This window comes from Calidris pugnax, unplaced genomic scaffold (assembly GCF_001431845.1).
Source record: "Calidris pugnax isolate Ruff unplaced genomic scaffold, ASM143184v1 scaffold58, whole genome shotgun sequence".
In the NCBI taxonomy this organism is placed as follows: Eukaryota; Metazoa; Chordata; class Aves; order Charadriiformes; family Scolopacidae; genus Calidris; species Calidris pugnax.
Genome location: NW_015090868.1, coordinates 4,411,001 through 4,466,306, shown reverse-complemented (window position 1 = coordinate 4,466,306; position 55,306 = coordinate 4,411,001). Strand labels below are relative to the sequence as shown.

Below are 55,306 nucleotides of genomic sequence, written 5' to 3'. Positions count from 1 at the left end.
GGTTGGTGATTCCCTTGTAATCTTTTCTTAACTGCCCCAGGAAAGTACAGTCGCCGCTGGTGTAGGGGAAGTGTTTGCTCTCTTTGGGGTCTGCAGAAGAAGTTTACAGAAGGGAAAACAAGTCATTGCCCGTAAATCTTGAAACGCAAAGTCAACTTTCATCCAAGTATAACTGGCTAAGTTTTATTTAGTATTGCTTCCCTTTCTAAAAGAAATACTAAAAGAAAACCTTTAATCATCCCTTGTTTCAGTAACTAGGTCACCAGCTTACAGAAAACTCTTTCCTTTCCAGTAACTAGGTCACCAGCTTACAGAAAACTTCCTTTTGAGAGGCTCTCCCTCCATCAATGTTGGAAGAAGCAGGGACAAAAAGGAATGCTTTTTGCCAAGTAAGTTTAGCAGCCGATAGAGAAACCTGGCTTCTGGCTGAAGAAAATGATGTTCTTGGCCTTAGAACAATACCTGTAGCAGCACAGCAAGAAGGAATTCAAAGAGGGGTGATGCATTGAAAACACGTAGAAGTCAGCATCCACTATTTAAATTAACATTAGATAAAGAGCTAGTCTAGCACAGCAAGAAGGAATTCAAAGAGGGGTGAGGCACTGAAAGCACATAGAAATCAGCATCCACTATTTAAAATAACATTAGATAAAGGGCTAGTCTAATTGTACATCTAACTTCTTTTTTTAACTGAAGTGTGCAAGCAGAAGCGTGTTGGCATGATTGTACTGTCAGAGTCCATTTTTCATCTGTCATGAACGTTGAACCTGTGTAAACCAAAATCAACATAGGAGCATGATTTAGATTAGGGAAAAATGCCTGTGGGGTGTGAAATGCAGCTTCTGGGACACTTGGTTCCTATAAAATGGTTAAACCAAATCGAATGTTATGGTCTGTACCGGGAAGGGCACAGCGTACGCAGCTGAGTTTGCACCTTAATCCATCACGGGGTTGTTCAGATTTGTTTGGAATTAGTTGCATAACAGCCATAATCAAATTACTTCATCATTTAAGAATAAGTAGTAAGTTTACTTGCTTAATTAGTCCTGTCCCACTTTAGCATATGTGGAGCAAGGCAGCATAGACTATTTACAGTCATTAACTAATGAGCTTTCGGTATGTTCCTTGTGCAAGGCAATCCAGGTTTCCACACTGGGAATTGCTTTACCATTGCAAAAGCGGAGCTGGGTCCCGGGGATGTCTGCCCAGAGCCCCACTGCCTGCGCCCGCCACGCACCCAAATAAACAAAGCCATTTAAAAACAAAAAAACCCCAATACTATGTCTTACTGAGTCTGCCTTGACGTAGAAGAAGTGATGAATGGCATTAATTGCTTATTGATTTAACCTTCGTCTGACAGCTCTGGAAGCGCTTGCTCTGGAGGTCTTCTCAAGCCCAACAAAGAGTTTAATTTGCTCTCCTTAACAGAGACATCTATTTTTCATGTCACTTTGCTGCCTCCCCTCGTCCCCACCTCCGCTGCCCGAGGCATTGCAGTGGAAGCTGAGGCTATTTCACTGAAGAAACATGTACAACTACTTCCAACTTTGGGATTTAATTTAGCTTTTTTTCTTTTTTCTTGTTTTTTTTAAACAAAGAACAAAAATGGGTGTGTTTCTTCATTTACTCTAGACATAGCTGAGGTACAAACACCTCATTTTTCTCTTCTCAGGTTTGTTTTTTCTTCAGGTCAAGTAAGCAACCGTATGTATTTCCTCTTTTAAGTTTAAATAAGAGATTTGCATGGCTTTCCTAGTTATGGTATGAAAAAATCACCAAAGCTGTGGCTGCCCCATCCCTGGAGGGGTTCAAGGCCAGGCTGGATGGGGCTTGGAGCAACCTGGTCTGGTGGGAGGTGTCCCTGCCCAGGGCAGGGGGTTGGAACTGGATGATCTTTAAGGTCCCTTCCAACCCATTCCATGATTCTATGACCTGGGAAGTACCTGGAAGGGAAGCAGCAAGAGCAAAGAGGAGACTTGAGCTGGAGCAAGCAGGCATGAGCTTTAGGGTTGAGAGCTTTAGGGAGGCACCACAATGAACAATAAAATATTCCTCCCTCAGAGCACAAATTCCCGTCCCACCTTCTTTGGGCTACGGGTGGAAGGAGAAAGAAAGAAATGCAAACAAAAAGCTCAAAAAATTGGATTTCCCCTTAGTGGCAACAGCGGGCAAGCAACCTGCTCATGCCATGGATCATCAGCTGCACTGTCTTCTGCTCTTGGAGGAGCAGAAGTGTTGGTGAGAAAGGCATACCCAAGGTCTCCAAGCAGCAAAACCTCTCATCCTTTGCACCAGAAGAACGAGATGAGCCAGAAAGAATGATGCTTAATCAAAGCGGTGGAAGAAACCACAGTTTGCCTTGGGAAGAAACCTCCAGATCTTCATGAATTTTATAAGAAGCTTCTTTTGACTCTTCAAGGAGTCTGGAAGCACAAGGTGCCGGTTGGCCAAGAGCAGAAGGAAGCAGACCACACAGTCGTTCCCTACCAGTTTTTCAGAGCATCATAACTTGTGGTATCAAAGATTTGAAAGTTTTCCTGTAGCTCGCTCTGCTCCCACACTCCCTGACTTAGAAGAGAGGACACTAATTACAAAGGAGCGAGTCTGTTGACACACTGAGACACTCCGTACTCGGGACGTTTTCTGATCTGCAGTGAATCAGCCCTGAATTAATATATTAAGTCTATATGGGACAACCTCTCTCGGTCTAATTTGCTTTGCAAAGTTTGTTCTCCTTTATGCCAGAGCCGTAGAAGAATCCCCGGAGTGAGGCTGCCTCTGCTGGGCACTCTGTATTTAAGGCAGCTCCAGTTCTAAGGCTTATTTAAGGCTTTCCACAATTAGTCTGGGCTTTTAATCTTGCTGAGATCTACTAGGCAGATGCCCAATGTAGAAAAAAATACATCTCAGACTTTTCCCCTTTTTATATTTCAGTGAAAATGGATCATCTCATTAAGAAAGATAAATAAAAAAAAGATTTTTGTGTCCATAGGGGAAAAAAAGGTACTGAGGTGCTGAAGTGTCGTCTTGTTTTAAAGCGGAACTTTAATTGAGGTGCCTGGAGGGTTTGGGTTAGACATGGCCTTTTCTCAGGCTACGCCCACCATCTGAATTACACCAGTATTCAAGCCTTTGAGTATTTACATATTATTTGCATCAGCTTCATTCCCGAAACGCCGCATCTGCGTTGCTGCAAGTGGTGTATGCGCAGCGTGTCCCCGGAGCTGGGAGCAGCCCTGCTGAGGTGGCCATGTCCCGCTGCAGGAGGTGCCTGAACCAGAGGGGAGAAAGATGTAGAAGGAACTGGGATGGAGAAAGGGAAACGGAAAGAGAGGAGCAGGAGCCAGAGCTCCAGGAGATGTCAGAGGAGAGAGAAGAAAAATGAAACAGTAAGACAGCTGGGAGTTGGACAGGTTGCCCAGAGAAGCTGTGGCTGCCCCATCCCTGGAGGGGCTCAAGGCCAGGCTGGATGGGGCTTGGAGCAACCTGGTCTGGTGGGAGGTGTCCCTGCCCAGGACAGGGGGTTGGAACTGGATGGTCTTTAAGGTCCGTATCCTCATGCACAAAATCCTCTACCTTACTAGATACCGAGGAGATGACAATATGAACTAATCCAAAAAGAGGCCCAAAGCCCTCAGACCACATTAGATACCAGCGTGCCTTCAAGGGTGGTGGAATTAGGTAACACAGGGAGGGCACCACAGGAAACCTGATAAGAAAACTCATCTCAATGTGAGTTTTGGATGGTCCAACACCATAAGCAAGGCCCAGGACCACAGGCTGATGCTGAACATTAAGGCCCCACGTTCTGGCTGAGAAGGTTCCTTACAGACACTTACTGCGACCCTGGTGTTCTCTTGTTTTGCGGGCATTGAGTGTACCAGCAGAGATTGTGTTTTTTGACCTGAGGGCTGGGTATTGGTGTGGAGAATGTTGGGTACAGCAGAACGTACCACGTTCCTATCCAGAGGAGGCAGAACAGCAGCTGTTGGGCCTGGAGAGGACAACAAAGCAAGTTGTAAGAGCTCCTGTTTGCCCAAGGTGTAGATCACAGCCTCTTGCCGGGCCACCTACACCCACCTCTGCCCTGCCGACAGGAGAAATGTTCTCCCTTTGCTCTGGAAGGATCTTGATTATACCTTCACCCCCTTCAACCTCCTCCTTCACCCTCTGAGGAGGCTCTGCCTTGATTTCTCCCACCTGAGACAGCTCAGCTAATCACCCGCCTCCCCCTCGGCACTTGCCCACACGGCTGGGGAGGAGGCTTCTGGCCACCCAGCCGGGGTTGAGAGGCAGCCAGGAGACTTTGCCCAGCCCCGTCTCCAGCTCCTGCTTTCAGTAACGTCCCTGTTACACAACATGGCAACAACACACCGGCAGCAGCCCCGCTTCCCACGGCCCTCGGTGCCAGGGTTACCGCAGTCAGGAATCAAACCCCACTTTAGTTTTTCTTTTTTTATTTTGGCTTGTGATTTTCTCTCCTTCTCAGCCCCTGCAGAACTGCCAAATGGGCAGCCACCAGGCTGAGCAGCACCTTTGCTACATGGAGATCTACCTCTGCTGTGGGGAGGCTGACTGTCCCTGTCGAAGAGCCCTAGAATCATGGAATGGTTTGGGTTGGAAGGGACCTTAAGGATCATCCAATTCCACCCCCCTCCCACAGGCAGGGACACCTCCCACCAGCCCAGGTTGCTCAAAGCCCCATCCAGCCTGGCCTTGGACACCTCCAGGGATGGGGCAGCCACAGCTTCTCTGGGACACCTGGGCCAACATCTCACCACCCTCACAGGAAAGAATTTCTTTCTAGTATCTCATCTAAATGTCCCCTTTCAGTTTAAAACCGTTCCCCCTCATTCTATTGCTCCCCTCCCTGATCAAGAGTCCCTCCCCCTCTCTCCTGTAGCCCCTTTAGGGTCTGGAAGGGCTCTGAAGTCTCCCTGGAGCCTTCTCTTCTCCAGGCTGAACAAGCCCTGCTACTATAAATGACGAGCAGGAGCAGAGCTGTCTCAGGGGTTTTATTCACAGTCACCTGTTCCTGCAGTTTCTAAACAGCAGCCTCAAACCAGTGAAGTGTTTTGAAACCTAAATCCTTGCCACAGCTCCTAAAAGGGGAGGTTTCTTGTCTGGTTTGGAGCTTTTCTCCGAGGTGCCACCTCCCGTAGCGAGGTTTGCGGCCGCCGGGGCTCCCCAGGGGAAGCTGGAAAGTGGGGAGTCCCGGCAGGCGGGGAGGAAAGCACAGGTCCTGCTGCAACATGTACCCAGCAGACACAAGTCCCATCCCCACAGAGCACCAGCCTCTGCTCTGCAGACATTAAACACAGGCCAGAGACGGGGATTTGAGATGGAACACGGTGATTACGAACCTAAGAGAGTTGCCAGAATTTTAACCCCGGACTGCACAGTGTCTGGCAACCCCATTTCACTCCTGTTAAACACAGCCATCTGCATATAAAAGGAAATAACAACATTCATAACTTTACCTTCTAGAGAAATACAGTCAAAAACTGCTTCTTTTTAAAGAAAATTAGTAAGTAAAATAAGTAAAAATACAAAAACTAGTAAGCATATTAATCCCAGCTTTTTCTTTTTTGTTCACAAGATATTCAGGTTTCCAGGTTAGTTTGGTTATGAAAGCCTCTAAAGACAAATTATGTAAGTTTCCCTACACTAAACATCCAGTTTGCAACAACAGCAACAAAAAAAAGAATTAATTATGATGTTTCTTTCAGCCTCCCAAAGTCACGCTGATGGGAACGCTAATCAGAGATTGCAGGCACTTACATTTCCAGCCCTTACCTGCTGTAGGTGGATTTCGTTGAGCAATAAGATTTATAACTTGATCATGATGCAACACCAGGCTGGATTCACTCGCCTGCTAACGAGATGGGATGTGGGGACTGTCCTGCCACAGCTGGGTGGTAATTAGGGCTTATCACTGATAGGTCTAGGAAAAGGCTGGGAAATACTTCAGCTTGTTTTGCAGTGACTTTGAGCTCTTGGGAAAGGAGTAATGATTCTTCTGTGATGCCAGTGTCCTGCCTGTGCAAGAGAGGTAACAATAAGGTTATTTACACTTATTTCCAATTGATAGGGCTATGTGAAGGCTGACAAAAGATTACTTCCATAAATCTTTCCGGTTTAGTGTCTTTAAAAGCGGGAAATGAGTAGTTTGCCTTCTCAGGCAGCTCAAGCAAAATGTTAATTAAGCAACCGGCTTCAGAGGAACCTTGCAGAACTTGCTCTGGATGATGCCTCTTAACTTGAAATTCTGCTTTTGGCAGCTGCCTGCCAACGCAACGAGCAACTCCGTGTGGGTTTCCCAAAGGAAAAAGAGGATCCTAAAGGTAGTTCCTGCTTGTGGGGAAACAAAGCCTGGTGTTCCTCTCCCCTTGATGAAGACTACAGTTGCTCCACATGAACTATAAGCAGAAGGGCCTCTCGGGCATCTCAGTTACTGCAGAATCTTAAAAATAATTGATGTAATAAGAAGGTAGCTCCCACTCTTGTGAAAACAAGTATTCTAAAAGCAGCTAAAGGTAGAATATAGTCTGTGATTCAAAAAATATCTTGTCCATACATGCTGTCAGCTGGGAAAAAGGGGAAAAAAAAATAATCTACCTGAGTAGCAAAACACCTGTCTCCTTAATGGAGAGCACAGCTGAGCTGCAGAGCAGGTTCCTGTTGAAAGCCCTTCTTCCTCTGCAGGAAGCTGCTCCTCTTCCTCCTCCCATCCTTCAGGAGTGGGGTCTCAAGCTCCTCTTAGAGGAGAACTGCTGCTGGCGAAGTGGAAACTACGCAGCAGCTTTTAAAAAAAATCAGCAGTTTTCCTGAACTGCAGCACTTCAGATTATAAAATGGAGAGTTTTTCATTAGCCTGGAGAAATGCAGCCTTAAATAAACCGCTGCAAAGTAGAGAAAGCTCCCCCCGAGTTCTGATTTTATGTAGTTTTTACTATTAAAACACACACCATTTTGGTTCTTTTGCAGCTTAAGGGAATGGTTATGGAGGGATTTGTATTTTCTATGAATGTTCTTTATTTGGGGCAAATTCAGCCATTTTGGTAAAAGAAAGCCATTTCCTTTTACATTGAACCAATTTTTGCAGAGCTAAATTTTCACAGCCCAAGGACAGTGGGCTCTGGATTTCTTGCTGAGAAAAGCTTTTCTCCCAGGATTTATTCATGATATTTACACTCCGTGTGTATGAACTGGGGGGAGACAGAACTGTTGTGCTGGGATGGTGGGAGTTTTGGTTTGGGTTTGTTGTTTTTTTTTTTTTTCAATTTCCCTGAATACTTTACCCAGTTGTAAGACCTGAAGAGCTTTTAACATCAAGGCGCCAGGAAGCACTTCAGCACAGAGCCCAGACTTCCCGGCCCTTGAGAACTAAGGCTAAGGAGACATCTGGAGAACTGATAGGTCAACAAACCTCAGGTGGATTCCAGTTCAGGTCCTGCTCCTTCCTTAACGGTGTTGTCAACTTACCACGCTCCCTTTGGAATGGTTTCATTCCATATTTGACTTGGGGTAAGAAAAAAAACAGTCATGAGACCTACTCCTGGTGCCAGTCCTTTGAGCATCGGGGTTCTGCCCCCATTAGCCCAGGGCTGGGTGCAGAAGTGATTTTGTTCTTTTTTTGAGTAGTGCCACGATCCAAGTGGTGTCCATATAAAACTGACCCACACGGGGGCCACCTCCGCCCTTTTGGAGATGCTGGCCCAGACTGATGCATGTGACCAGTACCGTATCCAACTAGCACCCCCAAGTCCTTCTGGTCAGGGGTGCTCTCCATCCCTTCACCCCCCAGCCTGGATTTGTGCTTGTTAGGAATTAAGCTAAAGATTTCTTGCCTGGCTTGTGTCTAAGCTTTACTTTTGAAGGTGTGTAGTGTTCACTTCAGATCTGACTTAGAATCATCATAGAATCGTCTAGGTTGGAAGAGACCCTTGGGATCATCGAGTCCAACCATCTCCCCTACTCTACAAAGTCCTCCCCTACACCATGTCCCTCAGCACTGCATCTAAACAGCCCTTAAACACAGCCAGGGATGGTGACTCCACCCCCTCCCTGGGCAGCCTGTTCCAATGCCCGACCACTCTTTCGGTGAAAAATTCTTTCCTAATGTTCAATCTAAACCTACCCTGTTGGAGCTTGAAGCCATTCCCTCTCGTTCTGTCACTAATTACCTGTGAGAAGAGACCAGCACCAACCTCTCTACAGTGTCCTTTCATGTAGTTGTAGAGAGTGATGAGTCCCAACTCCCTCAGCCTCCTCTTCCTCATACGATTTGTTTTCCAGCCCCCTCACCACCTTCGTTGCCCTCCTCTGCACTCGCTCCAGCACCTCCATATCTCTCTTGTATTGAGGTGCCCAAAACTGGACACAATACTCGAGGTGTGGCCTCACCAGTGCTGAGCACAGGGGCACAATCACCTCCCTACTTTCCCTTCTCTTTGCTTTGCAGCCCCTTTTTTTCCCCACGGCGTTTCACTCCTGATGGAAGAGCAGAGCGTTATCACGGAGGTGCCGGCGGCCTTAAAGCGCTTGGCCAAGTACGTAGTGCGTGGTTTTTATGGAGTGGAGTGTTCCCTGGCCCTGGACGTGCTGATCCGCTACCCCTGCGTGAAGGAGGACGACCTCCTGGAGCTGCTCCAGTACGAGCGGAAGCAGCTGCGCACCGTCCTCAACACCCTCAAGGGGGACAAGCTGGTGAAGCTGCGCATGCGGGTGGAAACGGGGCCCAACGGGAAGAGCACCAGGCACAACTACTACTACATCAACTACAAGGTGCTGGTGGACGTGGTGAAATACAAACTGGATCACATCCGCCGCAAAATCGAGGCGGACGAGAGGGATTCAACCACCAGGTCCTCCTTCAAATGCCCCTCTTGCTCCAGCACTTACACGGACCTGGAAGTCAATCAGCTCTTTGATGTGTTCACAGGTAGGTCCCTTATATGGCTTATAAAGAATAGCTCTGATTGATAGCACGAAATTGGCTCCTGGGCAAACTTTGCAATAAGAGTGTGTTTGTTTGGATATACCACTTGTTTGCTGGTGGGCAAGGGGTGGGAGTGGTGGGAGAAGCTGGGAGGTGAGAGTAGGAGAAAAAGCCATCTGTGTAGAACAGGCCAAGCAAGAGGAAGAATCATCTTGAATATGAGTTGGGGTTGGGCATCAGCTCTTGGGCCTCAGCTTTGCTGGGAACAAGATGCTCAACCTCAGCTGAGATCACTCAGATCCCAGTCTCACAAGTCCCACTTCCTCATCACAAAATGAGAACACGATACTCCTTTTAGCCCATTTTGGATTAGTTAATCCATTCCCCTGTTCAATTCTTCTGAGGGAAGAGTGGGACCAGATGGATAGAACCTTTTGCAGGCACCTACCTCAATTAGCGCCATGCGGGAGTGGCAATTAGCATCGTTCTGTCCCTCTGCTGGGAATGGGGAAGTTCAGGCTCCTTCCAGGGCAACACGATGCATCCACGGCAGAAGTGGCATCGGGGCTTGCGGGTTTCTCTTCTCTGGAATCAAAATAACTTAATATAGAGGATTATTTCAAAATGGGTTACAATGCCATCATATTGTAACACGTGACAGCGCGAGCGTGGTGTTAATGTCTGGGTCATGGTACCTGGAACGGAGGCCAGAGCCAGGGGGGGTGAACTCTGCTCCAAGTGACCAACTTCAAAGGTCAGAGGTGAAGTTGGCGTGATGTCACTTACCAAAATCACCCCTGTGTTCTAAATTGAGGGACTCTGGCAAGTTACTGAAATGCAAACGTTGAGACTACTGACAGATTTTAACAGAATAGGCTTTAATTCTATATTTATGTTGTAAGCAAAAAAAACCCCAACATGTTTTTAGCATTTGCTGTGACTCTAAATGAGTCTTTTTGAGCTTTAGAACTCCTAACAACTAAACCCAGATGCTATTTATCCTGGCAAATGTCTTTTCTTATGTTACAAACTGTGAAAAAGATGAGATCAGAGAAGAAAAAAAATAATAAACCTGATTACTAACTGATGGCACTCCATCTTAATTTTTCCTCCCAGCTTAATTCCACCCCCCACCACCTCCAATGTAGACATTTCTCTCTTACATGGCAAGTGTGTCAATATCACAGAATCACAGAATCTTCTAGGTTGGAAGGGACCTTAAAGATCATCTTGTCCAACTGTCAACCTAACTGACAAAAATAGACACCCACACAACAAACAAGGAGCATCATCACTAAACCATACCTCCCAGCACTACATCAACCCGTCTTTTGAACACCTCCAGGGATGGTGCCTCAACCCCCTCCCTGGGCAGCCCATTCCAATGGCTGAGAACCCTTTCAGTGAAAAAATTTTTCCTAATATCCAGCCTGAACCTCCCCTGGTGTAACTTGAGGCCATTTCCTCTCGTCCTGTCACCTGTGACTTGGGAGAAGAGACTGACCCCCATCTCTCTACACCCTCCTTTCAGGGAGTTGTAGAGAGCAATAAGGTCTCCCCTCAGCCTCCTCTTCTCCAGGCTGAATAACCCCAGCTCCCTCAGCTTCTCCTCATAAGACTTATTCTCCAGACCCCTCACCCCCCCTCATATCTGTCCTTCTAACAAGAAATAAATAACTGAAAACCCAAGATAACAAAGAAACTCCCCTAAACCCCCCTGACTTGCCTGTATTAGTTCGGTTCCCCTTGTTGTTGTGAACAAATGGCTCCAGTCCAGCGCAGTGAGAACATCGGGTCCCTGGAGGTGTTCAAAAGACGGGTTGCTGTAGTGCTGGGAGGTATGGTTTAGTGATGATGCTCCTTGTTTGTTGTGTGCGTGTCTATTTTTGTCAGTTAGGTTGACGGTTGGACAAGATGATCTTTAAGGTCCCTTCCAACCTAGAAGATTCTGTGATTCTGTGATTGTCCAGGCTGTGGATTTCTTGACACGGCGCTGCTCATCTCGTTGCAGAGACCTTCCGCTGCACCTACTGCAACACAGAGGTAGAGGAAGATGCCTCTGCCCTTCCCAAGCGCGACGCCCGGACCCTGCTGGCCAAATTCAACGAGCAGATGGAGCCCCTCTTCCTGCTGCTGCGGGAGGCCGAGGACGTGGTTCTGCCCTATGACCTGCTGGAGCCCCCACCGACAGAGATACCCGGATTGTCAGAGAGGTATAAACACAGCCCTCGGGCTTCTCATCAACACAAAACCCCCCAACAGCCTTCCAGTTGTAAAACCTTTGAAAGGCAACCTGCTTTCTGCTCCATTCTGCTTTGTTCAGTGCTGTCAGCTGCTCAGTGAAGAAGCCTGTAATATTCAAGGCGTTCTAAATTATTGTTATGCTTTTATAATTTTAATTTTGCTGCATTTTTAGTTTTAAGGAGGAATTTTACAGACTTCCCCTTTGGCTAATATGTTCTTCCTGGGAGAATGTAATGATTCTGTATCAGTGTGCTCCATCCAGGAAAGACCGTGCCAAAACCAGTTGTCTCTCTGATGAGATGATGGAAATGCAAATTGTTTTAATACAGAGCACTCGTTAAAGCCAGTCTGCTGACAAAACAGGCTTTTTTTTTTTTTGCTTGGTCTTTTTTTTTGACTGGGAACTGGAGAAAGGATGTCTTGCCTATATTTAACCTGTCCAAAATGGGTGGCATTTCATCCAGCTTTGATCAGAAGGCGGGCTCCAGCGTGCTGGAATCCTGCAGCCAACCTGAAAAATGGGCCACCAGAAGTTCCTCTTTTGGCAACATGTACACCCAAAACTTGGTCATCGATGTCCAAGACTCTGAGCCGAAGAAGAAAACGAGAGAGAAAGCAACTAAAGAGCAACCCGTCTGGATGTCAGAGAGCACTGTGGAAGGAGCCACAACAGCCACCAGCGACAGCGTCAGTAAGTTTTAAGCATTAGCAAAAACTAATTTCATTAGATTAAGTAGCCTTAGCACTTTTAAATACAGATTTCCTATCAAAAATGTAGCGAGCTCACCTTAAAATGTAGAGTAATGCTTCAATTGTGCACTAGTGGCAATCAGATCTTAGTTTGTAAAATTGTTCTTAAAACCTACATCAGTTTTTAGGCTGATATGGGCAGTATTCCCAAAGCCAAGAGGCTGGATACCAGCTCCTGAAATGTCTGGCTGTACCTGGGCACTGTCACTGTGCAGTGGTGATACTTAAAGCTCCTGGAAACCTCTGCAGTTTCTGGAGAATTCTAAAGTGTGGGTAAAAAAAGATGCAGAGTAGAAAACACAGTGTATGCAGGATGCCTGTGGTAACTGTAAACTACAGCCACCTCTAACACCCAGTGCTGTGTACTAGGAGTAAAGGCTTCTGAAGAAACTGAAGAAAGCGTTAAAGAAACAGTCACGGATAACGAAATCATCAAGACTCTTCTGATCCACGAATCCAAGTCATCGTCCAGCACAGACCAGGCTCGTGTCATCCAGAACAACCTCCCTGGCTCAGGCAGTGACAGCAGCGAGCCTGAAGAAGACCCCACGTGCTCAGGAGGAACAGGATGGAAAGCAGGAGGCAGCAGCTCCGACCAAGAGGAACAGGAGACACACGGCCCGATGTTGATGGTGGCCGGTCAGCTGAGGTCCTATGGCGAAGTCAGCGAAAACCCAGAGCTTGTGTCCCTCATGACAAATGAAGAGAGAGAAGCTTATATAAAAATAGGGCAACAAATGTTCCAGTCAGTCTTTGAATGAATATGAATACCACTAGGGCAACAAATGTTCCAGTCAGTCTTTGACTGAATACTCTATGAATATCAAACCTGTAGGGAATGGGCGAAGGCTTCTCTAGAAATAAGAATGTCTTGCTGTAGGGAATGGGCGAAGGCTTCTCTAGAAGTGTCTTACAGTTTAATTGATGTTCTTCAAAGTTTACCAGTGAAGGGTTAAGTTTTGTTTGAACTCCTTGTTGTTACACAAAGTAGCAATCCTGTAGAAATAACTACAGTTCAAAACACTAACACTGCAGCAAAAGCAACCCAAAGTCACTATGGGTTTTTCTGTTGTCTTAATGCTTAGGTTTTGTGAATGCTGTAATTAGTTTTGGAGCACAAATCGTTTTGGGATACAATGGGGTCTGATGGAAATAAAAATTTCAAAAGCACTGTTGCAATCTACTGGAAGAAATCAATGATTCCACCGTCCTCCCAGAAGTAGTAGATATTTCCAGTAGTGAAAATGAGTTGAAGTCCACCAGGACTTGGTTTCACTCTGTACCTTGTGTTCTGTTGTTTGTCAGGTCAGTTGCTGCACAAGAGTTAACAGGGGGGTGTTACAGAGGGGAAAAGCAGTGTCAGCTACAGAAGAAAACCAGCTCTGGCCTCTTAACGTTCACCTTAAAAAAAATCATTATATCTGAATTCTTTGTACTCGTTGCTCACCAGAGCTGTCTCTGAGGTCACCAACTGTGCAATGGATACTGGACAGTGAAATGTAACATTCACTGTGGCCAAGGATCAACCAGAAGACTCTGCTGCTCAATCTCCTACACCCACTCACCTATGATCTATTTAAGCAGAACCTTCTCTACTACCACTGAAAAACACATTCTACTTCAACTGAACTACATATGCAGAGAAGGGCTCACATCAGAAGGTCAGACAATTCTACTATTTGTGCCCCTGCAGTCAACTTCCATTATCCAATGCTCAAACTGAAACACAAGAACTTCCCTCACTATCAGGAGACACTTTGACTGTGTGACTGAGCACTGACACAGGTTCCCTAAAGTCTTTGTAGAATCTCCATCCTTGGAGGTACTCAAAAGCCACCTGGGCATAGCCCTGGGCAACCAGCTCTGAGTGGCCCTGCTGGAGCAGAGGTTTGGACAAGATGACCTCCAGAGGTCCCTGCCAACCTCAACCACCCTGTGAAGAAAGGGTAGAGAGAACATAGAAACACTATTTCAGGACAAGAATTCAGGAAAAGTATGTGCTCTTGCTATTTCATGAGCTTTAGAATTTAATGATTTACTATATAAGCTAAATTTCTGACAAATATGCACAAATATTCTTCTTCTACTTCATGGAAATATCCTCTTGGATTTACTGAATGATTCTTGTGCCAAGTTAGTGATTAAAAGCTTTGTTTCACTTTCACAGGTTTGCCTTTGTCCCAATGTATTTCTTCTGTCCTCAAAATTATCAAGTTTTTTCCCCGCATACAGCGTCCCAATGTATTTCTTCTGTCCTCAAAATTGTCAAGTTTTTTCCCCCACATACAGTATCCCCACGAGTTTAAAGCCTGAGCAGTAACTAAGTTGCCTTCAAACCTTTTATTATACTTTCCTCTTTGGAGATGAAAGGTATGTGATTGTAATCTGCCATTTCAAAATTCACTCCTAAAACCTGGAGCCGCTCAGAACAAACAAACTAAAAGAAATCACAGAAGAATCTCACTCATTTTATTCAAACTTCAGGCATGTTTCTGCTTCCCTGGCACAGCAGAGCCCTGTCATTACAGTAACCTCAAAGGAAGGCAAAGCCTGAATTACAGGTGACCATTGCACTTGAACTGCTTTGAGAAAAGCCTTCTATTTGTTTAAGGTAAGCAGGATCTCTCTAATGGAGTGGATCTGCTGAATAAGCTATTTCCAGCTCAACTTTATGACTTACAACTCTGATTATGAATTAGCAACTCTGACCTGGTAAAGTCAAGAAAATGTTTGTTCTGGTTCAAGCTTTCTCATCTACTTTTCTGCAGTCCTAATTCCGCCTTTGCCACAAAACTTCATTAGGTGCTGACTTGAACTGGCTTTTTTAAACATTAACTTGAACTGTAATTTCCTACATTTCTTCCTTCCCCCACAAAAACCCTTTACAAAGTCAAATACTTTAGGAACAAGTCCTACAGGCTTTCAACTGCAGCAAAACACAGATAGTTTCTGCAGTTAATTACAAAAACCAGGGAATTTACTTCATCTTGGATAAATGTGTTGTCCACAGGCCAAGAGGAGGAAGTTTTGTTTTCCTTTTATACAGACTTAGGCTACAAAGGCAAGATGTAGGTGTGGGCTGTGTCTACACCTCACAGAAGGTGTAGACACCTTTGTAGAAGTTGAAAAAGAAGAAACAAGAGTTTCTTGTCCCAGAAAAGTCCGCAGTGTTTCCCTAAAGAGGAGTAACAAACCACTACAAACACACCAATGCTTCAAGTCACTTGGCTTCCACCAGCAAACCCTGCACCCTGTTTTGTATGGCAGAGGAAAATTTTTCAAAAGACAGATTTACAGACAAGTCCAAACTTTATTTAAAACTACCATTTGGAACAGTTTTAAAATTACTAAACAAGTCACAATAAAAAATAAAAAAAGATTAAGACAGAAAAAGAACAGTGCAGCAAAACTGAAGAGGATTCAGTTCCAGCTGTCCCAGCTGCCCCAGGCAGAAGTTACCATACCTATCCCTAAGAGGCAGTGTGTCCAAAATTGTACATTTCTATACACTTCCAGAATTCTGGGAATTTAGTGCTGATCTTCCATACGCGTTTGTGTACATAGAGTCTATAAATGCAGGTATCTTCAGGTTATTCTCATGCACTCTGAGCTCCAAAAGTTTCTGTAAAATAAGAATAAATTCATTACTGTCTGTCAATGACAAGGAAAACACAGCTCTTGACCACATTTCAATTCCTTGTGAGCATCACAATATCAACATTATATTAAAACCAAAAAAGTTTCTTTGACCTGCATTACCATTAAGTTCTTTTAGCTGCAGAAATACTGTTTCATGACAGAGACCAATGTTTATTGCTGTCATACACACTGGAAGTTTCTTATACCTCATGGTGTGCTTCATATAAAAAATAATTTTCTTTTCCCTGAAGAGATTATTTCACTGTTCTGAAAAGTCTCTTGAACTTTTCTATTACAAAGACAGTGAGCAGTCTGACAGCAAATCATCTTGAGTGTTATTAAATCAGGTAACAGCAATTAGGATTTGCAATATTGTTTAAACCCAAGCTTGTATTACAAAGAACAAAACTACTATTTCATTTTAATAAGTTACAAAACCATTAAATTATAACATGCATTTTAAATATGGAAATTTTTATTGCTTTATTAGCCACAGAATTGAACCAGAAGTATATAGAAGGAACATGGAGGGCAAAATCCCTTCATATCAATATATCATTTTCAAATGCACGACAACAAAAAAGCATCATCTTCTTTCAGCACCACAGTAACTGCTTGCTTCAATCAGCGGTAACAAGATATTTAAAATCTAGGCCACTCCCAAGGGTTTCCCCTGTAGGGCTAGAGGATTTAGAAAATAATCTTTACCAGGTTCTTTCAGAGTTTGGGCATCTCCTACTAATTCTTGATCTTGAGCTCCACCTCCATCCAGTAATTCATCAGACAAACTGTTGGTTTGAGCCTCCGTTGCCATTTTCTTCATTAAATCTGCCTTTGTAACAGATAAAGCAAAACTTAAAATTCTGGATAATTTTTACTGCTGTCTAGATAATTAATAGACATTTAGGGTGTGCACTTCTAAACAACCACCCCACAAGCAATAGCAAAATACCTCTGAATACACTGCAAGTTTAAGGGGCAAGTCTTCAACTTTCACAAAATCATCTTCATCAGATTTTTGACTGACGTTCCCAGAACCAGCTTCCTGTTAAGAAAAAAGAGCGATGTCTCAGAGAATAGTGCTACTTTGTTTTATTTTCATTCCAAAACTAGATTTTTGACTACTGTAATAAGAGTAAATCAAAAAGCAATGCCCATATCAAATTTGCAGATGAAAACCGAACAAGACTGGAAACTAGAAGTAACAATGAAGTAAAAAAAAAAAGCTTCTATTTTCTCTTGGATGTCTCTTAACTGAAATATACGTACAAATTCATTCACCAAGACGGGTGACTCCGTGTCAGGGCTGCCAGCCATGGAGCTGTCAGAACTTGCAGCAGATGATTTGTTTCCTACACACGTTGTATCCAGCGTTTGAGTTTCATTCCCTGGTGGAGATGAGCTCGATTCTTCTGTTTTCATGTTGGTTGTTATGAAGGATTCTGGGGTATGGGCTGTTAAAGGTGGCGTATTCTCCATGACGTTGAGATAATGAGGCAAAATTGGAGCCACATCTTGTTCACCTAAAACCACAAAACTACATTTTAACTGGGCAGAGATAATAAAAGATTCTGAGCATACAAAAATCCCAGATTATTATTACTTTTTTTAAAAAAAATTACTATTCAAAGCTACAAATGAGAAAGTGATTTAGCCTGAAATAAATCATCAGTCACTAACACTCTCATACGCTGAGGTATCAGCAAGTATCACAAGACAGTGTACAAAAATCCCAGATTATTATTACTTTTTTAAAAAAATTATTATTCAAAGCTACAAATGAGAAAGTGAATTAGCCTGAAATAAAACATCAGTTACTAATACTCTCATACTCTGAGGTATCAACAAGTATCACAAGACAGTACTACTGTAAAATATTCATTTTAGGCATAAAGAGCTTAATACAGAACAATAAATTCCTTAGCATTTTGCCACATTCTTGTGGCAACACAATGTACTCAAATACTGCTTTAGTCTACAAAAAAAGACCAAGAACAAAACCAGTATTTGCCCCAGAAAAACCCAAGAAAAAGGTAGCAACAGTTAGATTATAAGTAAGTTTCATACCACATGGTAGTGTTTCTGTCTTTTGGCAGAAAATGATTTCTTGGTTCTTAGATCAGTTACAAGGCAGAATATAAACTTCCCACAGAAAAATAGAAAGTGATTTCAATTGCTGGGAAATGGTAGTAGCAGAAAAAGCAAGTACCAAGCAAATCTAAACATCCAAATACTGGAAGAGACAAATTAGCTCTGCTACAGTTGTGTGCCAAAGGCTGCAACTATCAACTGAAATTCTCTGTCCAAGATAATTCTCACAATACACAAACTCACACAGAAGTGTTACTCTCTCAGTTACCGTGTACTGGGCTCACCTTTAACATTAACAGACTCTTGTTCTGATGACAAAATCTCACTGCTTTTTGTCTTACTCAGCTCTTGGTTTGAAGTCTATTGAGGAAGATGAAAACAAGTTAGAACAAATTCAACTAATCAGCTCTGTAGCTTATTGGCTAATTTATTCTTCCTTGCTAACTAGAAACACACTGTACATTTGCTCTGTGCTTTTGTCTTTCAACTAGTTTGAAATAAAGATAGCAAATTCTACTCTGCTCTTCAGCTGGTCAACTATTAACACTGATATGTGTGTTTTATCTAAGCATTTAATTTTATTTTCAGTATAGTAGTTCCCAGGTTTCAGTTCCACTGAAAAAGACCTTTTGTTTTAGCCTTTAAAGTAAAATGTTCCAGTTAAATCCTTGCCCAAATGTGAGTAGCTCTTGAGTAAACTGAAGTTTCAAAAGACTCAGAAGTCAATCTTATTTACTGAGATGTAAAGAATTGACAAGTCTCCAGAACCAGGTCACACACATCCAAATGTTTTGAAAGAAACTAACAGTGAAATGACAATAGAAAAGCCAATAACATTTCACTGTTGTTCTAGAAAAACGTATTACACAATAAAGAAGAAAGAGAAGTCAGAGACATGCTAGAATACAAGAGTCAATGGCTTCTGTAAAGGAAAGCCCAATGAGAACTTGATGTTAGCAACCAGAACAACTAGTGAACAGTTTAAAACTTGATGGTTTTTTGAAAGTTAACCTTTTCTATTGCAGCTTAACGTTCTCTCTCTCTGAAAGCAGATTTAAACACTAATTTTGTGTGCGTTCATCCATCCGTTTTAGCATCAGCCACACCAATAATAAATTCAGGTGGGGAATGAGCAGCACATATTTTGCATGTAGCAGCTGTTGCTTTCATGTGATTCCTTACATCATTCTTCCACTTTTGTTAGTATGAAAACAGTGCAACAAGAAAAACCCAAGTGTTATCTACAGAGATTTGTCTGAAAAGCTGTGCACTGGCTTAGGTCTGCTCTGTGTTCACAGCTCTGGTGTACCTGTTCATTTTCAGTTGTTGTTTCACTGCTGGCTTGTAGAGATGTCTGCACATCAACAGGCCCTTCCTCAAAGTCTATTTCTTCATCTTCGTTCTCATCTTCTCCGACAGAACACAATCATATTTTAGTGGTTTTCAAAAAAAAACTTAAAGAGAAAAGGGAGACATTTTGGGCCCCAACATATAATTCTCAGAGCACACACAGACTTTTGACTCTGAAGACCTTAAGTACCATTTGTGCCAACTCAGAACATCTGCCCTTTCCTTAAGATGAAAAGTAAAACAGCTTATTCCTTATCATTAAAAAAGATAATGTTAATTGCTAAAAATAATTAAACGCTGTCTCTATTTACTGGCCTTGTCACTTAATTCTTCAAGGAATGATTACATTCTGAATGAGAATACAGGCAACAGCCCCAGACCAAATCCCACAGTAAGCACCTTCAGAACAGGCCTGTCTTCTTTAAAATACAGAAAATGAATACTGAAAGGAAAAACAAGATCCTACCCTAAAGCTGCTCATCAAGTATCACAAATTATTCTATTTCACTTGCGTAGCATTCAGCATAAACTTTGCTCTTCTTAGACTTTCAAATTGTCAGCCCTAAGGCAAAGCTCATGCTACATAAAGGTCACCAACAATAAATAAAAGCATCTTTAATAGTCTCTTTGTTGATCTGAGTGCACTTCTTGAAAGGTGACAAGATAATATTTTACAAGAAATGCATGGAACAGTGTTTATCTGGCAATGGCTCAGCAGCAGAAACAGGAATAAAACCCAGAGCAACCAAGGAGCTGGGATCCAAGTCATGTTTACTGAATGCATGTAATAATAAAGACTTATTGATGAAGGCAGATTTTTCTGGTAGTCCTTTTCCAGACCATCAACTCAAATTAAAAAAAGGAAAATTATAATTTACCTTGTTACTTTGATAAAGTAAATCACTGAAAGTAACAGAAAAGAGATAAAATCCATGATGTTTAATAAATTTATAAACACCAGGAAACGGGCTGCTTGTGGAGACCGGATTTATGACAGAAAACAGAAAGACTAAGTGATCTGTGAAATTATCTGAGAAATAAATAAAGACAGTTGAGAAGCATAAACATACTTTGTCCTCATCGACATCTTCAGCAGATGAACAAACATCCACCTGGAGACCTTTTTTCGCCTAGAAGAAACACAAACTCTCTTCAGTTCTAAACTGAAATGATTTTGAAAAACTGAACCAAACTAAGGCTTCGTGAAAGCCTGGCAGAAAGGCCAATCTTACAAGAACTGCTAATCTCAAAACAGCAGCAGACAGACCAGCAATCTTACAAGAACTGCTAATCTCAAAACAGCAGTAAGTCACAGGGACTTCTACACTAGGAGAGATAGACATAGGAGATAGACATAGATGTCTTCAAAATTTTAGAGTTGCAAGGTATTACCAAAAATTGTGTTAGCCCTTTTTATTTAAACGATGATGTTTACATGGGATAATTCTCCAGTCTGGGGTTAAAACACATTTAATATATAGATTTAGACAGACCAGCTCCGGCCGTTAGCCCTTTTTATTTAAACAATGATGTTTACATGGGATAATTCTCCAGACTGGGGTTAAATCACATTTAACATATAGATATAGACAGGCCAGCTCTGGTCAAGACAGAGTTGTGCTTTTCAGTGAGGAATCTAAAACCAGTCAGTTTACTGGACTCAAGGCAGCCACAAAATCAAGCAAGATGAGATGTGTCCGCAGCAGGATCCCAGACCCGAAAGCTGTGAGAAGACCACATAGAGATAATTCTGTGGGTCTGTCTAAAGTAACCAAGACCTACCAGTTCTGGCTCTGTTGAGTCTGAACTGCTGCCACAGCAACAAGGCAAACGTTGACCTTAACTCTTTGTCTTCCAGAAGAGAAGAAATGCTAGATCTAAGTTGGCTGCAGGCACTCTCACAGCAGTCTACGAACTATCTAACAAAGACCCAATGAGCAACCTCAGATAAAATAAGAGGTCATGTCCAAATCCTTCTGGATTCACAGTGTTTCTCCGGCCTCTTTCCAAGACAGTCCACAGTCTCTCTCACACACCAGCCATAATACTGGTATATTTAAAGTTCAACTATCTTGAGTAGCTGATGATATGCTTAAAACTACTTAAAGGCCTTTATGACAAATTCACAAAATACCCTCCATTGATATTTTTAAATGAGTTGAGGTTTGCTTTGGTATTTCTGTTTCTCAAAGAAAGATGAAAGGACACTGAAGTCATAACTATACTATGCAAGAAGAAACTGTTATGTGTGATGGAGTCCAGCTTTCCTGGAGATGGCTGAACACCTGCCTGCCCATAAGAATTAGAGAATGAATTCCTTGTTTTGCTTTGCTTGTGCACACAGTTTACCTGTTAAACTGTCTTTATCTCAACCCACAAGTCTTCTCACTCCTCCAATTCTCTCCCCCATCCCACCAGCGGGGAGTGAGCCAGTGGCTGTGTGGGGCTCAGCTGCTTAGTTGGGTTAAACCACAGCAACTCCTCGGAGGCTCCAGATGTTAATACCATTTCAAGACTTGACTATTCCTTACTATGTGCACACATAACCATGAAAACACATTTTCTCTGAATTACCAACAACAATTGGTCTATGCAACAACAAAAACTCTATGCACCTAGATGCCTTAAACAGACACTCATCTATAATATAGGACATCTCCCTTAGTGAGGAAAACTAGTTCATGCTTCTAACACAAGCACTACTGTGATTACACAGCCCTAATTCATAAAAAAACATAGATACTTGAACTAAGGTACTCAAAAGTAGTTTAGGGAATACAGATACATAGGAAAGTCAGAAAAGCTACATTTTTCAAAAATATAGTAAAACAAACCTCTTTAGCGTAAGACTGTATCACTTCAGTAGTTTCTATTTTTCTTTTACATCTCTGCTTTACAGAAATGCTGTTGTTGTCCAAGTCTTGCATGAGTTTAAAAAAGGCCAATTCATTAAATAACACTTCAGAGATCTCCACAAGAAGATCCTCCCCACAGTCTTTCAATTTCCTGCCAGCAAATTTCGCCAGTGAATCCTGTGAAGAGAAATAATTCTTCAGTTTTTGAAACAGGCTTTCAAAGACTAAGTATTTGTCATATTCCTAATAACTCAAAATTAGTTAGGTATGTATTAGCTCATACTTTTTAAAAGATATGGTTTAACATCTTAGATTTTAAGCAGACTAGTCACGTAATAGAATGTATCAAGTTACTGATTAAAACTCTATATTAGGGAGAGAAAGGGAGGGAGAGAAAGCATTCTATTGATTTTCAGGAATTTACACAAAACGTTCATGAAGAGCATCACCAGAGCTCTCCTTGAAGACAGCACCAGTCAGGAGATACACCTCTCACTGTCTGGCAATGATGGAAAAGAAGTTCTGTGCATAGTAAAGCTTTCATTTTAGAAAACAAGGCAATACCTCATTGCTATATTAAAGCCAGAGAACAGCAGTTGTAAAATATAACTTCATGGAAGCTGGTTTATCTGTTGCTCATTATCCAAGCTGCAATAGTGCTGCAAAACAACACTGAAAAGCTACTGACCTGCAGTATGCTGCCAAGCTGCTTATGAAAGAACTTCACAAATTCTTTACTTTCATCGTTTTGTTGTGTAAGAGTCAAGACCATGCGTCTTACTGATGTCAGTAATTGAGAAGAGCATACTTCATCCATGTGCTCCTAAACAAGTATCACAAAATGAGTTTAGTTAACACTTAATTTTTAATTTTTTTTTAAATAGCCATCAACTCAAATACTGAAATTCATTTATAAACAAAATCCCCTTTCCACTGAAAGAACAGCACTCCACGAACCAGTTCCTAACCCATCTCACAAAACAAACTAACTGAAACACAGTTACAGCAAATATACTTCATTAATGGCTGACTGGCCGTGACACACAAAGCTTTGTTGCACTTCTGCACCACATTAGTACCTGCCACCTTTTAACGTCTGGACAAACTAACGATCTTCACATGTTGTGGCTGTGGACTCAGGTGTATTAAAGTTTATGGTAAGATATCTACTGTTGTAAGCTGCCTTCAAATTGCAAACAAAAGAGAAGCCTTTGGGCACTGACACTGGGGCGTGCCAAAAATATAGACAGTTTTTAAAACCAGTATCAAAAAAGTACCTTATTCATCAAAGCTAATCTTACACACTGCACATACTGTAAAAGGGAGCGTGGAGATTACTTAAGCATCTGACAACTCAATCTCCTCTGCTTTTTAACCGTGCAAAGAATGAACTGTGACTATTTCTCCTTCTTTTAAGTAGCACATTTGTCCTCTCTATTCACAATGTTTACAAGCTCTCAACAATTTTGAAGATATTTGTAAACAGAAAATAATGCTAAAACTCACAGAGCTATTCTTCAAAAATATCTCAAGTTACATCGTATGTAACAGTTTTAATTAAAACTATCTCACTTCTCTTTGCTAAAAGGCAGCAAATAATTCAAAAGCACATTCTCAAACATTTCTATTTGATTTGGTCAGCTCCAAACAAAGACCAAAGTTCTATTATTCTTGATGTCAAGTCCACCAGCCCTATGCAATCCAGAAACCTTCACATTTCTTTCTCCTATTAAAAACCTTTCTGTTGGAGTATTTAATCCTTACATCATCCTCAGCAAGGTCTGCAACTTAACACACACTTATTGGCAGCTGCTGCTAAGATGCAAGTTATCCATTTTAAATAATGTTCTTCCATGGAATTGTGCAGGTCCTTCCCCTGTTCTCCATGTTCTCCCCTGTTCAATAATGTTCTTCCATGGAATTGTGCAGGTCCTTCCCCTGTTCTCCAAATTCACATGTTACTGAAATAGGTTCTTACCTTCAGGAAAGGAATGACCTCTTTCATAATGGCTTTAATCTGCCGGTCGAGCTGCTGAGTATCTATACGAGGACACGGAACAGCAGAGGCGTCACTTGACTCCGGCACAGGACAACACTCACTGGTACTTGGACCTCATTAAAAGAAACATACATTTCAGTCACTCAACATTAAAGAAATACTAATTCCAAACCCATATATTTTCCTTTTTTAAAAATAAATCAGATTTACTTAAGTATGCAAAGATCCTTCGAAGCTTTGCTAAGTTTTCAATATAAATGAAGAGGAAAGCAAGTCAGCCAATTAAATGACTCTTGATATTTAGAAGACTTATTTTCTAAAACTAAGCAAAATATGTATATATGTGCATACCTTCTAATTTAGCAGCAGAAGCACCCTGAAAATTACTAGAGCAGCCCTCAGAGTCAAGGGTACTTTCAGCTTCAATTTTCATACGCTCATACTCCCTCATCCTAGCCAAAGCTTGATCTAAGTGAATCACTGTGTTGCCTATATTTAGAATAAAAACACCTTTTAATCTAAATAAAAAGTTTTCAATTGATACACAAGTAAACAATGATAAAAACGAATTCAAAATCACAACTTTTGAAATCGACATATAACGATAGTTGAGTTATAATATTTTTTTACACAAGTTTTCAATTGATACACAAGTAAACAATGAAAAAAACCGAATCCAAAGTCACAACTTTTGAAATTGACATATAACCATAGTTGAGTTATAATATTTTATTACACGCTTTGAACAACTCAAAGTGTTTCACAAGTGACTAATTTCTCTAAGTGTTGTTTTACAAAATGTGGTTACACGCTAAAAATCAAAGGTTTTTTAGACTATTTAAGAGTAGACAATCGCAGGCATTTTAGGAGGGAGGGACTAACACAACACTGTAAATCCCATCATTCTTACCAAGGTCATCAGTGGCAAAGGGTTCAAAATTTGAAGATGTAGACATAGTACTCCCATTGTCTGCATCATTTTGTTCACAATCTTGACATGCTTCTGTAGAAAAGTTCTTGCCAAAAGTTTCCTAAAAAAACACCAAAGAACAGAATACAAAGTAGGAATGCACCATCCTCTCTCAGATGTGTCACCAACCAGGCTGCTTGACTAGGAAATAACCTTACTTTCAGGGTATAAATCCATCAGGTGATTCTACCATGTTTGTTTCAAATACTTCAACTGTAAAATACATAAGAAACTGTGCAGAGTATCAGTGATTTCTTAAATATAAAGTAGTAAAAATTCCTTGGGAATCCTGTGATCAGTACTTGCCCTGACGTACTCACAAGAGGATTTTGACTCTCTTTGAGTATCAGTTTCCAATCTGAGTCTCTGTCCACGTTCTGTTCCTCCCTGACACATCACTCATTTCCAGCATCAAGAACCCTACTGTGTTTAATCCCTTTTGCATTAATATTCTCTTGCATTTCTTTGTTCAGAAAAGTCTGTGTAAGTTGAAATGAATTTTAGAAAAATTCAATCCCTAGTATGAATATTTCAGTACACAGTACACATGCATCTAAGTTGAAAAGAGAGGAAAAGTTGACAGGAAATTAACGTCTGAACTTGAAAACTTACATCATCTGTAGAAGCAAGGCTTTCACTGGGAGTGAGTTCAGAATTTGATGCCATCCATGTGGCCGAATTCAGTGATTTTGTGCACTTGCCTTTTTCGTTGTTCTCAGACAGATGTCTGGTCACTATATCCTGGAAAAAGACAATAAATCTATACTGTAAAAAAGGATCTAAGATTTGTTTGATTCCCACACAAGATCAAAAATTTCAGGCGTACCTGCAAAGCGTAGAGAGCCCTTTGCCTCAGGTAATCTGTGTTCAGCAGCTGAAGCTCATGGAAAAGTTCAATAAGAAAGTGAGGACGAGACTCATTTTGAGAAATGAGCGTTGCCACTTCAGAATAAATTGTGTCTCGTAAAGCTTCAAACATAGAAAGATCACTACCAGTTTCTGCAGGAAAAAAAAAAAGGAACTCGTTAAGTCCTTGACATGCATCCAGTTGAAAGCAAGCTGTTTATTCAGTATGCAAGTTACAGGTACACAAATTATCTCTCAATTATTGTAGCTTCCATTTTATAGCTGTTTTTCTAAAGCTTACTCATCTCCTGAAGGGCAACAAAGATGTAAACATTCTGAAATAACACTTTATGCAATCCTTCATATATGAAATAAAATGTAAAGCATTCATAGAAATAATTTTCTTTACGATTCTGGACAATACCTTTAGAAAGTATTTATTAAAGAGAATATTGCACACGCAGTGTTGCTTTCAGAATAGGTACTCCATACCAAAAATGGAGTTTTAAGATATTTCCAAAGGTCTCAAGTTTACATAATACAAGTAGTCCACATTCTTGCAACACAAGCAACAACACGAAGAAAGCTCTAGACTGAATTCAAGAAAGGCACTGCTTCCCATCCCTCCCCCACAAGCATAAATCCTACGTTCTCATACATGTCTGACTTCTGAGACTCACACAAAACCTCCTGCCCTTAAGCCCTATTACATATGTATGAGAAGCCAATGTGTTCCCCTACCAACCTCCCATTCCTTTGAAAATTAAGGATTATCCTTGCATCACAACAGTTATTACATACGTATTTTGGCAAGTGTTGAATGGGAAAAAGTTACATTTGGAAAACTCAGCTTAGTTTAACAGATGCACATTTGTTAGTATTCAAGTTAATGAAGTTATTAGCAATACAGCAAGTGTTACTGTGCAATTTGATTATCTGCAAATAGTCTACCAGTATTTTTAAGCATAGAGGTCAGCTTTTTGAACCTTGAATAAGTCACTAGAAATTGCTTCCCTCCTCCATTAATAAAATGTAATAGTAGCTTTTAAACATACTAAAAATGCCTACTGAATTTTTTTGTTGGCATCTACCTGCCTATTTTCCACTTGTAATTGGGACTAAAAACATGATAAACACATTCTTCACAATTACAATTCAAAAGAGTTTGTATCATTGCATTTTGTGCAAACTACAAGCATCTTTCTCTTGCCTTGTTTATAGAGAAGGCGCCGCAATAGTGCTGAGTTTGAACATCTGCTAAACAGTCTGAGTTACAGGCCCAAAGCTAAGAGGCAAAAAAATAAAAGTAGTAGGACATTGTTGAAGCTGAGCAGTGAATGCATTACCTGGCACTTCAATGCATGCATTTCTGTTAGACTGCTGCAGAATTCTCCTAGCATGCGCTGTAGGAAAGTGGGGATAGACAGTGATAAACACAAAAAATGCGCACCAGAAATCAAGACAGGGTCTATACAAAACAGCAGGAGGAAAACTGCTTTAGTGATCCAAACCACAGCAAAGCTGCTTATTGCGAGAACGTGACTGGTGAACAGTTTATTACAACAATAAACAGCTCTTAGTGTGGACACAGCTACATTGACAAAGCTGTACATCGTGCTACAGTGACTAAAATCTCTGCATCTTTCAAACAAAACAAAGGTACTGGCAGAACCTAAAAAGACACAGAAGAAAATATTTTTATGGTCTAGACGCAAGAAAAGCAGTGCAGATGGCAGTAATGTAAGGGTTTATGTGATGTTATAAGACTGAATTTGAATGGTATTTGATAGGGCTCCCTTAAGCATGAACAGAAAGAAAACGTATGCAGTAGGGAATGCAGATTAAACACTGACCAGTGGCACCTGTTGTGCAGATACTTCCCATAAAAACACCAGCAAATGGGTGACTGTTTCGGTTGGCGAGATTTTTGTTTGGTTTACAGTAACAGGTTTGCTTCTAAATTATTTTAATCAAGTACCTAATCTACAGAAAACACCCAAAAGCAATCAATACCCAACTTTTTACAAACTTTTACGCATCCTTAGAAATTAAAAAGCAAAATCCAGATGCTAAATATTCCATATTGTCTTCTTGTCATAGTATACTGCTTTTAAATAATGCACTAGCAACTAATTCTGGAGGTCTTTTACTCAGAGAAGTTCACAAAATAACAACTGACATTCAGAAAAGAATACCTGAAGACATTTCTGTAGATCTACTGTATTTAATTATTTTTTCCAACTGCTCCCGATTCCTTTTGCTGAAGACCTTTGTATGAACCACCTCTTCAGAGTGTCTGCTTTTATTGCTCTTGCAGGGTTCACACACACTAGAAGCGCTTGCACTTTCATACCCTAATGGGAGGGAAGGAAAAGGGAGAAATAAACAAAAATAAACAGCTTACAAAAAGTTTTATTACTTTTCAAAATTTGTTCCAGGGCAATCTCAAAGATGCAAAACAACATTTACGAGGCAAACATTTTCTTCTGTACACTGAAGCCATACAGTAGCCCTAAATCCTCAGTGACTCCAACAGCACTGTCCCTCTCTTCTCATTATTTCACTGAAGAACATCTTTCAGCAGGTAACCCAGTTTGAACATGAAAATGTAATGAAGAGGAAGATTTTCCTGGTGTTTATTCTAAATCTTAGTCTATCTGCATCCACTGTCAATTCAAACCATGATGTCCTCATCAGTTATGCTTTTTATTTACTGAAATACTAAAAAACCTTACATATGTTATGTAAAATGAATTCGTATTTCAATGACTTCTCTTCATTACTAAAGGTACCATTTATGGAGAATAAATTCTCTGGAATGTAAAGATTATAATCCAAGCTGAGTTTGCCACCGTATTTAAGAATACCTTAATAATACCTACCAGTATTTTTAATTCTGCCTTTTAGCTGAGAAGCACTCTTTCTCTTATTCTTCGATTTGGGTGTTTTGTCTTTTGATGCCAAGCTGGCTTGTGCTGATGCTTTTCTCGATTTGAATGTCTTTGTCACAGTAGTGGGGTCTATTGGATCAGGCATGCTGCTGAAACTCTCCAAAGACTCTTCATCAAACTCTCTTCTCCTGCTCACATCAGGCTGATTTTTATGACCAGAAGCAACGTTTTGCACTGAAGCTGCAAAACCTGCTTTCAGCTGGGACTGATCCTCTTTCTTCGCTTCCTGGCTATCATTAAGCCAAGCTGATCTTTTTTCCATTTCGTCTTCAGGTTGTCTATGACTCTTTCTGTCAGAAAAAAAGGAAACACCACAATAGATCATAACGCAGTCTCTTAGATAGAAGTAGGATGTATTACCAGGCAAATACCTTTATCCATAATGCAAGTTATCTGCCCTAGTTATTAGTCATCAACTGAACATTGGAAAAAAAAAAAATCATCTAGTGAGAATCCTTGCAAATGGAAAACAGCTCTGAACAACCTGATTTAGTTGAAGATGTCCCTGCTCATTGCAAATGGGTTGGACTTGATGCCCTTTCAAGGTCCCTTCCAACCCAAACTGTTCTATGATTCTGTAAAACAGCTCAGTTTCAAAAAAGATGGAAATGAAATCTTCCTCTACTTCCAAAAAGTGTCACAAAACCACTCCAACAGTATATATGATTTTAAAATATCCTAAAATGATACACTAGTTAATATACAGAAAAGCAGAACACTTTACTGAAAAACAAAACAGTAAAAAAATTAAACTGGAAACTGCAAAAGTAAAGCTCATTTGGTAATTCCATTACAATAAATTCCCTAAAAGAATGATGAATTCCCACAAGCCCCAAAAAAGGGAGGAAAAACAATAAAAGGAGAGTTGCACTGTGACATTAAATACCTTTGTTTTTCTGCTCCATTAGAGGAACCGCTTTCAAAAGGTTTGGGGAATGACATATATTCAGTTTTCCCAGAAACATTCTGATCTAGAGGATGTTGTTGCTGCTCACTGCTGTGTGGGGAAATATTGTGTGCAAAATCTCCAAAACCAGAAGGGAACACTGGATTATAGTTAATACCTACAAAATAAACAAGAGAGTCAGGAGATACTACCTCATTTATCTGTGTGATAAAAGTCAAATTTGAGACATATAGTGTGGCAACATAAATTTATAAAGCAAAGATACAGTGGGGAAGTAAGAAAGCTGTTTTCATCCTGGAAATACTGCAATAATCAGAATTTATCTTAAATGCAGGTTTCAAACATTGCTGGATACTACACATGCCAGTGGAGAGATGAAGGTACTTTAAGAACCCTCAATAAACAGCTCCTACAAGTGAAGGTAAAAATGGCATCAGTTCCAAAAATGGGAGAGTTCTGTCTGCATGAAGAACTTATCAATACTTTGACTATCAAACTGACAAGGAAGTTACAATTGGACAAGTATTCACAGGGCTAAAGAAGTCATAAATTCATCATACTTATTTTAACTTTAGAACCTTTACAGTAGTGGCAAATTGAACATAACTATCCTTCTGTGTAGGTTCTCTGTAATTTAAAATATATCTTTAACAGAAAGCTTTATAATTTGGAAGCTACAATCTATATCTATTCTATTTTCCTGTTTTCCTCAAAAAGCTGAAATATACTAAGTCAGCTTTAACAACTTTTAATGATATAGTAAAATACCTATATTTTCTCCCATTTCAAATTCAACAATAAAAGCAGATTTGGTAATCACAGAATGGTTTGGGCTGGAAGGGACCTTAAAGATCATCCAGTTCCAACCCCCCTGCTATGGACAAGGACACTGGGTTACTGGTAATACCTGGTATTACCAGGTTACTGGTAATGAGATTAGGAACACTGTATCCAAGCTAACAGTCACCCTGTACCTCTGATGGGAGCAAAAATTAGCAAAACCCTCCAGGTATTTCAAACAAAACTGAGCGCTGAAAGTTTTACGGAAAAGAAATAATTACCTTAAAGAAATAACTACCTTAAAATTAGAAGGTTCACTTAATAATGTTCTAAGTGATTGCTGAAGGTATGTAAATTGTTTCAAGCATTACTTTTCATACGTTGGATGAAGAACATTTAAAATGTTAACTTTATCTAAAGTGGGTATTTTCGACTATAACCCAACTTCAGTAGGAAAAGCAAGACTTTCTCAGTAAGAAGTCAAAATCTACAACTGTTCAGCAATAAACATTAACAAACTTCTCCTAAGGTAGTACAGGCTCATTCAAGTACTGTTTAAGACCCTTCTAATATAAAGGCAAAGTCACAGAGTTCCAGCAAGTTCACATTAAGATTTCAACTAAACGTGGGAATGGAAATTTTTGAAACTCTTCTTCCTTTTCACATCTTTAGTAATACTCACCGGGAGCAAAGGAAGAAAAATTAGTGAATCCTGGTACATTAAAGAGGTTTACAGGTTGTGGAGGAAAGCTGAAGGGACAGAAAACAGGAGATGGGGGGGGTGGTGCACTACTGCCTCTCTCCTTTCTGGATGGCTTTTCTTGACACTGTTGCTCTTCTTGCTGGCGCATAAGATCATTTAACATTTGTTTCAACCTTGAAAACAAGGAAAAATAAGCACTTGGGGGGAGAAAAAAGGAATGCTAAGGGAAAGCTGCAAATTTATACTCAAGTAATTTGAGATTCATATTATTTCACCTGCTCATGTACATGCTTCATGTAAAGAACTGCTCCATTTAGCTAGTAAAAAGAAAAACCTCAAGAAAAACCAACTTGTATTTAATCTTGAGCAGCAGACAGGAAGTTTTAAAATCAACTGCTCTGTACTAGTGATCATGTTTAGAGAAGTTAAACATCCCAGATACTAAAAAAATAAGCAGGCTGAAAAGGAAACTTAAATAGAAGCAATCAAAGACACAAAATACTTGCAGAAGCGGCATTAAAATTACTTAAAATATTATATTAGAGGCCAGTAACTATATACCGCTTACCAAATACAAAACAAAGATTAAGAGCTTGAACTTTCATGCAATTAATTAAAATTACTATTAGCTTTTTGTTTTTTTTTTTAAAAAAATCCTTATTTAGAAGTACCTCCCAATGGAGCGGAAGTGAGCATAAATTCTGACTGATAACACTAAGAAATGACAAAAAGCTTTTTCACCATCTTTCCATAAGCATTAGAATCCAGACTCTTGCCAGGTAGCCTAGCGAAGAGTACAGACATAAAAGCATATTCAAGGAAAGCAAGTTTAAACCAAAAAAGCAAAAGGAAGTTACTTCAAGAGATTTTTTGGAAGAGATGCCAACTTTTGGTTCTCTTCACTAAAGATTACTCAAAAAGAACCACCTCAAAGGTAATAGAGCAGTAGTGAAAATACCAACCAAAAATGCTGTATACAATTTCAAAAGCTTACAATTAATTCAGAAGTTCAATAATCTCATATTTAACCATTACCTGTAATCTTTTATTCACATAACCACGTTCTCTGCTACTGAAAAATTTCAAATTCCAGCCAAACACTAATACAGCCAACAAACCTTTGGACGTTATTCTGCTGCCAAGTCAGCTGAGTGTAACACTGGTTTAATTGATGCATAATAAGATGTACTTGTGAAGATGCAACGTTATTGGGCATCATACTGTAAGGGCCTGTAAGCAAAGTCTGTAGGAGACAAGAGAGGGTCTGTGGAAAGAAAATACATGACAGTGACCAAATTGCCAAAACCAAAAGTTATTGCTGGAAATATTTAGGGGAAAAAAAAAAAAAGTAAGAACAGCAAAATAACTGTTCTTCACATCTACCTGCTGATCCTGCATCAAAGTTTGACAAATGCTGACACTAAATTCATGCTGTTTCTTCAACTGATTGATCTGCTCCTGCCATTGTTCCTTTTCTTCCACATAGGAAAGTTCAGACATCCACCGCAGGTTCTCCTGACGTCGCATACTGATGTTCTGCTGTTGCCTGGCCTTAGACAACGGACGGTAATTCCCATCTGCTGAAAGAGGACGGCAATTTTTCCACCTGGATGGGGGAAAATGGGAAGAATGAGGACAAAAGCTGACATTTCAAACAGCTTCTTCTAATGATACTTCCATTATTCAAATTACATCAACTCCTCACTTGGCACAGGCCATTTCAGTGTGTGAGGTAAACACCCATGTGATTTTGTCAGTCTGACATTATCCTAAACAAATGGAAAGTAACAGCCACCCACCCAACAACCTCTGTCAAAAAAGAACTGCTAAGGATATATTTGGATCTTGGTTTTAGTATCATCCATTACTGAGATATAATATGTATTCAGATGAAAACAGAAGCCCCCAACGTAATACTCTAAGGATTAAGCAGCCCAGCTCCTGACTAGAAGGCCACTATCTACTAAATTTATTTGGTATCAAAATCAGAGGAAATCAATTGAATTTCAATTGAAATCAATTGAAACACATTACATTTAACATGGCATTTTCATTTAGTCACAGAAAGCATACTCTATTTCTTAAGGAAATCGGTCAGATATATTAAATATTAAAAATATTCATGTTAATTAAAACATCCAATAAGAAATAGTTTTCGAAGCTGCTAAAGTAAACAACTTAAAAGCAAAAATTTCAGAGTTAGCTTAATTCTCTGAATGACTTTTTTTGAAGAGACTGATCAATATCATGGCAAAAATTTGATATCTTTTAAGCTGATTAAAACAACATGGGAACATACGGAGCTCATGCAAGACAACTGGAGAGCTCAATGGCAGATACTCAATATGGCCAAAACCAGAAGAAATAATCAAATTAATTACACACATTTCAGCTACACAGACTCGTGCAAGAACGCACCACTGCACGCTGCTCCCTAGCAAGCAGAAAAAAAAAAAAAATCATTTTGCTGTAAAAGGATGTCTTGTAATTAATGCAATGGTTCTCCCACCCCTTCCAAATATACTCTGATGAGCATCAGATCAATAAGTAATGGCACCAACCTATCCTTGTTTTCTTTAACAAAATACGCATTTTCTGGTATGTTGTTATTGGGATAAACAGAGAAACTGTCATTCAGACTTGATGCATCTTCTTCCTCCTCTTCTGCCTGACCAGCTCCATCAGAGAGATAACCATCTTCATCTCCATCCTCTTCATCTAGTGCACACTGGGTAGAACCTCCCCAGGTTGCCATTGTCCTAGTGAATGATTAAAAAAAAAGGGAAAAAAAAGGAAAAAAAGATAAAATAAAAAAAAAAAGAGGAGTGTTTGGGAGAGGAGGGGTTGGTTGGTTTTTTTGGGTTTATAACAAATTATTAGAATGATCTATTCACAATTACAACTCTGTCCATCTCCAATTAATCAAGCTGCACCAAAATTATTTAAACATTATATCACCAGTGCAAAATGAAACCAGTATTCTTCTGACACTGGGACAGTTAAATAAAATTACTTACTGTTTTGGAAAATTATTACTTTACTACTGTAGAGATGAAGAAAAAGTACTCAGAGCATTTGGCATTTTCCACACATTCTCCTCTCCCTAGGTGATTTTTCCCCATTTATGGAGCAGGGGAGACTAAATACTCCGGGAAAACCCATAAAACTGACAAGTTACCAACTAACAGTCACTTAGAAGTCAAGAAATTAATTTACTGCTCTGTTATGTCATCACATTCAGTGAAAACAGTGAGCTGCCCCAAGACTGACATCTCACTAAACAACAGAAGCGCCCACTAACACACGGTGACTCATATTCTTACTTTTCAGTCCTGCTCTGCTGCGGAGTTCGCTGAGCTTCTGATCCTTCACTTTTAACAGATGCAGCAACAGTAGATATGGTTTCTGCCAGCTCTCTCCTCCTCTGATGTTCAGCCATTAAAGCTTCAAGTTGCTTTCTCCTCTGCCGCAATTCTTCTCTTAAAATCTCATGTCTTCTCATCTCAGACCATAGCTGTTTGCAGTAAAATGGAAGACATTAGACTATAAAGAAAATAAATATAATCTAAACTAAAAGATATTAAAATGTCAGTATTTGATACTACACTGATACTATGTAATACAAATACCTGAACAAAAAGGTAACTAAAGTTACAGTACAGAAAGGTGCAAAATACATCCCATGTTTACTATTTATCCCAAATACTGCAAAATCTAAGAAGGTAATTCAACATTATAGGACAGGATTTTTAAAGAAAAGCAGTGCATGTTTCATTCAACACTGTTTCTAATCACTTAATTTACACATTCTTAGGTCTTGAAGTAGCATAACAGAATACTAGCCTCTGGAGAAATCTGGAAATTGTGCCAAATATTTCTTTTAATAACAAAGTAGAAGATACAACAAGGATTTTCTGCAACCTGAAGAAACTTCAAGTTGCGGTGTGTGTTTGAACAAGATTTAATGAAGCTGTGATTTTAAAGAAGAACACATAAAAGGAAACATACAGGTAGAAAGAGGCCTTTATCTGCCTTAAATTAAATACAGTGAAAGTATAAATGGCAAGATATTTTCACAAACATAGAAAAAGTGTAATGTAGAAAGCCAATTGTTTAAGCGAACTAGACTGGCAAACAAAGACCTAAGGGAGACAGGCAAGTGAAAATGTACTCAAGCCTGAAAGCAACTCAATTAGTTGGTAGTGCTGGAGCTAAGAACTTTTCCAACAAAAACCCATACCTATTTGGATAATTAGTAACCCAGCCTGTTTGTAGAGTGTTGGCAATTGCATCAGCACAGTCATTTTAGAGACTGTATCTTTTTAGCAGGAAGAATTCAGACCTTTATTTAGTAAGAAGGGACAAGCTGTCCTATAATGCTTATTTGGAAGATGGCAAAGTTCTGAAATTCCCTTCGTGATGGAGGAAAATTTCTCTTTTAATGACAACAGTACAGGCATAGCCCAATTGTCACTAAAGGAAAATTTACAAGATTGCTGATGCAACTCACAAAGTTTATTTAAAACAGTATTTTTCAGGTACTTGTCTCTTACATCAAGTCTAGCCAGAAAATGTTCTTCATCACATTTCCTTCCACACCTACAAGTGCTAGCATAGTTTTCAGAAAGCAATATTCAGGTCATTATTTAAAGCATTTATTTAGGAGGACAAGAGGAAAGAAGATGCATAGAAGAAACTAGATTTCAAATACAGCCATCATTTTCTTCATGGATGGCTTGCCAGTGGTATACACTATCAAATGTTCACAGTACAAATTTGTACACAGTACAAATTCAAAATTCTTCCAACTTTCACATTAATATTTGGCAATAACTGCTATATTTGTGGAAGATCTCTTGTCAGTTCGGGTCAATATTCACTTCTTTCCAGAAATGAAACAAAGTAGTTATACATACTTTGCTAAAATGGCTACTACTCCATTTCCCATGCTAAATCCTTTTTCTTTTTAAACCTTTCTTATGTCAGAGAATATCAAGTATGAACTACCTCATTGCCTACTGGCACAGATTCCTCCAATTCAAGCAAAGGTTTGCCAGCTGCGTTACACTCATTCATGCCCGGAGTTGAGGTTGCTGGTGAAATCTGCCTGTTCCCTGGGCAGCTGCTCAGGCCACCTGACAACTGGAAGAGAAAGCAAAAAGGCAAAATAGAGTAGAGGAGCTTTCTAAAATGTACCCACTGTTAAAACCCAACACAGTTCAGGTTTTATGAGATAGCAGAATTAGTATTCAGCGAGGAGATTTTCCAATCAAATACTATTTCAGAACTTAGCCAGGAATCAACAAAACTTATTTTTATGTAATATACTATTTCATAATGCTGTAGATGCCCAGTAGCGATAATTTACTGCTCACTTCATAGAAAAAAAAGTTCAACTTCAAAGAGTATGAGAAACAGTTCAATATTGCGCAGTTAAGTTCGAATACAACAAAGTGTTGATCTTGTTTACAAGACACAATGTTGGTTCAAAGTACCAGACCCTGCAAGTAACTACCAAGTGCAGTGAAGATGCAGTGACTACAGTACGTATGGACAGAATGGACAGAAAAATTTCAGGCTAAAGACAAGACAGAAGGTTCTCTATCTTTGAAGAATTTAGAACAAGGCTTTTGAGAACAAAACTCAGTGAAACTGGAGCTTGATACAGCAACTGCTGAGCAAGAACCTACAGTGGAATGAGGTGACCAGAGCTCTTCTCTAGGCTTAGAAGACCAGCTGCTTACAGCATAAAAATATTAGCAATTTTAAGTTCTTACTAATTTCTATAGTGAAAAAATGGTGTGAAAAATATTTTGGTTTGTTGCTCAACAGCTTAGAATAGCAAAGCAATACTTTCTACCTACTTGAAGGTCAGGACAAGCTTTCTGTAACACTTGAATTTTTTCTTGAATTTCAATCAGTTTTCTTCTTTCTTCTTGCAGCTGCTTGAGCTCCCGTTGCTGCTGCTGAAGTTTAGCTTCATAAAACTTCTCTCTGCGTAAATAAGTTAACCACATGTTACTTGCCAAGAAGTTGCCCAAAGCATGATTCTACTATCCTTTGACAAAGGCATACCTTGCTTTTTCATTCAGTCCTGCATCCTTTTGGAACTTGTTGGTGCTGGCTCGGACGTTGTTTGGTTGTTGCTTTGTCTCTTCCATCTCACCCAAAAACAAGTCACCAATATTCGACCCGTTTGCAATTGCTGCTTGAGGTTCTGGATCATCATCCTGAAAGGGTGTCAGAAAGGCAGTTAGGCCCTTATTGAGTTGATACACAAAATATAACAAGTTTAATTTGTCAAACTAGTTTTTCAAAACTAAGCAGTCTGAATAGCTTTATCTTTAGTTCTAATTAAGATTGATTTTGGAACCTTTATGTTTCCGATACACCTCTGTGTATTCAGTATGCAGACACTGAATCAGACTGTGCCCAAATGTAAACATTCTGTAGGAATATTAGATTTAGAAAAGATGTTTTAGTAAACATCACTAAATTAGCATGAGATATTATATTGCTGCTTGAGGTTCTGGATCATCATCCTGTCAAAAAGGCAGTTAGGCCCTTATCAAGTTGATACACAAAATGTAACAAGTTTAGTTGCTGCTTGAGGTTCTGGATCATCATCCTGAAAGGGTGTCAGAAAGGCAGTTAGGCCCTTATTGAGTTGATACACAAAATATAACAAGTTTAATTTGTCAAACTAGTTTTTCAAAACTAAGCAGTCTGAATAGCTTTATCTTTAGTTCTAATTAAGATTGATTTTGGAGCCTTTATGTTTCCGATACACCTCTGTGTATTCAGTATGCAGACACTGAATCAGACGGTGCTCAAATGTAAACATTCTGTAGGGATATTAGATTTAGAAAAGATGTTTTAGTAAACATCACTAAATTAGCATGAGATATTATAAAATAAAAACACTGCAATTCATAGCTGGCTCTCAAGCCTAAAGAAAAACTCCAAGAAAACAAGAACACCCCTTAAACCCAAACCAAAATAATAAAATAAAAACACTGCAATTCATAGCTGGCCTTCAAGCCTAAAGAAAAACTCCAAAAAACCAACAACACCCCCTTAAACCCAAACCAAAATACCCCAACTCAAACATATTGCAACATCTGAAGATTTTAATTAAAACCAAGTAATTTTTCCTCAATTGACTGAACAATGTTGCAAATCCTAGGATTCAAAACCTAAACCAGATGAATATATAGTATAAGCTTAAAAATGCAGACCAGTATTATTTAAAAAAAGAGTATTAGACTTCTTGGTTGATATTTCATAATCCAGTGCTAAGGTTAAGCATTAAGACCATTCTTGGGTTAGTTTAGCATCCCCCAAGAAAATTCTAGATTTGAACTTCAGAACTATCACCCCTGACTGCAGAAAACCCACACAGAATCTCTTCTTCCCAGCCTAAAAACGATCTTTTAAAATGTTACTCTAAATAGTGTTTTTCCCTATTAAAAGTTATACCTCACAGGAAATAATGAATGCTACATTTCCGTGCAGATTGATACTCATAAAATACCTGCACCATAGCAGCAAGGTTTTGTAACTGTCTCAGTTTCTGTTTGGCAGCTATAAGCCTATTGATCTTCTGCTCAAACTCGGCGTCTCCAGCAGCATCACCCAGGCTACTTCTGTGGCTAGATACAGAATCTTCACTAACTCTATCTTCTTCCACTTCATCATCTTCCCCTTGGGGTAGGTCAATATCTTTGTCATCCTCCCTGTTATGACAGTCTGGAGGTAGGGAGAGGAAGAAACAAAAGAAAACAGTACAAATGACACATCGTTATTAAACTTCTGAAGTGCACTGTAATTACTGGACATTAGAAAAACATCCGCTTAATGATTAGACACTTGAACATTTTCCTCATCAAACATCTATCAGAATTATTTGCACTAAAACTTAAAATTATTAGTATCAGAATTATTTGCACTAAAACTTAAAATTATTGGAATATTTTAGAACATACCTAGAGTTGAAGACATTTTTAGACTCCTTATATTAGCAGCAGATCTGTTATTTATTTCACAGTCTGTATTAAGATGTCTTCCATCTCTGTTATTAGTTCCACACTGTACATTTGAGTTGCTATTTATTTCACTCCAACTACTCATTCCTTGAGGGTTTCTAGGGTAAAATACATTACTCATGTTAACTTTTAAGTCAATGGAATTTTGCTCCAGTTATTTTATTAACTGGTTTTTACAGGAATGTGTCCCAACCCTTTAAAAAAAAAAAAAGTCAACCTCATATAAAACAGTCCAGACATTTGGTATTTCTCAATATTCATCTCTCCAATAGACTTTTTTTTTAAGCAATCAGAAGCAGTTATGAATTACTAAACTCAAGTTGGTTTTGATGCCCATTCCCTAGTCTAGGCCTGTTAACCTTCTAATGGAACTTCCTACACATAATTCAGTTAAACCCAAAGGAATTACAGATTTTGTAGTCTCTTATAGCCATTTTCTCAATGGTCAACCTAATTGACATTTACTATATAAATAAGTTACCAAGGACAAGATTATTATGAATCATCTGCATAAGAACACTACTTTGGAAAGTTAATGTTATCACAGAATTAAGTTACTTCTGGTTGACGGAAACTTGTTGCAACTTAACTACAAAGATTTAGGAGGACAAAAAGTATGACAACCTGATATTTGTAACAGGCTGTGGATCCTCATGTTCAGAATCGCTTTCCGATTCTTCTGTTTCTTCCTCTTCCTTAGTGTTTTCGTTGACAGCATCTGTCATCATATCAGATGTTTGCTCATAGTAGTGAACTAACTCACGTAACTCATTCAGCCTCTTACGAACTTCATTTAACTTTCTGAAGAGGAAAAAAAAAAAAAGAACATGCTATGTATAAATTAAATTGTGTAGAGTTGAAAACTAAATATATATATATATAAAAAATATAAAGCTTTTAAGGTTTACTGACTTTTTCCTAGCTGTAAGAACCTTCTGCTTGAAGCTCTGAACTCATTTAACTGTCTTGGACCATTTACTGAATTGTCTATAATACTAAATTAAGTAGATTAAAATATGAAATGGTTTCTTAACATAGAACTTATAATACCCCAAATCACTAAAGCACGTTATGAAAAAAAAAAAAAAAAAAAGAAAGAGCTTTTACTGAAGCTTTTCTGTTGGATTTAGGTTGTCATCCTCTTCACTCTCATTCTGAGAAACCAGGGAATCAGGAGGATAAGGAGCAGATGCCATGGCATTTGATTCGCCGTTGACCACAGTAACTATGCCCACTGGGCCAGAAGCAGCTGAAGCTGTACTTCGTTGATCAATACTCCTTTGAGGAGAACCTGAAGCAGGAAAAACTACAAAAAAGACATATAGCTCGTAAGAACAACTTGCAAAGGGAAGGAACCTGCTAAACTGAATTACATTAAAATATAACTACAGAAAATATTACCAACATAGAAAACAGCAGTTCATAACTTCTCTTCTTAGAAGAGCAAATGCTTTTGTCTTAAATTTCATGGCATGCAATGCCAACAGGCAGAGTAATAAGTAGCTTTTGTAAACAAGACTTCAGACAGTTCCTTTTAGCTTTATCACACTTCAGAAGTGGAAGATTTCATGCTCTGAATCTGCCCAAAGAGTTATTTTAAGGTTTTATTTCTGGCTGAATTGCTTTTTTCAAAATTTAACATTTCAACACGATAAAAGTTCTATAATTTTTTTTCCTCTGCTAAGCTCCTGCACCCATATGCTATAGAATGCAGATTTCAGATTTTATGTTTGCTTTTTCCAGCTACACAAAATCATGTCCAAACATGCTTATATAATATTTGTTAAGTATATGTCAAAAGATGGGGCTATAGTAATGTAACTATTAAATCAATCTGCCCTCCTCCAGGACCATGCTTCAGGTGTCTCAATTCTAAGTGTTAACCAGAATACACTGTGATCACCCTCGAGAAATTTCCAGCCATAGGATAAACTTCACCAGTACAAATGTTATTCTAGAAATAGAGAGCAAGAGCAGCAAGTAGGCCTACATAAAGACTTTAAGCAAAACCACTCATTATCATTGCTTGTAGAGCTCTCCATTAACCTAGAAACTTATACAGCATTAAAAAACATCTACATAATTATTGCCCCAGCACAGCTTTATCACCTGCATTTCATTAACCAGTTGCAAGCTGAAAGACCACATTACAAACATTCACATTTAAAAAAAAAACAAAACTGTATTCTTTCAAAGATACAATTCTGCCTATGTTTACTTACAGGAGGAGTTATTCAGATGTTGGTCACGGAGTGTGTGAAGTTCTCCTAACAGTTTGTCCATTTTTTGCTTTTTTCCCTGCAACATTCGCATCTTGTTAAAAAGCTGTGCCTTCTCCTCCGACAGGTGTTCGGACACTGAAGAGTTTCTGCTTTGGGAAATCTCTCTGGTAAGCGAAAGGCTTTCTGCTTGCCTTCTGTTGTCTGGCACAGACTGGGTCTAAAAAGAGTAATTTCGTTTTACTCAGACTACTACAAAAAAAGCCACATACACTGTAAGAAACAAAAAGCTCCCTTGTAGGCTTGCCAGCCTCAACACCAGAACAAAGAACATTATACAGGGAAACTGATACTGAAAACAGTCTCGTGATATCCCAACTATATATTGAGTTAACATATAATTCTATTGCAGTATAAAAACTACTTCGCTGGACTTTCATGGAAAACTGAGAGGTAGAAAGTATAGATCAGTCAGATGACAAGTCTTCAGAAAGATAATAGGCTTTCAAGTTTGGGAGAATCCTAATTACTCCACTAGCAAACGCCCACAAATAAGCAAGACAAACATTTGACTGCACTGTTCAAAAGAACATTAAAAAAAGGAAAATGGCAAAACTTACACAGTGCAAGGACTGACCTGAGAATCATGAAGCTGGTTATGAAAGCGCTGAATTAAGTCATTCAATTCTTCATTCAGTTCTGATGTGAGGCTCACTCCTGAAACACTACCTGTAGTCTCTGTGACAACTAGGCATGCAGAAGAAGGAGGAAAAAATGTAAATACTTTTCCACAGTGATGAAATAAAGGCTATTTGATGAAAATTTCTGGTTTAACAAGAACATCAATATACTGTACCCCTTGACATACAGCGATTATTTTTAATGTTGTGTCCTTCCCACCAACTTAACACTTGAAAGATTATTTCCATTGCAGAAATGCTACCAAGCCACTCACAGCTCCTTTCTGCAGAACCACACAAAAGGATTTTTAAGTCCATTCTGTGTTTTGCTAAAAAGGTCAGAGCAAAATGAAAACAATCAAGTTGCCTAGAGTTGATGAAAACATTTTTCTTGTTAAAAACAAAATGGTTATTAACTTAATACAGCCAAACCAAGAACAGTTCATGTAATTTTACTTCCTTAAAACAACAAATTAACAAGACAGCAAGCTTTCATCTTGGTATAATTGTAATCTTTGCAGCTGTAGTCTTGAGGGTTTGTCCTTCTAAGAGAGGAATATATTAAAAAGAAAGCTCTCCCCCACCCCCAAAAACTCAGATTCAAACTGTACTAAAACATGGAACTGGCAGTTGAGAGATGCAAATATCTTCCATCAACATGAACCAATACTTTGTAAGAAAAATCAGGCACAAATATTATTTATTTTCCCCATAGATCATGGCTTTTTTACCTGATTTAGTCACAATAAGTTTTACTATTATCAAATTAAAAACCAATTATTTTGTCCTATGTTGGATTTGAATCTTTACATTTCCTGCCCTATAGTTGTGGCACATACCAAATCCTAAAGTCAGTCAACACAAACAGCAGTAAGAAACTGTCATTAAGAGTGACATAAATGGAAATGTGAAACAAATAAAAACACCACCAAAGAATTAAAAAAAAACCAAAGTAGTTCTAATTTATCATAAGCAATCCTATCTTTTACCTACGTCATGAGTACATTCCTCATCAAGATGGAGTTTTATATATTTGAGGAAAGAAGGGAAAGCATCACAGTGTTACCACTATGGAGCAGACAGGAGAAAAGCAACTACTGAAAACCATTTGAGAAAAAAGGAAACACCTTTCGATGGCACCTGCTGCTTTTGCTCCTGCAGTAGCTTTCTAGAATCTACCTACCAGCTTCTCATCCCTACACTAAAAGCTAGAGTTTTCTTAACTAGTTCCATCTTCTTTCCTATATTCTGTTGAATCTAGGACAGAAGAAAATGCAGAGAGGAGCTCATCAGAGCAAAGAACCTTAAAGGGAGACTTTTTGTAAACACAGAAATAAATGGTTATATTCCTGTAAATTAAGCAATTTTAAATCCAAAAACTAACTGTAATAAGAACTGCTATCCCATATACCCTCTAATCATGCCCAAGGCAACACTTAAGGGGAAGAGTCATGGAACAGTAACACAAACTGAATCCTAACCTGCTCAGTGCAAAAATGTCATTCCCTACGACTGCACACGTAACTGTACCCCTTTTCCAAAGAAAACTGAACAGGATTTAGGGAGGGGTGAAGGGCAGGACGAGTTTCCAACAAAAACCAGATAATTCACATGTCAACAGCACACAAATCAAGGCCAACCGTATCCCTGTCAAGACTGAATTCTTGAGAAAACAACTCTGCTGACAACCTTTAAGAAGCTATCAAAAAGAATCTCTGTCCCAAAGGTAGGTTTTGAAAAATTGGGAATATATGAAAATGAGTTGAAAGAATGCTTTTAAACTGAAGGTTAACACATAAAGGTGGTGTTCTATTATAAGAACCATGCCCAAAATTTACATACATAGAATTTCAGGATTCTAGTTTCATATTTACTTCCATAACAGGTTTAGCAACTTCCTCCTCTCTTTTATTGGATAAACCATTAACATAACAGTGGCTATTAAACTGGCAAGCAACCAGCCATCAAAAAAAAAGAAAGAATCCCATGAAAAAGCAAACAAAACTTCACACTATCAACTGCCTATAGCCAGAAGGATGCAGAAAGTGAGAGAACACTCTGTACACCCAACTCTGATTCTTTCCTTCAAAGGCCTGGTACAATGACAGAGAGGAGAGGCAGACTCCTAATCTGAGGAGGTAGACCGATTTTTAGGAGAAAAATCCACAATTTTAGGATTTTACAAGTAAACCACAGATCAGCTGTGTGGTTTTTAACTGACAAATCATTTTACAACATTACATTGTCAACTCTTTTCAGAAACAGAAGCCTTGCAGTATTTTTTAAAAGTGCACTATAAAAGACTTTTTAATGCCTATTCCACAATTCCAGCTTTAATAATTCATTCAGCATGCTGACATGCTATCGACAGCCAGCCATTCCACGTACCGGAATCATCCATGACAGCAATTGCTTGTTCTGCTTTATGCTGCAAAGCAAGAAGAGCTGCCTGTCTTCCTTGAAGAGCCTTTAATTGCTCCTGCTGTTGTAGCATCCTTTTCAACAAATCATGTTGCTTCTTCAAGTTCTCCAACTCCTCTTTAGCTTCCTGTTGAGGATCTCTGGCCTGCAAAATATGGAAGAGCATTACCATAATCATGACAGTTTATTTGTTGAGCACTAGTGATCAAAAGTGTCAAAACAAGCAGGACTTTAATAGACTCAAACAGCCTAGTTAGTCTAAAAAGGTGAAAATGAAACACCTTCACCTTCCCGGTAGTCCTTTTCAGTCTAAAAATTTTAGATATCCAGTAGGGAGAAGCCTGTTCCACCAAGACACTCTTACCACTCCTGGGGGTTAAGTCTCCTTATCCAGGTAGCCACCCTAACATACTCCAAGGACTAACCCAAGCATCCCTCCAGCATTTGAAATGACAAATTCACAGAAGAGCACATGAAGCTATAAGACTGGCAAAGCTAAGCAAGATAAGGCATAGTATCATGGAGCTACACATAACACAAGATCTAGATTGATTTACTGACCTAAAATTTCTAAGTTCTCAGCAGAGTGTATCTAGATTGATTTACTGACCTAAAATTTCTCAGCAGAGTGGTTTGGGCAGTTATTCTTCTCTAACCTATAGCGTGTTTAGTTTTGTAACCTATAGTGGTGCCATAAGTACTATAACAGACCAGATTTAGGTAAACCAATTTCAAAACAAAACCATGCACAGAACCCCCTCTATACTATATTTTCAAACACATGGAATTAGATCTGAAGGAACAAAAGCATGTTTGGCAGCTAAAATGTATATAAAAACTAAGTTATTTTCCTCATTAAAAGCTGAAGATTTGTCTCAAAACTTTTATTCGAGGACTGTTAGCAAATTAAGTACTTTAATGGGACATCCAGTTAAGATTTAAGCCTGTTTGAAGTTGGATTATCGCACTGTGCAGATGAAACCATGGAAAAATTTGCCTCCTTTTTGTTAAGAGTTGACAAGTATTTAAAAAGAATAAAACTAAGTTATTTTCCTCATTAAAAGCTGGAGATTTGTCTCAAAAACTTTTATTCAAGGACTGTTAGCAAATTAAGTATTTTAATGGGATCCTAAGCATGTCTGCAGTTGGATTATTGCACTATGCAGATGAAACCATGGAAAAATCTGCCTCCTTTTTGTTAGAGTTGACAAGTATTTAAAAAGAACATTACTAACTTAAAAGTATCATCTTCTCTCTACATAGTGCTGAATTCCTAAAGTACAAAATTCTCAGTTCAAAAATTCTGCACTAAATGTCAGAATAGAAGAACACATCTTATTAACCAGTTCTGGGTACCAGGGAATGCTCAGCTTTCCAGCAGGGAAAGGAGAGCACATCCAGAATTCTAAATGTCTCAAAATGTCACTAAAACACATACTGCAGCTGGCACTGATTATTCCTGTTAATTTTTCATCTTTTATACATGTAGTGGAGCAGAACAGAATACACAATGAAATCAACACAGGAAGGAATGAGGGGCAGAAAGGGGGAAAAGGGGATGCATCTCAGTCTCGCTCACCTATTAACTAAACCAAGCTTTAGGTAAAGTACCAGATTTGCTTGAGTTCATTAAAACCAAACAACAAAGTTTTCAAGCTTAGTTCTACATTTAGACTAATAAGCTTGTCAAAACATTTAAGTTTTTTATTTTACAGAAAAGAAATGATAATTTAAAAAATAATCAAACCTAAGACTTTTTTCTTGTTCTTTTTTTCAGAGTAAGAGAAAAAGCCACAGAAAAAGCTGGTAACAAATAACAAAAGAAGCTTTAGACTCCAAGCCCCTTAGTCTTCCCTTTTCCAATAAAATATTTATATAAACATCTATATAAAAAAACCCACTTGTGGAACAAGTTAAGGTTACTATTCTCTAATTTACTTGCTCCATATGGTATTAGCTTAAATTTGCATTGGCAGACTATTACCATAAACATGACAAGTGTCTGAAAGTCACATTTACAATGTTTTCCCAGAAAGAGAACAGTAAAACCAGAAGGATCATCTACATAAAATCAGAACACCTGCTGCACAGTTACATGTCATACTTTCTCTGTCAATGTTGACACTTCAGAAGAGAAAGTTCTCAAACATTTCTATTTCAAGGAAAACAACCCCAAACTCTAGGCAAAGAAGGTTCATTAAATGAAAAGACAGTGGGATACAGACAAAGAGACCAAATGGGAACATTCAGTGTAAGTAACAAATATATTTGAAGCAGTTAACAGGAGAAAAAAAAAATTAAAACAAAATCAGCATGTATAAACCCTATTTGAGGCTAAAATAATATTTTGAAGTGTACCTTTGAAGTCAATCCATGTTCTTGGCTATTAATCCTACAAGGCCAGATTTCCCTGTCATTCAGAGCAGCTCTGTCACTTTTCCCTTTCGGGCTTGCTGTAACATCAATGTCTGTAACCTGTTCTTGTGAAGCTGAATTCCCTAGTTTGTCCTCAATGCGGGGCCGAATGCTCAAACTAAAAGATACCTCCTTTATTAAATAGTTTAGTAGGTTAGATTTTGAACATGTGCTCCAACTTAGCATGCATTTTTAAGTTACAAACCTACCCACTTGTATCTTGTCAAATAATGAAAATGAGTATCAAATAAAATATACTAAAGAGCAAAGACATTTTTAGTCATTCTTAGAATTTTCATAACAATAAGGCTCTAGACAGCAATTAACCTTCTAAGACTAGACATATTCATTCTGCATATAATATATTCAAGCTGCATGTTAACAGAAATTAGATGCAAAATGAAGAACCAAACATTAAAATTAAACATCATTTTGCAAAAAAAAAAAAAAAAAAAGAAAAATGCAAGTTTACATGCATACTACTTAAAAACTATACCTGTCTTTTTCTGCATTTTTCAATATATTTCTTTTTTAAGTTAAAAGTACATCTTCCATGTCTATCACTTTACTTCCTTACAGGGATAGAAAATTTCTTACAAAGCTAAAAATAATTACAAATACTTCTTAATGTTTTAACTGCTGTTTTACATCTAAACGTGTAGATTCTCCTCATCTGTAGAACATTCATAGTAGTAACTGCCGAAATGAGAACCAGCTCTTTAGTACCTTTCCTCAAATATAGGTATTGGAAGATGTAAAATATAAGTTGTTATTAAAATGCTTTTGTATCTACTACAAGAATTGTTCACCATGTTCATTTAAAAGCTTTTATAAATAAAAAGGAAAACTGACTGTTTCAGAACTAAATTCAGAATACATTTTCTAAAAGGTACTTATCTCTCCAAAAATGAAGAGAAACTTCTGTGTTAGGTCAATACCATCATATCACTAGAAAAATGCTTGGGCAATGGCCCACTAATGACCCATTTCTAACCCTCTCCTCACCCAACACCACCAAGTTTACCCTGCTAAGAGAAAGAAACTTATAGATGAAAAATTGTATATAAAACTATTGCTTCCTATATTAATGCAGTGCATGCTCTACTAAAGTAAACATTTAACCTTTCATCCTACTTTGGAGAAAGACTGAAGATTGTTAAGAAAACTAATCAAGCTATATTGTTGTGACAGAATCATTTTTTTCCCCATATAAAAAAAAAAAAAAGTAAATCCACACATGCATAAACATCTCCTGAACAGAGTGTCTGGAGACTCACTAGTTTTTAATTGAACTGCAGATTATGACACTATCACAACAATCAGGACAAGAACAAAACTAAACAAAGTCTTCATTTCTAGCACCTTAATTACTAAAAGGCAGCTTACCGTGGTATCTGAAGCCTCAGACTGCACATCAATGTTTAGCGATGTGCTCTCACCTACAGAACCAGATCCCACAGCTGAATCTACAGTCCGAACATCATCATCCTCCTCATTTTCTCTAGCCTGAAATATTTCATTGGCATAAATCAAAAGCTATATAAAGGGGGCAGTAAAAATGAACTACGGAAGGTACTACATATCAAACCAAACCAACACCCCCAGTAGCACCATCAAAACATCAACGGTCAACTCCTAAAAAAAACTTACAATGCAGAAAAAAAATATATTATGTTCTTAAACTTACAAGCATCTTTTGCAAAAATTTCAGATAGGATTTCTCCTGCTCTTTAAGGTGATCTATAAGGTGTGATAAACGCTCAACATTGGCCGATCTTTCATTTTTCTCTACAAGATCATCCCGCATGGAGCTGGCCTTAGCAATATAGTCGCGAATCTGAACTAGTCTGCTCACAATCTGTAAAGACACTGCAGTTACTGAATGCATTCAGCTACAGCTTTAACGTATTTCACGCACGAGACACAGTGACAGCAACAGCAAAGTAGTAATTACAGGGTGACATACTAGTACTTTCAATCCTATAAAGCACACTTCTGCAAGTGGTTAAAAGTCAACAGCTTTTATAAGCATAGATTTATGCATGCGTGAATTTGCAAGGCTGAAGCACGGGGCTTCTTGTTGACATAGGCTAAACACAATTGAGCTCGTTAATATATGAAAATATTAAACTGTGAGAGTATCTTCTGGAACCATATAAAAGAGAACCAACCTTTAGGTTGAAAATTAATACTGCTTCTGTTACCAACAGAACCAACCTTTAGGTTGAAAATTAATACTTCTGTTACCAATAAGCAGCTTTCTAAAGAACAATACATGATTAAGTTTGGTTTCACATTTTCATCCAGTTGCCTTTTAGAACAGTGGGAAGATAACCATTTCCAATAAAGATTTAATAGTTATACTTCTTAGAAATTTAGAAAGATGCAGTGAAAAGTCACAAGGTAGATGAAAGCTTTCTAAGAGTCAATATTCTGTAGACTTTAGAGGCCACGTAAATACCTGGCTACTATCCATAGCTGGTTCTCTCCTTCCATCTTCTTGAGCAGAGACTTGACAATTTTGTAAGAAATCCTTGCTTAGAGCAGCTCCAAACAACTCTTTACATTGCACTGTTACCCCACTTTCCTTTTTTTGGGAACCTGAGGCAGGATCTTTGCTTTTGTTAGTGTTTATCTGCAGTGACAGGAAGTTGAATGGCTTTTTGTTTTCATTAAGTTGACGTTTGTTGTTAGCAGCTGTTGCCCTGCCTTGAGAATCACTTCCAATGCTTCTCTATAAACAAAAACAAAAAAATAAAGAACAATTGTGGGGGCCCTGCCTTGAGAATCACTTCCAATGCTTCTCTATAAACAAAAACAACAACAAAAAAAGAACAATTGTGGTTTTTTTTTTTCCCTCCAATATATTCTCAACACTGATCAGTTTCACTGCTTGGATTACCAGTTCTGCAGCATTATTAGAATGACTTCAAAGTTACCTTATTAGTCACTGACTAGCCAAAAGCTAAAGACAGTGCTGATTATTTTCACCATGTAGTTGTCAGAAAGTAAGCCCACCCTCCTGCTGTCCCAGAACAGCTGAGAAGCAAAAGCTTTCTGCATTTCTCAGAGCTTAGTTCCTCATCCTTGCTGTGGCCTCCACCTTTACTATAGCGAAAGGCATCCTACTTCTCCAGGTACATTTGAGAGAATAACAATAATAAAAGGGCAACATATTCACTGGCAGAATATGACACCTCCTAACTTCAGCTTTTCCTTAGAACCTTATGAATAGCAACTTGTTGCCCTAACGTACATTTGGGGAGGAAGTTAAGCCCAGTCTTTATATTCTAAGCCAAAGCAATGAATCGCATTTGAAAGAATCTTCACAACCCAAACAAGTCAACAACAAACTTTGGCAAAGATTAACAAGCTTCTATTCTGAAGCTGTTAGCACAAATATACGCTTTGTTACCAAAGAATTAATCCCTCATACTTTTGATTGTTTTGGACAAGGGAGGGGTGAGTGTGCCATATTCCCAAAGAAGCAGTTACAGCTCAAGAATTCATGCCACATATTTCTCTACACTCTACTGAGCAGTAGTTTTTAATGCTACTCTTTTGCTTAATCCACAAGGATAACAACGTTCAGAATCATGAACTGGCACTTCAAAAACAGACTTTCAAAATAAGGTCACAGATATTTTTTAGTGGCAGACAAGTACGACGAGTGAGAAATACTGATCTGAGGACACGGGGAATTTGTTAACGATTGAGAGGGAGAAAGTGAAGAGAGCTAGCATACTGTAAGCACAGGAAAGCCCTGGTCCTGAACTTTCCATAATCTTCAAGTTTAAAACCACAATTATGATTTGGCTCCCTATAAACTTTTTTTTTTTACCTTAATTGTTTATGAAAGCTTTCTTTATTCATCTGTCAAATTATTAAGAGATAGCTGAATAAATGTCGTCATCATATTTATAGAGGGAGTGAGTATTCACACAAACCTGATCCAGATCACTGAAGTTTATTCTTTGCTTAAGCCTTTCTAGTTCAGCCTGCTCTGGAACAGACATCTGGGTCATGTATCGAGCATGAGGAAAACTATGAGGAGTTCTGGTCTTCCGGCGCCCCATTCCAGGTGAGGATTCTGGAGATATATCATTAGTCAGCCTTGTTTCCGCTTCCCCACCAAGCTTCTTCTTGTTTTTTTCTGAAGATCTGTTTGCTTTTTTCTGTTGACTTCCCCAGTCCTTAAGGGGAAGGAGAGGGAAGAAAAAACATCATATTTGTTATCCACATAGATAAAAAGTAAATGTTTTAACTCAGTGAAAGAGTTTACTTTCATTGTAGAAATAAAAATAAAAAGTGGTATCAAAATATGCTGCAGTTTTCTAGAGCAAACGTCACAGTACAAAAGATAATTTTCTCCACTGCCTAAATTAAAAATAGCTTGTAAGGAAAATTTAAACCCATTTCATCCAACTATGCATTACATTAATTTCAAATGAAGCTAAAATTGTATTTTTCTTCTTTGCTGAAGACTCTTCTGCAGTTTAGAACTTTTAAAATTAAAGTTTTCACTTTCATGACACCTACAACGCTTTTGTGTCTAGTTGCTTTATTTACACAAAACACCACCCACAGATACATCTACAGACTGAATTACACTCATCACTTGCTTACATCTACCTCAATAATTTTTATTGGTTTTACAGATACTTACCTGCAAAGCTGTACTGACAAGGCTTAGGGTTTTTTTTGCATTGTCACCTGCCACTAACAGAATCTACATGGTAATTTTAACGTACAGCATCAAATGGCAACTGAAAGATAAGATGAATTATACCGTGTTGTTCAGCCGGTCATCAAGGCTCTCGTTGCTCCAGCTCGGCAAGTCCTGATCATTCATGCCTTCTTCAAAGGGACCACCTCCTGTTGCCATGACAAGTAATCAATAAAAAGGCAAAGCTGTACTGACAAGGCTTAGGGTTTTGCATTGTCACCTGCCATTAACAGAATCTACATAGTAATTTTAACGTACAGCATCAAATGGCAACTGAAAGATAAGATGAATTATACCGTGTTGTTCAGCCGGTCATCAAGGCTCTCGTTGCTCCAGCTCGGCAAGTCCTGATCATTCATGCCTTCTTCAAAGGGACCACCTCCTGTTGCCATGACAAGTAATCAATAAAAAGAATCTAAAAGAAATAGTTGAAAGAAATGCGCTGTATTAAAACCAGTTCATGTAGAATATTTTAAAGATTCATAATCTGGTTTTGCATTGTCACCTGCCATTAACAGAATCTACATAGTAATTTTAACGTACAGCATCAAATGGCAACTGAAAGATAAGATGAATTATACCGTGTTGTTCAGCCGGTCATCAAGGCTCTCATTGCTCCAGCTCGGCAAGTCCTGATCATTCATGCCTTCTTCAAAGGGACCACCTCCTGTTGCCATGACAAGTAATCAATAAAAAGAATCTAAAAGAAATAGTTGAAAGAAATGCACTGAATTAAAACCAGTTTATGTAGAATATATTAAAGATTCATAATCTGACAACTACATATTTATTAGAAAAGGCAAACACAAGGCTGGTTTAGGAAACTAAACCCCTTGTTTACTAAACTGTGTTACTAAAAATGTAACAGTGAGAAGAACATAGATACTGGCATTAAAAATTAAACAAGAAGTAGCTGTGGGTTTGTTTGAGGTTTTTTTACCTCTTTTTCTTTTTAATCCTTGCTCCTAGAAGGTAAAGAAAAAAAACTCTTTTTGAGGCTCTCAGTTTTCCTCACTCTACACCACACTACCCAGGGCTTGGAAAGACTGTTTCGTGATTCATAAAGCCTGCACTTTCAGGTCCAGGGTGATGTCCATTTGATACACTAAGTGGCCTTGGAGACCTACTAAGTCAAACTTTCGTGTTTATTTCAATATTAAAATGCTGAGAACTGAGAACTACACACACAGAAAACAGACATCAGTAAAAGGATTTTCACTGTCTTTACTACAGGTTAAGTTATTTAAGCAATGAATGCCATGCCACTTACATTCCAGCTTCTAGCAAAACCAAACAAAATAATTTGGGTTTCCTGGAGCTTTGCTGCTCTCCAATAGTGACATTCTGTGCAGTATAAAGCAATCTGTATGTTAAAAGTCTTCATTTTCACGGCTAGTCTTGACATCAGTAACAGAAGCTGTTAAAGCTGAAACATCAGAAACAAACTACTCCTTTATAGCAGTAAAATTAGATTAGCTTGTTGAAAAAGGTGAAGAATACATAACTGCATACGCTCTCAGGCTGCAATAAAAACTGTGCAGCCAAAGTGCTGCTGGCACAGTTCCACTGCACAAGCTACAAAGTTTTTTTTATAACCACTATGGAAGTCTGTTAGAGATACAGAAGAAAGACAGTCTTGCAGAGAATTATTTTTTCCAGCTATTTTTAACTGTTATGTTAGGACGTGATCCTAGCTTTAAGTGAAAAAAATATATTTTAAAATACCATTTATTTCTCAAGATTTTACTGCAAGACATCTACTATAAAATTTCACACTGTGCAGGTAAAGAAATCACCTAAAACTCAAAACCAAGAAGTTACCTAAGAAGGTGGGTTTTTTCATAATCAGTTCCAGGAAAAAAAAAATTAATCCTGAACTAATTATAAAAGCTGTACTAGTATACCTATCTTGCTTGGGTATAGTATTCAATCAAAATCATGCACTACAGCCCCCTCAGTAGGTGCACAAAGCAGTGCTTTTATACAAACACAGCCTACTACTATACCATTAAGGAAATGGAAATCTACCAGTTATGCTCATTACAGCATAACCACATCTCTACTCGGCAGCGTACCAACCTACATCACACCAACACAGCTCGGAGGAATTCAGCTCGTGCAGCTCACAATCAGAATCACACCACAGGTACAACAAAGCCTTTGCTACTTTGGGAACCAGCAGATCTGTGCACGACCGTCCTCGCACATTCATTCATTCTCCCTTCTTCGTCCCAACAGAAGTGCCCACGAAGCCACACAATCAGAGGGCACCATCTATAAACTAGCTAGCCAACAAACAAAATGGAAATTAAAAAAAAACCAAACAACAGATGAGTTCTCAGCTGGATGAACTCCTTAATCTGTCTAAATTTGTGACTAGATAAGAACTGTTTACAGGCTCAAGGAAGGCAAATAAAAGTCATGTCATCGGGAGGAGCAAAACCCAGATAGATCAACTGTAAAACCACACCTTCTGTGCACATTTCACCCAGGTGAACTGTCAGATGTATTTAGAAAATAAGAACACAATGCTCTTTCGTGTTTTGTTTTCATGTAGAAGCACAAGCATCCCATTAAAAGCTCTCAAGGAAGCTGTCCTGCCAACTCAAGGTGAATTTGACAAGCATTCAAAACAAAGTTATCAGTTTAGCTAATTTTAGAAAACAGCTATGTTTTGTAAGAACTCACTTCAGTTACAGATAAACTGTGCAGCTTCGTAGATGTGCGAGCCCCAACATTTCAACTGGTACTCTACCCTGACCTCTACCACTAAGCATAATGAGTTCATCTTGACAAGATTAGAGGCCATCTGGGTTTACAGTCCAATTCTGTAAGCTGTTTCCTCATCATCATGTTATATAATTCTACAAAAACCATAGCAAAGGAAGTTTTTCCCCTACTTTCCACTGTAAAAACCAGAAGCGGCAGTATTCATCTTTACATAAATACAAATAGTTTTTGTGAAAGTTAAAAATGAAATAAAATGGTTAGCTTCAACTCTCTTTGCTGTAGGAGTCTCCGATTATCTCTGAAGTAAATTCACTGCCACAGATGGAATATTCTGAATAATATTCTCAAACCAGGACACCAATGCACCCTACTAAATACAGCTCAAAAATAACAATATCCCGACTACTTCCAGCAAGCTGATTTTCAAGTGTTCTAACAGAACTGTGCCCTTCCCAGAAAGCAAGTCTCCAAACATTCATATTATACTCTTTGATATTTCCAAATGAGTTACATTCAAGTGAGCTTAAGATCACAGAGTTATGCTAGTATTTTATCCCCTCAATTCAGTTAAAAACACAAAGAGGTTCAACCAGCTTTTTTCTGTATGAAACTCTCCCATACGAAGCTGTGTTTTTCACCTCCAAACACACACTTCATTAATTCATATTTTTTCTTCCTTTGCGTTTTACCTGCTAACTCCCGAAGAAATCCTCTTATAAAAGCTTTGGTATCCTCCTGTCAGGCTATTTCTGCATCCAGCAACCCATTACCAATCTCAGCTTCCTGCATATTATAGAATCTGTATATAAGCTCTATTTGACTATGCACACACTGACTTACAACACTTACTAGGGATCTGCGAAAAAAAACTTTCAAGTACATTTTCTACAGAAACAGTAACTTAAGATAACATATAACACTATAGTCAAAACATGTTAAGATTATAGTCAAAACATATTTTCTACATGTAACAGCAATACACAAATTGCTCAAAAGCATCACTACAAAACATGCTAACAAATCAAAGATACGTATTTTTAACAG

General features: G+C 38.8%; 2 protein-coding genes across 2 annotated transcripts; one reads left to right on the top strand and one right to left on the bottom strand.

Annotated features, from left to right (window-relative positions):
* The first annotated feature begins 8,480 nt into the window (after positions 1–8,480).
* On the top strand, positions 8,481–12,696 carry LOC106890005 (general transcription factor IIE subunit 1-like). Its single transcript, XM_014945536.1, has 4 exons — positions 8,481–8,944; positions 10,953–11,154; positions 11,650–11,876; positions 12,305–12,696. The coding sequence occupies exons 1-4, from the start codon at positions 8,497–8,499 to the stop codon at positions 12,694–12,696; spliced, it is 1,269 nt and encodes a 422-aa protein (XP_014801022.1). The 5' UTR covers positions 8,481–8,496.
* Positions 12,697–15,225: 2,529 nt separating this feature from the next.
* Positions 15,226–51,720, bottom strand: PCM1 (pericentriolar material 1). The gene is made up of 38 exons (XM_014945506.1): positions 51,596–51,720; positions 50,754–50,999; positions 49,268–49,540; positions 48,494–48,664; positions 48,193–48,312; positions 44,359–44,536; positions 41,928–42,037; positions 41,294–41,510; positions 40,179–40,377; positions 39,696–39,872; positions 39,012–39,169; positions 38,561–38,775; positions 37,102–37,256; positions 36,891–37,020; positions 36,034–36,168; positions 34,350–34,540; positions 33,588–33,785; positions 32,410–32,632; positions 32,145–32,290; positions 31,006–31,199; positions 29,523–29,700; positions 28,568–28,926; positions 27,881–28,039; positions 27,032–27,088; positions 25,666–25,838; positions 25,452–25,580; positions 24,780–24,900; positions 24,221–24,358; positions 23,849–23,982; positions 22,559–22,693; positions 21,850–22,047; positions 19,974–20,145; positions 18,975–19,075; positions 17,950–18,025; positions 16,844–17,097; positions 16,527–16,619; positions 16,283–16,406; positions 15,226–15,557 (listed from the first exon to the last, which is right to left on the bottom strand). The coding sequence occupies exons 1-38, from the start codon at positions 51,689–51,691 to the stop codon at positions 15,532–15,534; spliced, it is 6,159 nt and encodes a 2,052-aa protein (XP_014800992.1). The 5' UTR covers positions 51,692–51,720; the 3' UTR covers positions 15,226–15,531.
* Positions 51,721–55,306: the final 3,586 nt, after the last annotated feature.

Coding starts and splice junctions, on each gene's coding strand:
- LOC106890005 (XM_014945536.1), top strand. CDS start 8,497: ATGGAAGAGCAGAGCGTTATCACGGAGGTGCCGGCGGCCTTAAAGCGC. Junction 11,155..11,649: donor ATACCCGGATTGTCAGAGAG/GTATAAACACAG, acceptor CATTTCATCCAG/CTTTGATCAGAAGGCGGGCT. Junction 11,877..12,304: donor AGCCACCAGCGACAGCGTCA/GTAAGTTTTAAG, acceptor GCTGTGTACTAG/GAGTAAAGGCTTCTGAAGAA.
- PCM1 (XM_014945506.1), bottom strand. CDS start 51,691: ATGGCAACAGGAGGTGGTCCCTTTGAAGAAGGCATGAATGATCAGGAC. Junction 42,038..44,358: donor TGCTGTCATGGATGATTCCG/GTACGTGGAATG, acceptor CTGCATGCCTAG/TTGTCACAGAGACTACAGGT. Junction 22,694..23,848: donor AGGTCATTCCTTTCCTGAAG/GTAAGAACCTAT, acceptor ATACTTGTTTAG/GAGCACATGGATGAAGTATG.